Genomic DNA, 72,089 nt, shown 5'->3' with positions numbered 1-72,089 from the left:
TGCCGCCTTAGAGAACCTATCGACAACCGTAAGAATCACAGTCTTCCCCGCAGACAAAGGCAGACCGGTAATGAAGTCTAGGGCGATGTGAGACCATGGTCGAGAAGGAATGGGAAGCGGTCTGAGACGACCGGCAGGAGGAGAGTTACCTGACTTAGTCTGCGCGCAGTCCGAACAAGCAGCCACGAAACGGCGCGTGTCACGCTCCTGAGTCGGCCACCAAAAGCGCTGGCGAATAGAAGCAAGAGTGCCTCGAACGCCGGGATGACCAGCTAACTTGGCAGAGTGAGCCCACTGAAGAACAGCCAGACGAGTAGAAACAGGAACGAAAAGAAGGTTACTAGGACAAGCGCGCGGCGACGCAGTGTGCGTGAGTGCTTGCTTAACCTGTCTTTCAATTCCCCAGACTGTCAACCCGACAACACGCCCATAAGGAAGAATCCCCTCGGGATCAGTAGAAGCCACAGAAGAACTAAAAAGACGGGATAAGGCATCAGGCTTGGTGTTCTTGCTACCCGGACGGTAAGAAATCACAAACTCGAAACGAGCGAAAAACAACGCCCAACGAGCTTGACGAGCATTAAGTCGTTTGGCAGAACGGATGTACTCAAGGTTCTTATGGTCTGTCCAAACGACAAAAGGAACGGTCGCCCCCTCCAACCACTGTCGCCATTCGCCTAGGGCTAAGCGGATGGCGAGCAGTTCGCGGTTACCCACATCATAGTTGCGTTCAGATGGCGACAGGCGATGAGAAAAATAAGCGCAAGGATGAACCTTATCGTCAGACTGGAAGCGCTGGGATAGAATGGCTCCCACGCCTACCTCAGAAGCGTCAACCTCGACAATGAATTGTCTAGTGACGTCAGGAGTAACGAGGATAGGAGCGGACGTAAAACGTTCTTTTAGAAGATCAAAAGCTCCCTGGGCAGAACCGGACCACTTAAAACACGTCTTGACAGAAGTAAGAGCTGTGAGAGGGGCAGCAACTTGACCGAAATTACGAATGAAACGCCGATAGAAATTAGCGAAACCTAGAAAGCGCTGCAACTCGACACGTGACCTTGGAACGGGCCACTCACTGACAGCTTGGACCTTAGCGGAATCCATCTGAATGCCTTCAGCGGAAATAACGGAACCGAGAAAAGTAACGGAGGAGACATGAAAAGAGCACTTCTCAGCCTTCACGTAGAGACAATTCTCTAAAAGGCGCTGGAGAACACGTCGAACGTGCTGAACATGAATCTCGAGTGACGGTGAAAAAATCAGGATATCGTCAAGGTAGACAAAAACAAAGATGTTCAGCATGTCTCTCAGAACATCATTAACTAATGCCTGAAAAACAGCTGGCGCATTGGCAAGACCAAACGGCAGAACCCGGTACTCAAAATGCCCTAACGGAGTGTTAAACGCCGTTTTCCACTCGTCCCCCTCTCTGATGCACACGAGATGGTAAGCGTTACGAAGGTCCAACTTAGTAAAGCACCTGGCTCCCTGCAGAATCTCGAAGGCTGATGACATAAGGGGAAGCGGATAACGATTCTTAACCGTTATGTCATTCAGCCCTCGATAATCCACGCAGGGGCGCAGAGTACCGTCCTTTTTCTTAACAAAAAAAACCCCGCCCCGGCCGGAGAGGAAGAAGGCACTATGGTACCGGCGTCAAGAGACACAGACAAATAATCCTCGAGAGCCTTACGTTCGGGAGCCGACAGAGAGTATAGTCTACCCCGAGGAGGAGTGGTCCCCGGAAGGAGATCAATACTACAATCATACGACCGGTGAGGAGGAAGGGAGTTGGCTCGGGACCGACTGAAGACCGTGCACAGATCATGATATTCCTCCGGCACTCCTGTCAAATCGCCAGGTTCCTCCTGAGAAGTGGGGACAGAAGAAACGGGAGGGATGGCAGACATTAAACACTTCACATGACAAGAAACGTTCCAGGATAGGATAGAATTACTAGACCAATTAATAGAAGGATTATGACATACTAGCCAGGGATGACCCAAAACAACAGGTGTAAAAGGTGAACGAAAAATCAAAAAAGAAATAGTCTCACTGTGGTTACCAGATACTGTGAGGGTTAAAGGTAGTGTCTCAAATCTGATACTGGGAAGATGACTACCATCTAAGGCGAACATGGGCGTAGGCTTGTCTAACTGTCTGAAAGGAATGTCATGTTTCTGAGCCCATGCTTCGTCCATGAAACAACCCTCAGCCCCAGAGTCTATCAAGGCACTGCATGTAGCACCCGAACCGGTCCAGCGTAGATGGACCGACATAGTAGTACAGGATCTAGATGGAGAGACCTGAGTAGTAGCGCTCACCAGTAGCCCTCCGCTTACTGATGAGCTCTGGCTTTTACTGGACATGAATTGACAAAATGTCCAGCAAGTCCGCAATAGAGGCACAGGCGGTTGGTGATCCTCCGTTCCCTCTCCTTAGTCGAGATGCGAATACCTCCCAGCTGCATGGGCTCAGTCTCTGAGCCAGAGGAGGTAGATGGTTGCGATGCGGAGCAGGGAAACACCGTTGACGCGAGCTCTCTTCCACGAGCTTGGTGACGAAGATCTACCCGTCGTTCTATGCGGATGGCGAGAGCAATCAAAGAGTCCACACTGGAAGGAACCTCCCGGGAGAGAATCTCATCTTTAACCACTGCGTGGAGTCCCTCCAGAAAACGAGCGAGCAGCGCCGGCTCGTTCCAGTCACTAGAGGCAGCAAGAGTGCGAAACTCTATAGAGTAATCCGTTATGGATCGATCACCTTGGCATAGGGAAGCCAGGGCCCTAGAAGCCTCCCTACCAAAAACTGAACGGTCAAAAACCCGAATTATCTCCTCCTTAAAGTTCTGGTAATTGTTAGAACAATCAGCCCTTGCCTCCCAGATAGCTGTGCCCCACTCTCGAGCCCGGCCAGTAAGGAGTGATATGACGTAAGCAACCCGAGCTCTCTCTCTAGAGTATGTGTTGGGTTGGAGAGAGAACACAATATCACACTGGGTGAGAAAGGAGCGGCACTCCGTGGGCTGCCCGAAGTAACAAGGTGGGTTATTAACCCTAGGTTCCGGAGGCTCGGCAGACCAGGAAGTAACAGGTGGCACGAGACGAAGACTCTGGAACTGTCCAGAGAGGTCGGAAACCTGAGCGGCCAGGTTCTCCACGGCATGACGAGCAGCAGACAATTCCTGCTCGTGTCTGCCGAGCATGGCTCCTTGGATCTCGACGGCAGTGTTACGAGCGTCTGTAGTCACTGGGTCCATTCTTTGGTCGGATCCTTCTGTTATGCAGGTGAATGAGGACCCAAAAGCGACTTGGCGAAAACAGAGTCTTTAATCCAGTAAAGGAAATATGCAATACTCCTAGACAAATCGGAGCGGTAAATAAAGCATAAAAAACAATTCCACTCGTAATGACGAGAACAGACTGGAGACTCGATCATAAACTGTAGGTTGCCTCGGGAAGGCACTAGACCGTAGCAGACTCAAGACACCTGCTCACCACGCAGCATCTGAGGGAAACACGACACGACAGGGCGATACAAAGACACAGCACGGTGAACAATATACAAGGATCCGACAGGACAGAAACGGAAAACAAGGGGAGAAATAGGGACTCTAATCAGGGGAAAAGATAGGGAACAGGAGTGGAAAGACTAAATGATTGATTAGGGGAATAGGAACAGCTGGGAGCAGGAACGGAACGATAGAGAGAAGAGAGAGAGGAAGGGAGAGAGAAAAAAGGGAACGAACCTAAAAAGACCAGCAGGGGGAAAACAAACAGAAGGAAAAGCAAAATGACAAGACAATATAAGACAAAACATGACACAAGGTCTCTTTTACAGCTGGGCCCTGCGTATACATGTTTACACATACAGTTTAGGTACAATGATTAAGAAACTACACAAGACAAACAAAACAATCACAGATAACACAAAAAATACAAAACAATCCTCCAATAAATGTTTAAAATGGGCAAGGTGGACAAGAATCAAGTTTAAGTTTAGTCTGCAGGCTATTCCATAGGCAAGGAGTGTAACAGGGAAAGGCAGCCATCCCCAACTCTGTGGAAATCACATGGGCCTCAAGTGCAATCCATGCTTGAGACCAAGTTTTAGGAAATATAATTTTTATGTTGATGATTGATAAGAAGGTGGTTTATTCAGAAGTGCTTTAAAGACAAACACGGAGCATGTTGTTCTCGTCTCATGGACAGCGAAGTCCAACCCACATTTTGATATAAAACACAGTGATGAGTTCTGTAGCTAGTACCCGTAATAAACCTAAATGTGCAATAATAAGTAGTATCCAACGATTTAAGTGTGGTGCCATCGCATGCATTTACATTACATTTAAGTCATTTAGCAGACACTCTTATCCAGAGCGACTTACAAATTGGTGCATTCACCTTATGACATCGAGTGGAACAGTCACTTTATAATAGTGCATCTAAATCTTAAAGGGGGGGGGGTGAGAGGGATTACTTATCCTATCCTAGGTATTCCTTAAAGAGGTGGGTTTCAGGTGTCTCCGGAAGGTGGTGATTGACTCCACTGTCCTGGCGTCGTGAGAGAGTTTGTATGCATGAAGATAATATCCCCATAATCTATAACAGACATATAAGTAGCTTGCACAATCTGTCTTCTATTTGTAGAGGACAAACATGTCATGTTTCTATAGAGGAAGCCTAGCTTGATTTTTAGCTGTTTACAAAGTCCGTCAACATGCATTTTAAAAGACAGTTTATCATCCAACCATATCCCTAAGTATGTTTATGCAAAGACCTGATTAATTCGAGAGCCATCTAAGCTCGTAAGTGTATTTTCAACCAACTTTTTGAATCTATTAAAAATCATGACATTTGTTTTCTTTGCATTTAAAACAAGTTTCACCTGTATAAAAGACCCTTTTAATATCTTAAAATCTGTCTTCAACAGTGATAATGCTTGGTCAGCCATAGAAGCGACAGAGTACATGACAGTGTCATCAGCATAAAATGAATTTTACACTTACCTCATCACCAATATTGTTTATGTAGAGAGTAAACAGTAATGGACCAAGTATAGAACTTGTGGGACCCCTTTAACCAACTCCAATGGCACCGACTGGATGCCGTCGACTAACAGCCTGACTTCTATCCTTTAGATAGTCATGAAACCAATGACAGGCATCCGATCCCAGTCCTATTAACGACAGGTTACCCAAAAGCATGGTCTACAGTGTCAAAAGCTTTAGACAAATATATGAACAAGGCGGCACAGTACTTTCTATTATCTAGGGCATTAGTAATATCGATACCAGGATAATTGTACGTGGTTATGGAAGAGAGAGACCAATCATATAATAACATATGGGAGTGAATTATGTCTAAGGGTAGTACATGCTAAATAAAGAATGGGCTGGCCTGTACATTTTTGTTTTTTTGCCATATGGTTTAACACACACACACACACACACACACACACACACACACACACACACACACACACACACACACACACACACACACACACACACACACACACACACACACACACACACACACACACACACACACACACACACACACACACACACACACACACACACACACACACACACACACACACACACACACACACACACACACCAGTACACAATTTATGCGACAGTGGTGTTGATACTGTGGGATATATTTTGGATGGGGTTTTATCAATTCAGCTTCAATTCAGCCCCCCCCCTGTCATAAGGAACTAGCTCCCTGGTATACAGAAAATACCCGAGGTCTTGAAGCAAGCTTCCAGAAAATTGGAGCGGAAATGGCGCTCCACCAAACTGGAAGTCTTCCGACTGGCTTGGAAAGACAGTACTGTGCAGTATCGAAGAGCCCTCACTGCTGCATGATCATCCTATTTTTCCAACTTATAAAACCCCAAAAACAATCCAAAATATATTGTTGATAGTGTCGCAAAGCTAACTAATAAGAAGCATTCCCCAAGAGGATGGCTTTCAATTCATCAGTGATAAATTCATTAACTTCTTTGAGGAAAAGATCATTAGAAAGAAAATTTCGGACTCCTCTTTAAGTCTGTGTATTCCTCTAAAGCTCAGTTGTCCTGAGTCTGCACAACTCTGCCAGGACCTAGGATAAGGGGAGACACTCAAGTTTTTTAACTTTGTATGGCTGCAAGGGCAGTATTGAGTAGCTTGATTGAAAGGTGCCCATATCAAACAGCCTGCTCCTCATTCATAGTTGCTAATATTAGCATATTATTAGTAGTATTGGATAGAACACTGACGTTTCTAAAACTGTTTGAATTATGTCTGTGAGTATAACAGAACTCATATAGCAGGCAAAAACCTGAGAAATTCCACTTCCTGTTTTTTCTGGAGGTGGCAGATTTTCAAACAAGGTCTCATTGAACTGACAGTGAGATATGGATGAGTTTTCACTTCCTACGCCTTCCACTAGATGTCAGCAGTCAATAGAACTTTGTCTGATGACTAATGTGAAGGGGGGTCGATTGACACAGGAAATAGTCACCACAGCCATTAGTGGACCATGCTTTCACCAGGCGCGTTCACAGGGGAAGGACTTGCGTTCCACTGCTCATCTGAAGTAAGTATAATTCTCCGGTTGGAACGTTATTCAAGATATATGTAAATAACATGCTAAAGATTGATTCAGTACATCGTTTGACATGTTTCTACTGACTGTTACGGAACATTTGGACATGTCGTCACGTTATAGTGGACGCACTTTGTGACTTTGGAATTGTTTACCAAACGCGCTAACCAAAGTAGCTAATTGGACATAAATAACGGACATTTTCAAACAAATAAAGCATTTATTGTGGACCTGGTATTTCTAGGACTGCATTCTGATGAAGTTCATCAAAGGTAAGGAAACATGTATCATGTATTTTCTGGTTTCTGTTGACTCCAACATGGCGGCTAATTTGGCTTCTGTTCTGAGCGCCGTCTCAGATTATTGCATGTGTTGCTTTTTCCGTAAACCTTTTTTGAAATCTGACACAGCGGTTGCATTAAGGAGAGGTATATCTAGAATTCCATGTATATAACTTGTATTATTATCTACATTTATGATGAGTATTTCTGTTGAAACGATGTGGCTATGAAAATCACTTGATGTTTTTGGATCTAGTGAATCTAAATAGCCAATGTAAACTCAGATTTATTTATATAAATATGAACTTTATCAAACAAAACATGCATGTATTGTGTAACATGAAGTCCTATGAGTGTCATCTGATGAAGATAATTCAAGGTTAGTTTTATCTTTATTTCTGGTTTTTGTGAATGCTATATTTAGCTGGAAAATGGCTGTGCTTATTGTGGTTTGGTGGAGACCTAACATAATCATTTGTAGTGCTTTCGCTGAAAAGCCTATTTGAAATCGGACACTTTGGTGGGATTGAAAACAAGAATAGCTTTAAAATTATATAATATATATGTTTTAGGAATTGTAATTATGAGATTTCTGTGGTTTGAATTTGGCGCCCTCTCTTTTCACTGGGAGTTGTCATATCGATCCCGATATCGGGATTGCAGCCATAACAGGTTTTAAGGGCATGTTCTGTGGACTCTTGTACCCAGAAAACAGTATGTAACTTATATGTCTAAGCAAACAGAAATTCAGAAGGTCTAACATAATTTATCATTCAGCAACTGTTACATATGTGTATACTCTAAACATATTCATAAGGGGCAGTCCCGCTTTTTACACATGGCACAGAAAATTGGGTAAGCCTGATGAAAATGTCCAAGTTTCACAAAATCTAGTGTGCACCATTTGCACAAACGTCACAGGTTTTGGTACTACTACTATACCTGCCATGGGGGATTTGCTACATTGTATACAATTGTCCATTCTATGTTTTTTTCTGCTGTCCCACTGAGCCCACTTATGCCAGCCATTTTTAGTTGCTTTTCTAAATTTTGGGTCAATGTTTGACTATGGGGTAGTTTCTTCATTGTGGCTATCCCAGTTGGTAACAGATGTCCAGATTTTCGGCATCAACCCACTTTCTTGTGGTTTTGCCATTGTCTCCGTTGGTGTACTAGTGGGAGGTGTTTTATAATTTCTTCTATGTTTGCTGTCTAGGCTATTCCACTGTTCTTTATCTGTCCTCCTGGTTTACCCTGTCCGTTAAATCGGGAACGTTTTTCATCCAAAAATGTAAATAGTGCCCCCTATATCCAAGAAGTTATTAATCCTCTAACCTGTTGATCCTACCCCCTACTTTTTCGAACATTCTGTTAAAAATCGTGCAACATTTCAGCGCCCGGCTACTCATGCCAGGAATATAGTATATGCATATGATTAGTATGTGTGGATAGAAAACACGCAGACGTTTCTAAAACTGGTTAAATCACGGCGGTGACTATAATAGAACGTGCGTTTCATCGAAAAGCGCAGGAAAATCTGATCACTGAAAATTGGAAAATATATCAATGCGCCACTTGAATGTATTGTTGAATGGAAACCACATTACCTGGAGCCGAGATTGCAATTCCTACAGCTTCCACACGATGTCTCCAGTCTAGTCAATTGCCTAGGCTTTGTTTCTTGGTCAAACGAAGAAGAGACAGCCCATTTCTTCCGGTCTCCGACCGGATATTTTGGTTTAGATTTATCCGGACATTATTTCAAGTCGTAGAGCTATAGAATATACATCGCCTCGTGATCAATTTGATCGATTAATAACGTTTACTAATACCTAAAGTTGCATTACAAAAGTATTTCGAAGTGTTTTGTGAAAGTTTATCGTCAACTTTTTTAATTTAAAAAAATGACGTTGCGTTATAAAACGCTGTTTTTTTTCCTTGATCACACAGTCTTCATAGATCGATATCTAGGCTACATATGGACCGATTTAATAAAAAAAAGACCCAATAGTGATGTTTATGGGACATCTAGGAGTGCCAACAAAGAAGATCGTCAAAGGAAATTAATGTTTTATATATTATTTCTGCATTTTGTGTAGCGCCGACTATGCTAATTATTTTGTTTACGTCCCCTGCGGGTCTTTAGGGGTGTTGCATGCTATCAGATAATAGCTTCTCATGCTTTCGCCGAAAAGCATTTTAAAAATCTGACTTGTTGGCTGGATTCACAATGAGTGTAGCTTTAATTCAGTACCCTGCATGTGTGTTTTAATGAACGTTTGAGTTTTAACGAGTGCTATTAGCATTTAGCGTAGTGCATTTGCATTTCAAGATGTTTAGATGGGACGCCTGCGTGTCGGGTCGACCTAAGAGGCTAACAGTGTCACGGGTGTCGTTGGAAGTAGACCAAAGTGCAGCGTGGTGAGCGTACATTTTATTTTATTTTAAAACGTCGCCAACAAAACAACAAACGAAAGCACCAACCGTGAAGCTTACAGGGCTAAGTGCCACAAACAAAGTTAACTATCCACACTGAAAGGAGAGAAAAAGGGCTACCCAATCAGAGACAACTATAGACAGCTGTCCCTGATTGAGAACCATACCCGGCCAACACATAGAAACACAAATCATATAAATAAAGCACATAGAATGCCCACCCAAATCACACCCTAACCAAACCAAAAAGAGACATAAAAAAGACTCTCTAAAGTCAGGGCGCGACAAAATGTTTTTTTTCCTCTTATGACAACAGTTAGAGAAGTGTCTGTGAGGGAGGGTCATACGTTTGAGGTTTAGTTTATTATTTTGTATGTTTTTATTGTTTTCTTATATTTTACATAACTGTGAACATCGGGCAAGGATGAGAAATGCATGCACATGCTTTTAAACTGCATGTTAATTAAACGATAATTAGCTTGAGGAGGGATCTTTTACTTCTTTCTAGCTATGTGAAGGGATATGTTTGGCCCTGCCTCCCCAGTATGGATGAGAAAGTGGTGCTAATGTTGATAAGAATTAAGGGTGGCAGGTTGTCTCCTTGGAAACATAGGTGCTTCCCTTCTCACTTGTACTGGGACACATTTTCAGGTGTATCCCAGAGGAGGGATATATTGGGATTTTTCCAGAACATGTGTGTTCATTTCAGAGGAGTCAGCAAGAATTCTTGGGTCCATCAGTTAGGCGTCCTCTATGGCTAGTAGGGTTGCAAAGAGTCTGAAACTTTCTGGTAAATTTCTGGAATTTCTCCGGGAATTTGGGGAATTTTGCTTAAATTCATCAACAAAGTTGGCTTGTAACAGTGAACATTTTTTTGTGGGATACACAAGGCAATTCTAGGTCTTGTGGCATATTTTGGTTAAACTGTTCAACACAGTTGCATTCTTTCATCACATATTCAGTGTACTCTTCCATCACATGTACAGCTGATTCTCAAGATCTTACACACTAATGAGATGCTATTGAGCCCACACTACTACACTCTCTGAGCCAAGGACTACATGCTTTCTGGTAAGTTTTAATTACAATACTGGGTGGGGTGAATATATGTTATATGACATACATGATTTGTGTTAACTAGTAAATAGTAGCCTACAGCAGTGTTTAAATTATTTCTAACTTAACAATTTCTGCTCATTCGTTTTTGCTACCATGTAGGTTTTAGCTTGATAGAGCCTGCTAACTGAGGAGTGTTATTTCATCTGTTTCCATACATGTTTCATTTTAAAACATTTATCTTACAAAGGAGTTGTTTAATCTGACTGCTTAACTATTTATCTGTTAGTGGAATTGTATTTTGTGTTTAAAAAAACCCCACCTCTTTAAGGAATACCTAGGATAGGATAAAGTAATCCTTCTCACCCCCCCCCCTTAAAAGATTTAGATGCACTATTGTAAAGTGGCTGTTCCACTGGATGTCATAAGGTGAATGCACCAATTTGTAAGTCGCTCTGGATAAGAGCGTCTGCTAAATGACTTAAATGTAATGTAAATGTAAAAAAAAATCCTAATCTATCCAGGAAAATGCCAGCGGCACTATCTGGTGTCTGGAGACATTTCACTGCAGTTAATGTAGAAGAAAAATCTGTGTACATTTGCAAATACTGTGCCAAATCATATGTGAAGAAGGCAAACAAAGATGCAGAATCATCTGGCCAAGTGCATAAAGTTCCTTCAGCACTCACAACAAGCAACCTCTGACAAAAGTCCCTCTACCTCTATTTGAGTTGAAAATGATGAATCCGACACCTTATCGAGATCAACAGCTCATTGTCCTCCTGGAATCATAAGTTTTTTAAAAACTCAATGGAGGAACGTAGTCAGAGAAATGCTGATGAATGTCTTGCTTGAGCTGTGTATGCAACTGGTTCACCTCTGATGCTCACAGGCAATGTGTTTTGGAAGAGATATCTGAATGTTCTTCACCCAGCACACACCCCTTCAACCAGACATGCTTTCTACTCATTTGCTGGATGCAGAGTTCAACAGCGTTTAAGTGAAGGTCAAGCCAATCATAGAGAAAGCAGACTGCATTGCAATCATCTCTGATGGGTGGTCGAATGTTCGTGGGGAAGGAATAATGAACTTCTCATGGGCCGGTGGCAGTATTCGGTATTTCAGATGACTGACGTGTCCAAAGTAAACTGCCTGTTACTCAGGCCCAGAAGCTTGGATATGCACATAATTTGTAGTATTTGATAGAAAACACTCTGTTTCAAAAACTGTTAAAATAATGACTAGGAGTATAACAGAACTGATGTAGCAGGCGAAAACCTGAGGAGAATCCATTCTGGAAAAACATTTTTTGAGCTCTCCACTCATTATAATGGCTGTCTATGGGTATATGAAAGGAATACCTCCCAGATTGTAGTTCCTAGGGCTTCCAGTAGATGTCAACAGTCTTTAGAAAGAGTTTCAGGCTTGTTTTTTTGAAAAATGAGCAACAATTTATAGTTTTTCTAAGTGGCTCCCATTTTGGCTGTAGTGTTGTGGTTATTTACCTCCAGTAATGAACATACTATTCTCCGTCTTAAATTTGATTGTTTATTTACATGTTAGGGTACCTGAGGATTGATTAGAAATGTTGTTTGACTTGTTTGGATGAAGTTTATTGGTAACCTTTGGTATTCATCAAACTCCAAGATGGCGTAGCAGTAAGTCGTCCTGTCGTGTCGTGTCCCTTGTATATATCGTTTCTTTTTCATTTTTACATATTTTTCTTCGCATATCTTTAAAAACATTTTGCTAAACCTAAGCTTCCAAATACTCTCCTGCAACCCGCCTCACCCAATGTAGCTATTTTTTCCTAAAGTATTTATATTTACTTCGGAACCAGAACCCCTCAACTGAAGCTAGCCAGTTAACCACCAGCTATGCTAGCGGTCTTCGGCTAACCGGTCATCAGCTAACCTTTAGCTCAGAAAGCTCTCGCCAGTTCGAACAACGCAACGCTAACCAGAGCATAACGGACCTATTTCTTTTCTATCCCCGGATTCCCACCGCAAACGGAAACTTTTTCAGCTGGATCTTCACAACTAGCTATCTAGCTAAACCGCAACCCCGGATGATTACTCCTGGCTAGCGTTTCCACCCATTTAGCTTGAAGCTTGCCCGGCCAGAGCACCTGTGCTTACCACCGTAGCATACTCCTGGGCTACAATACCCGGGCCCACGACCGGTCTATCGATGTCACCGCATGAAGAGGAATAAACAGACTCACCCCATCGCGACGTCCCCCAAAGGCTAACTCTCTAGCCCTTGCTATCTCCTTGCTTGCTAATTCGGCCTGCTAACTGCTAGCTTGTTTAGCCCTGGTCCGCTAACTGCTACCTTGTTTACCCCCGGCCAACAGGCCTGCTAACCGTCTGCATCGCCGCGTCCCAAACACTCACTGCACCCATATTTACTTTCTATCTCCTTTCGATTTTTTTTTTGTTTATACCTTCCGGAAACCTGCCTCACCCAATGTGATACGGAATCGCTATTATTTAAATTTTTTAGAAAACACTCAAGAACCTCCAGAAGCTAACCAGCTAACTAGCTACAAGCTATTTAGTCATTGTTAGTTTTTTAACCTGGATAACACTCGCCAGTCCAGCTTCACTGCCTCATCCACCGCTGTCCCCTGGACACTGATCACTTGGCTACATAGCTGATGCACGCTGGACTGTCCATTAATCACGGTACTCCATTCTGCTTGTTTGTTTTATCTGTCGGTCCCGTTGCCTAGTCAACACCATTTTACCTGCTGTCGTTGTGCTAGCTGATTAGCTGTTGTTGTTTCACCTACTGTTTTAGCTAGCTTTCCCAATTCAACACCTGTGATTACTGTATGCCTAGCTGTATGTCTCTCTCAAATGTCAATATGCCTTGTATACTGTTGTTCAGATTAGTTATCATTGTTTTAGTTCACAATGGAGCCCCTAGTTCCACTCTTCATACCCCTGATACCTCCTTTGTCCCACCTCCCACACATGCGGTGACCTCACCCATTACAACCAGCATGTCCAGAGATACAACCTCTCTCATCATCACCCAGTGCCTGGGCTTTCCTCCGCTGTACCCGCACCCCACCATACCCCTGTCTGCGCATTATGCCCTGAATATATTCTACCATGCCCAGAAACCTGCTCCTCTTATTCTCTGTCCCCAACGCTCGAGGCGACCAGTTTTGAAAGCATTTAGCCGCACCCTCATACTACTCCTTCTCTGTTCCGCGGGTGATGTGGAGGTAAACCCAGCATGTCAACATCAGAAGCCTCCTCCCTAAGTTTGTTTTACTCACTGCTTTAGCACACTCTGCTAACCCTGATGTCCTTGCCGTGTCTGAATCCTGGCTCAGGAAGGCCACCAAAAATTCAGAGATTTCCATACCCAACTATAACATCGTCCGTCAAGATAGAACTGCCAAAGGGGGAGGAGTTGCAGTCTACTGCAGAGATAGCCTGCAAAGTAATGTCATACTTTCCAGGTCCATACCCAAACAGTTCGAACTACTAATTTTGAAAATTACTCTCTCCAGAAATAAGTCTCTCACTGTTGCCGCCTGCTACCGACCCCCCTCAGCTCCCACCTGTGCCCTGGACACCATTTGTGAATTGATCGCCCCCCATCTAGCTTCAGAGTTTGTTCTGTTAGGTGACCTAAACTGGGATATGCTTAATACCCCGGCAGTCCTACAATCTAAGCTAGATGCCCTCAATCTCACACAAATCATCAAGGAACCCACCAGGTACAACCCTAACTCTGTAAACAAGGGCACCCTCATAGACGTCATCCTGACCAACTGGCCCTCCAAATACACCTCCGCTGTCTTCAACCAGGATCTCAGCGATCACTGCCTCATTGCCTGTATCTGCTACGGAGCTGCAGTCAAACGACCACCCCTCATCACTGTCAAACGCTCCCTAAAACACTTCTGTGAGCAGGCCTTTCTAATCGACCTGGCCCGGGTATCCTGGAAGGACATTGACCTCATCCCGTCAGTTGAGGATGCCTGGTCATTCTTTAAAAGTAACTTCCTCACCATTTTAGATAAGCATGCTCCATTCAAAAAACTAAGAACAGATACAGCCTTTGGTTCACTCCAGACCTTACTGCCCTCGACCAGCACAAAAACATCCTGTGGCGGACTGCAATAGCATCGAATAGTCCCCGTGATATGCAACTGTTCAGGGAAGTCAGGAACCAATGCACGCAGTCAGTCAGGAAAGCTAAGGCCAGCTTCTTCAGGCAGAAGTTTGCATCCTGTAGCTCCAACTCCAAAAAGTTCTGGGACACTGTGAAGTCCATGGAGAACAAGAGCACCTCCTCCCAGCTGCCCACTGCACTGAGGCTAGGTAACACGGTCACCACCGATAAATCCATGATTATCGAAAACTTCAACAAGCATTTCTCAACGGCTGGCCATGCCTTCCGCCTGGCTACTCCAACCTCGGCCAACAGCTCCGCCCCCCCCGCAGCTCCTCGCCTAAGCCTCTCCAGGTTCTCCTTTACCCACATCCAGATTGCAGATGTTCTGAAAGAGCTGCAAAACCTGGACCCGTATAAATCAGCTGGGCTTGACATTCTGGACCCTCTATTTCTGAAACTATCCGCCGCCATTGTCGCAACCCCTATTACCAGCCTGTTTAACCTCTCTTTCATATCGTCTGAGATCCCCAAGGATTGGAAAGCTGCCGCAGTCATCCCCCTCTTCAAAGGGGGAGACACCCTGGACCCAAACTGTTACAGACCTATATCCATCCTGCCCTGCCTATCTAAGGTCTTTGAAAACCAAGTCAACAAACAGGTCACTGACCATCTCGAATCCCACCGTACCTTCTCCGCTGTGCAATCTGGTTTCCGAGACGGTCACGGGTGCATCTCAGCCACACTCAAGGTACTAAACGATATCATAACCGCCATCGATAAAAGACAGTACTGTGCAGCCGTCTTCATCGACCTTGCCAAGGCTTTCGACTTTGTCAATCACCATATTCTTATCGGCAGACTCGGTAGTCTCGGTTTTTCGGATGACTGCCTTGCCTGGTTCACCAATTACTTTGCAGACAGAGTTCAGTAAGTCAAATCGGAGGGCATGCTGTCCGGTCCTCTGGCAGTCTCTATGGGGGTGCCACAGGGTTCAATTCTCGGGCCGACTCTTTTCTCTCTATATATCAATGATGTTGCTCTTGCTGCGGGCGATTCCCTGATCCACCTCTATGCAGACGACACCATTCTATATACTTTCGGCCCGTCATTGGACACTCAAATGCATGTTTTTCAACCGATCGCTGCCTGCACCCGCATGCCCGACTAGCATCACCACCCTGGATGGTTCCGACCTTGAATATGTGGACATCTATAAGTACCTAGGTGTCTGGCTAGACTGCAAACTCTCCTTCCAGACTCATATCAAACATCTCCAATCGAAAATCAAATCAAGAGTCGGCTTTCTATTCCGCAACAAAGCCTCCTTCACTCACCCCACCAAGCTTACCCTAGTAAAACTGACTATCCTACCAATCCTCGACTTCGGCGATGTCATCTACAAAATGGCTTCCAACACTCTACTCAGCAAACTGGATGCAGTTTATCACAGTGCCATCCGTTTTGTTACTAAACCACCTTATACCACCCACCACTGCGACTTGTATGTTCTAGTCGGCTGGCCCTCGCTACATATTCGTCGCCAGACCCACTGGCTCCAGGTCATCTACAAGTCCATGCTAGGTAAAGCTCCACCTTATCTCAGTTCACTGGTCACGATGGCAACACCCATCCGTAGCACGCGCTCCAGCAGGTGTATTTCACTGATCATCCCTAAAGCCAACACCTCATTTGGCCGCCTTTCGTTCCAGTACTCTGCTGCCTGTGACTGGAATGAATTGCAAAAATCGCTGAAGTTGGAGACTTTTATCTCCCTCACCAACTTCAAACATCAGCTATCTGAGCAGCTAACCGATCGCTGCAGCTGTACATAGTCTATTGGTAAATAGCCCACCCATTTTCACCTACCTCATCCCCATACTGTTTTTATTTATTTACTTTTCTGCTCTTTTGCACACCAATATCTCTACCTGTACATGACCATCTGATCATTTATCACTCCAGTGTTAATCTGCAAAATTGTAATTATTCGCCTAACTCCTCATGCCTTTTGCACACATTGTATATAGACTCCCCTTTTTTCTACTGTGTTATTGACTTGTTAATTGTTTACTCCATGTGTAACTCAATGTTGTCTGTTCACACTGCTATGCTTTATCTTGGCCAGATCGCAGTTTCAAATGAGAACTTGTTCTCAACTAGCCTACCTGGTTAAATAAAGGTGAAATAAAAAAATAAATAAAAATAAATAAATTCATTTGTATGCATTTTGAACAAGGGAAACCGGTGGATTGCTGAATCAAGCGCTCCAACTAAACTGACTTTTTTGGGATATAAAGAAGGATTTTATCGAACAAAATGACCATTTGTTATGTAGCAGGGACCCTTGGGATTGCAAAAAGAGGCAGATATTTAAAGGTAAGTGATTTATTGTATTGCTATTTCTAACTTTCGTGACTCCTCTGCTTGGTTGGAAAATGTTTGTAATGCTTTTGTATGCGGGGCGCTGTCCTCAGATATGGTATGCTTTCGCCGTAAAGCATATTTGAAGTATGACAAAGCAGCTGGATTAACAAGAAGTTAAGCTTTTAAACAATGTAAGACACTTGTATTTTCATGAATGTTTAATATTACGATTTTGTTTTTTGAATTTGGCGTCCTCCAATTTCACCAGATTTTGTCGAATTTGATCCCGATAAACGAGATTTCTGCTCTGAGGTTAACTACATCTCCACCTCTCAACCAGTATTCTATAAGAGGACAGACACAAGGGATAATAGGCACACCGGTCTCTTCATTGCAGATGAACTGAAGGCAGTCATCAATGACCTTGGACCACAGAAGGTATTTGCACTGGTGACAGACAAAACTGCGAACATGAAGGCTGCTTGGTCTAAAGTGGAGGAGTCCTACCCTCACATCACACCCATTGGCTGTGTTGCTGATGCATTGAATATGCTCCTCAAAAGACATCATGGCACTGAAAACAATGGATACACTCTACAAGAGAACAAAATAAATGGTTAGGTATGTGAAGGGTCATCAAGTTATAGCAGCAATCTACCTCACCAAGAACGTGAGAATAATAAGAGCACCACATTGAAGCTGCCCAGCAACACCCGTTGGGAGTGGTGTTGTCATCATGTTTGACAGTCTCCTGGAGGGGAAGGACTCTCCAAGAAATGGCCATATCACAGTCTGCTGATATGGAAAGCTCCATCATCCCCCGAATCCCATCAAAAACAGCCACCTCAGAGCACACCTGGTCCTTGTTTGGGAACACACACACCAAAGCACGAAACTGGCTGACCAATACAAAGGTTGAAAAATTAATTAGTGGCCATCTGGGCAAATTGTAGTATTTTTGAGCCTGACAACGAGCCATCCTCAACATTGGAAAGTGACAGTGAAGATGAGGCCTCAGTCTGATGTTCAAGAGGTGGACATTGAGGAGGTCCAGGGAGAAGAAATGGAAGCTTGAGAGGAATTACAACCAAAGCTTTAGTTTCTAGACTATCATTTTACAGATGTATGTTGAAAATGTTTTGGGGAGATGCGATGGATCATTCAATATTCCCGTTATTTTGTTTTCAGTGAAATAATTTAAGTTTCAATTTGTAACTAAATTGTTTTTTAACTCTATTGTAAGGATTTAATCATTTGCAATTATGTCTACTTATGATTAGGTAAAGGTCTATGTTTCGTTCTCCATATGATATGGTAAATACATCCAGTGCAAAAAACATCTACATTTAAATGGTATTAATGTTAATTTGCAAATATTTCCGTTAATTCCCACGGAAAGTTTCCACCTCCTGAATATTCCCCAAAATATGCAACCCTAATGGCCATTCAGGAAAGTTTTTCAATGTATGTTTGAATAAATTGCCACGTCCGAAGATACACATCTGACCACCCTGAAACCCGTATGTGTCCAACAAGGCGGAATGTGCGGAATACTGCTATGAGAGCTGTGCTAGCGAAGTATGAGCGGGTACGAAACAGCCTCGAGGAGATGGCAAAAACTGCATCCAAGACAGCTTCAACTGCCAGTTGCTTATTTGAGCACTTCAGCAAAGGCAAGAATGTGTTGGGCCTCACACTTGCCTTTGCTTGCCTTTGAATGCCTAAACAACGTCTCTGGTATGCAGGCTGCAGTCGAGTGTGTGCCGTCATCTCTTAGGGGCAAGAGAAATGACGAAAGCTACCTTGCACTGTATGAGAAAGCAACAACATTGATTGACTCCATTGTGACACACTCAGGACTATTTGATGGATGGTGAGGTTGTTTGGTGACCGTTTTGACCAGGACAGTCTAAATGTCCAGCAAAAGTTGGAAAGACCGCTTCCAACGGGGGAGTACACTGAGCTGAACATAGATTCTCTTTCAGTGCAGTTGCCTCTCTTTCGCAATCAAATACCCCTGTAGCAGCAGTGGAAAGGCAGCAGAGGTCCTCAAGGAGGCTTCCAGTGGAGGTACTTTGGCTGTTTGACCAAGTTGAGGAGCTGATCAGAATGTTGCTTGTGGTGCCAGTGTCTTCATGTGAGGCTGAGAGGCGTTTCAGTGCCCTCCGCAGGTTGAAGACTTAGCTATGGACTAGCATGGACCAAGAGAGATTGAATGGCATAGTTGTCTGTAATGTACATAAAGACAGGCTGGACAGTCTTGAGGGAAAATATCTGCCAGAAATTTGTTGGATCCATTGAAACCCGCCAGCATATTTGTGTGTAGTGTGCAAAGCAGTGGTTCTCAACCTTTTTTGGGGTACTGGAACCCCTGCATATTTTGAGTCAAGGCAAGAAAGGTTTTGAGCTGTCCTCAGGGACCCCCACCCCCTCTTTAATACATATACAGTTACTGGAAACCTTGTACTGAATACGTTCATTAAACTTTTTTTTATTTCACAGACCCCTTGCAATTACACCAGGGACTCCTAGGGGTCCACAAACCCCTGTTTGAGAACCCCTGGTGTATAGTATGATATTTGTTTATTTTGTTTAGTAGTTTTCAGGTTTTTAGTTCATGACAGGACACTTACTAATTATTGATTTTGTTATTTATTTTAAATTGCATACTTTGTGTGACACTTGTCCATAGCTGTTGCTTGAAGAGTTGAGACACTGACTGAACAATAAATAAGTATTTTTGAAGGATATTTTGGTTGATTTATTTGGGTTATTCTTTGAAGTAGTTCTTTCACTTTTAGAACTGTACTTATTTTGAGCTTTTTGTTCTTGTACAGCTATTGAAGTAGACTCGGGCTAGTGGCACATATTTAATGACTATATAAGTAAGTGACTATATAAGTATCAGAAAAAGTAAAATAAAAAGGTAAATTCAATACAGAGACTATTTTAGAAGAGATCGCACTATGCTCATTGTATTTAGAAAAACTGCACGCATACACAGTGTATAGTACCATTGCTACCTACAGGCCTTTCTTGGTATTACTGGTTGTAAATACAAATACCTGCATACAGTGGTTCCTCTAAAGTTGCAAGCATTTGTCATGGGACTTACACGGAACCCGAACCGATTGCGTGTGTGCGCCATCGTGCATAAATGTATTTTGCCTCCCCACACCAAATGCGATCATGACACGCAGGTTAAAATATCAAAACAAACTCTGAACCAATTATATTAATTTGTGGACAGGTTGAAAAGCATAAAAATGTATGGCAATTTAGCTAGCTAGCTTGCACTTGCTAGCTAATTTGTCCTATTTAGCTAGCTTGCGTTTGCTTGCCAATTTGTCCTGGGGTATAAACATTGAGTTGTTATTTGACCTGAAATGCACAAGGTCCTCTACTCCACCAATTCATTCACACATAAAACGGTCAACCAAATAATTTCTAGTTATCTCTCCTCCTACCAGGCTTTTTTTTCTCTTGACTTTATATTGCGATTGGCAAATTTCATAAATTACGTGTGTTACCGCCACTGTCCTATTTCGTCTTTCAGTCACCCATGTGGGTATAACCAATGAGGAGATGGCATGTGGGTACCTGCTTCTATAAACCAATGAGGACATGGGAGAGGCAGGACTTGCATCGCGTTCTGCGTCAGAAATAGAATTGACTTCTATTTTAGCCCTTGGCAACGCAGACGATTGTTGACACGCGCGAGCAGTGTAGGTGCAATAATTGAATAACATAGATTTCAAAATGTATTTTGCAACGCTCACCCACGCAACACGAGCGGTGTAGTCAGCCTGTTAGAGGTACCCAGTGTCACGGCTTCATTGCTCCAGACCACGACAAGGGGGAGTTAGAGTACTCATGCATTTGGGTTTTTATATGACCAATAATATCGAGTGGCTCCAATGACGAATTTGACGTGAGCGACCCCTCCCTGGTGACTTTCTTCAGCAAAGACGGCTGACAAAATATTACGGGGAGAAAAATGTAAGTAGTTATAATGTCATAACTAGTCAAGCAAAAAAAAATACAATTGAGAGGAATATGATAGTGAATGTGGAGACAAACGATTATGCATATTTTTTTGTCATAAAGTTCATTTACGAAAATTGCTATTTTGCTCATTTTCTTTTCTGCCATATCCAATAACAGGTGTATCAAACTCCATTCTGCGAATTATGCTGTGTCTGCAAGTATGTATTACAATTACACACTTCAACAGTGTTTACCATTCCTGCTCCTGGGACATCAATGATAACACACTGTAACTATGCAATAGACTAGAAACACGATTTTGTAATTCATATTGTAATGACCTGACTAGATCATAAATGAACAATTGTCCAGACAGAGGCTTGAGTTTACGAATTGACGGTTTATTACACCAACTTTACACAGGCTACTGTTTGGGCCGTAGCACACGCCAAAGAGATGAAAGATAACCCACAAGCCAATCGTGACCTTCTCTTGTGAAACCCAGACGTAAGAGAGAGAGAGAACAAAGGCTGAACCTGGTCTTAACTTCCAATGCTCCACCCCCCTGCCCAACCCCCCTCCACGCCACTCTGCCAACCACCAGGATGCCCGGCATCAGAACATTCCAGGCATTCCCGTGATTGGCAGATAGCAGGTTGATTGACAGGTCGGACCCCGCGAACACCGGGTACTGGTCAGTACAACACAACCACCTCCTAGCCTAACACATAACACACAGCTGTCTGTGCGGGTCGCTACAATATATACAGAATAAAAAACAGTACATCCTGCCACCATGCTGACAAGCGTGCTGAATGACACGTGGAAGAGAGCGAGGAATGAGATGGGAGTAACAATCCAGGCTATTTGCTCGGAGACCTGCATAATAATGTAATGAAACAAGCAGGGAGCAGGTTTTGAACCCTCCACATTCTAGCCCGAAGTCCAGCACGCTGTCGATTGTGCCCAAATGTATTTATTGGGGTAGGGCCGATTGTGGCTAAAAATACTTTATCTATTGGAATCTTTAACAATTTAAATTGGGAAAAAGTATTATTATTAGTTTTTCACAAGCGTAGCAGGATGGGCTATTAGCTGAACAATTGACTATTCAACCTTAACTAAAGAATTGTCTAATAGCCGGGCTAGATGTGAACCCCCCCAACTTTCAACAAATAATTTGTATCCATCTATCCACATCTACCTACACACGTACAGTATCTACCTACACACGGTTAATGGTTTGATTATGTTCAAGCTGTATCAAATCCAACCATAATTGGGAGTGCCATAGGGTGGCGCCTAATTGGCCCAGTGGGTTTGGCCGGGATAGGCCTTCATTGGCCGGGGTAGGCTGGTGCGGAAAATATAGCTAGCTTGTTATGCAAGTGTTGCACACCAACAGATGGAGAAAACCTACATGAGTCGAGCATTCATTTCAACAATAATCTTCATTTTAATTTGACTTCACAAACAACATGGTCTTAATTGAAGTCTATTTCTTCGGCGCCTAAGACCTAGATAAAAAAAACTTAACTGGCTGAGGTAGGCTATGAAGCTTTATTGGCCTACTTACATTTGCAACTGGTCAAAAATGTAGCACCTACATAAAACAATAATTTAAAGAAAAAAGTCTGCACGTTCAAACTAAAACAATATAACTAATAATTAAAAGCGAACATTTGTAAAACACAAACTCTAAAAGTAATTGGAAGGTAGATGCAAATTTTGTGTGACAAAATAATGTAAATAAGATGTAAACAAGATGCTGTGTTTTTAATTACAGTAGCGATGGACAACTTCAAACACTTGCTTTTCACAACTTAAGCAGGTGTAGCCCATCATGCAAATGTTTCCTATTAGCAGGACAAAATACTTGTTATAACCCGGCAACTGTTGTGAAAATCACTCAACTTGCAATGTATTCGATGCTTAAGTACTCTAAAGTATTACATTTCTAACTCAAAACAGCAGTACAGTATTTATTCAGCAACATCTTTATGCTTTTGTTAATAAAATAATGAGAGAAAAGACATTCAAATGCGGATGTTTATATAAACTACATTTTAGTCACACCCAGCACCAGGACCACAGGTAAAACCTTGCCTTAAATCAAATAAAATTTTATTTGTCACATACACATGGTTAGCAGATGTTAATGCGAGTGTAGCGAAATGCTTGTGCTTCTAGTTCCGACAATGCAGTAACCAACGAGTAATCTAGCTAACAATTCCAAAACTACTACCTTATACACACAAGTGTAAAGGGATAAAGAATATGTACATAAAGATATATGAATGAGTGACAAGATGCAGTAGATGGTACTGAGATGGTACTGAGATGATCAATGTATTTATTGCATTGTTGTATTGTCAATTTCTCTAGCCAAAACATCTTCTTGGCCTTGACCAGTTCACCTTTGCTTGTCGGCTTGGCAGAGTCACGGATTAATGTTTTCAGTTGATACCAAACAAGTTTGATCGGGGTTAAATCAGGATACTTGCATGTAGAGATGAAAAAAATATTTGTAAATATACTATAGGCCTACCGAATGTGTTGTAGGTCTTTTTTGTTTATTTATTTTTATTTAACCCTTATTTTACTACACAAAGGTCTACTTACTCTGCTGGCATCTTGACCCAGTTTATGCCCTCATTTGCAATGCATACCCGGGCAGCAGTGTGTTTTGGGTAATTGTCTGCATTTGGAGTAGAAAAAGACATTTAGCCTAACAGCCCAAATTAGATACAATAATAGAAATGTAATAGGCCTAAAAGTAACAAAATATTGCTATAATCCTAACTTTACAGAAACGATGTGTACCCAGAAACACCTTTCTGACATAGGGTGCAGCATATCTCTTGATGATTTCTTCCTCAGATAAATCTCGAGCCATTATACCTGAAAAAGGAGTCGAGTGAATTAATGTGGAACACTTAACAGTCCGTGAGGGTGTAGGCTACAATATTTTATGTACCTTTTGCTTTGTAAATAGCCAACCTTAGCATCAAAAATCAAATATGGGCGAGAAATTGCCCCCCACACATGGAGTTTGAGCGGATGCCTGGAACTTGGCTTGCTTGATCTTCTTACTTTTTTTCTGTAGCCACGATTGATTCGTCTGTGAAGATGAAATTATTTAATGTCTCGTCCGGTTTTGATCCATGCCTGGGCCTGCAGGACGCAAAGTTCTTTGTTTGTCAGACAAATTATTGGGTTGAAACTGCAGAACAGTACAAAACAAGCGAACACACATGGTTAATATTCTGATCATTTAAAAAATATATATGTATACTGTATATGTAAAACATTTCTTACCGAGCAAGTCCACGCAAGTTTCTTCAACTGTCTTCTTACTGTATTGAGAGCGATGTTGATGTCGTGCCGTGATGCCAGCAGATGACAGATTGCCTTTGCCGATCGCTCTTCATCGTCATTCATCAGTGAGTCAATGGCTGGAATAGTCTCACTGGAAATTAAATACAATGTGAAAATGTGCAACATACAGTAAAGACCAGCAGTCAATTTATTTAAGCGTATTTTTTTTGTATTATTAGGCCTACTTTAACTTCTTCGATATAGGGGGCGCTATTTAAATTTTTGGATTAAAAACGTTCCCGTTTTAAACAAGATATTTTGTCACGAAAAGATGCTCAACTATGCATATAATTGACAGCTTTGGAAAGAAAACACTGACTTTTCCAAAACTGCAAAGATATTGTCTGTGGGTGCCACAGAACTGATGTTACAGAAAAAACCTAGATAAAAATACAATCAGGAAGTGCCGCATTTTTCGAAACCGCCTCATGGCACTGACTCCTTATATGGCTGTGGAGGAGCTAGGAGTCAGCTTACGTTTTCCCCAAGGTGTCTGCAGCATTGTGACGTATTTGTAGGCATATCATTGGAAGATTGACCATAAGAGACTACATCTACCAGGTGGTCACTTGGTGTCCTCCGTCGCAATTATTGCGTAATCTCCAGCTGCAGTATTTTTCCGTTTGCCTCGGATGAGAAACCGACTGCAAGGAATGATTTTTCATCGAATAGAATTGTGAAAAACACCTTGAGGATTGATTCTAAACAACGTTTGCCATGTTTCTGTCGATATTATGGAACTAATTTGGAAAAAGGTTTGGCGTTGTGTTGACTGCATTTTCGTTTTTTTTTTCTTAGCCAAACGTGATGAACAAAACGGAGCTATTTCTCTTGCAAATAATATTTTTGGAAAAAATGAAAATTTGCTATCTAACTAAGAGTCTCGTCATTGAAAATATCCAAAGTTCTTCAAAGGTAAATGATTTTATTTGAATGCTTTTCTTGTTTTTGTGAAAATGTTGCCTGCTGAATGCTAGGCTTAATGCTATGCTAGGCTATTAATACTCTTACATAAATGCTTGTGTAGCTTTGGTTAAAGCATATTTAGAAAATCTGAGATGACAGTGTTGTTAACAAAAGGCTAAGCTTGTGTTTCAATATATTTATTTCATTTCATTTGCGATTTTCATGAATAGGAAACGTTGCGTTATGGTAATGAGCTTGAGGCTATGATTACGCTCCCGGATACGGGATTGCTCGACGCTAGAGGTTAAAGTATCGTAGCATACTGTACCTGTTCATTTTCCTGGGCTTTCGAGTTCGGTGTAAAACAGGCATCTGATGATAGTGTTTGCGAATAGCACTGTCCATGTCCAAAATCGCCAAGTCTATCAGTATTTTTGAAATGTCTCCAGTAAATTTTCCATTTCTGCTGAAAGCCCTAATCTGCTGACTTAAAATAATATAGATCCTGGTCATGGTGCTACAGTATAATCAAAGTGAGGGCAATCTGCTATATACTTATAGCCTATTGTAACCTGAAAGTCAAGCCTTTCCTCACCCCGCCCAAAACTCCACCCATAACACAGTTATCATTCAAAATCGAGCTGTTATTCAAAAACAAATAACATTGCGACCAAAGACAATAGACGAAATGGACATTGTTTTCATCAAGCCAGCTTCTTTCTATGATGCTACCTGTTCCAGGGTTAGGACTGTAACCACCAGAGGACTTGAAAATGAGCCGGAGCTGAGAGGATCACCAAAACTAAAGGAATTTTGGTTTCAGAGCATTTTATATAAAAAACAAGGTATATAGCTTATCAATGTATAGGCATACTGTATAATAAAATCAATAATTGTGTACTAAAAATGTGAATGTGTTTTTGCAGAGTCTCAAAACATGCCGGCAACCATCTGTGATGATCAGTGGACAAAGGGCTGGACAACGGGCCGCTCCAAAAAAAACACATGGTGGCCAAGAAAGTGGCTAGTTAATTAAGCTAGATTCTTAAAATGTGGTTTGTATGTTGGAGTCACTTTGAATTCTTAATTGATCTACCGTTTCTATCATAGGTCACTGTAATCGATGGGGGCTCAGGGCGGTACCATTCTGCTCATCTGATGAAGGTGCTCATGGGTGAGATTCAAAGTTTGAAGACCGGGATTTAGTCATTCAAAGCAGACCATCAGAAAAAGAAACATTCTCTGAGGGCAGAGATACGGGCGACAGAACTTGACCAACTGCTCACCAGGTACAGCAAGGTCCGCCCTGACCGTTATGCTGTTTTGCTATTCTAAGGATGTGTAACCGAAGAGAGATACCACGAGTGGGCACAGAATACAAACTGGGATGGATCCGGAGGCAAATGTGGCACATCAGTGAACCTCCAGGTGTTCATCATTAATACTGTGTCTCAGAAGTTTCCGTCCATGACTGATGCAACCCGAAAAAGCATTAAAGACAGAGTTAATGAGTACTTGAGGTCACCGAGAAAGTCTGGACATGGCCTGCACTCCCTTATGTAAGGAATTAGGCACTTTCCCATGTTTACTACAGTATGTATTGTATGCTATGTTTACTTGTCAGACTGCAAAGTAGCCTAAAAAACAAATGCAGGTGGCTTATATCTTTAAAATGCTTTATTATCCATATGTAAAAACATATATTGTAGAGTACTGTATTTCTTCATCAGCATCTTTAAGCATTCTTTAATTAAATAAGGATAAAAATACTCTTTCAAAATGCTGATGTTTATTTAGTTATGGATCCATAATGAATTACTTGTTCAAATATGCCATGATATTCTTGAGATACGTGTTGACTGAATATGGGCAAGCGATGTCTGCGTTTTTGTATTTTTCTCGCTCACTCTAGGTTAAATGAAAATTAAAATCTCCAAAATATCATTACTTTTTAAGTGACTTATTATTATTAACAATAATTTTAGAATGAAATAAAATCAAATCAAATCAAATTTTATTTGTCACATACACATGGTTAGCAGATGTTAATGCGAGTGTAGCGAAATGCTTGTGCTTCTAGTTCCGACAATGCAGTGATAACCAACAAGTAATCTAAATAACAATTCCAAAACTACTGTCTTATACACAGTGTAAGGGGATAAGGAACATGTACATAAGGATATATGAATGAGTGATGGTACAGAGCAGCATACAGTAGATGGTATCGAGTACAGTATATACATATGAGATGAGTGTGTAGACAAAGTAAACAAAGTGGCATAGTTAAAGTGGCTAGTGATACATGTGTTACATAAGGATGCAGTCGATGTTGTAGAGTACAGTATATACGTATGCATATGAGATGAATAATGTAGGGTAAGTAACATTATATAAGGTAGCATTGTTTAAAGTGGCTAGTGATATATTTACATCATTTCCATCAATTCCCATTATTAAAATGGCTGGAGTTGGGTCAGTGTCAATGACAGTGTGTTGGCAGCAGCCACTCAATGTTAGTGGTGGCTATTTAACAGTCTGATGGCCTTGAGATAGAAGCTGTTTTTCAGTCTCTCGGTCCCAGCTTTGATGCACCTGTACTGACCTCGCCTTCTGGATGATAGCGGGGTGAACAGGCAGTGGTTCGGGTGGTTGATGTCCTTGATGATCTTTATGGCCTTCCTGTAACAACGGGTGGTGTAGGTGTCCTGGAGGGCAGGTAGTTTGCCCCCGGTGATGCGTTGTGCAGTCCTCACTACCCTCTGGAGAGCCTTACGGTTGAGGGCGGAGCAGTTGCCGTACCAGGCGGTGATACAGCCCGCCAGGATGCTCTCGATTGTGCATCTGTAGAAGTTTGTGAGTGCTTTTGGTGACAAGCCGAATTTTTTCAGCCTCCTGAGGTTGAATAGGCGCTGCTGCGCCTTCTTCACGACGCTGTCAGTGTGAGTGGACCAATTCAGTTTGTCTGTGATGTGTATGCCGAGGAACTTAAAACTAGCTACCCTCTCCACTACTGTTCCATCGATGTGGATAGGGGGGTGTTCCCTCTGCTGTTTCCTGAAGTCCACAATCATCTCCTTAGTTTTGTTGACGTTGAGTGTGAGGTTATTTTCCTGACACCACACTCCAAGGGCCCCTTAGGATCTGTGAGAATATCTAACGGAAAATTCCCCTTAGAATTCCCCTTATATATATGCCATTTAGCAGACGCTTTTATCCAAAGCGACTTACAGTCATGTGTGCATACATTCTACGTATGGGTGGTCCCGGGGATCGAACCCACTACCCTGGCGTTACAAGCGCCATGCTCTACCAACTGAGCTACAGTCCTCCAATCCTCTAAATGTAATTATTGGCAGATAGTCACGTCATTGAAGAAAATATTTTACGATATACTGTAGGCCTACCATAGGTGAAATGAGTCTCACTAGTATTGAGTAATGTCTAATGAAGGATTTTAGAATCCTCCAATACTATAGCCTACTCCTGACCCGAAAGCTGACCCGAAAGCTGTACTGGCTTTATTCACAAATTAGTGAGAATGTCTCACACCATGTTTAAGATTAAGTTGCCTTTTTCTTGCTCACTCTAGGTTAAATGAAAATTTAATTTCCAATATATTGTTACTTTTTAAACAAAGTGATTATTATAATGAATTAATTTAGAATTTTGTATAATTTAGAATGATATAAAATGTAGATATTCTCACAGATCCTAACGGAAAATTCCCCTTAGATATGAATTTAGAGTCCTCCAATCTTCTAAATGTAAATATTGGTAGAGAGTCACGTCATTGAAAAAACACACCTACTGTACTCATTCCAGGATTTTTCAATATTTGTACTATTTTCCACATTGTAGAATAATAATGAAGACACATCTATAGAATAACAAATTTGGAAACAGTTAAGAACAAATTCTTATTTCACAAGGACACTCTACTCCTTCCTCCCCAACGGGGATTTGAACCCAAGTCTCCCACTTGCCCCGCATTATGTAGTACAGACAAGGCCTGCTGTCCCTCATGTAGGAATTAGGCACTTTCCCATGTTTACTACAGTATGTATTGTAGACTGCACAGTAGCCTAATAAACAAAAACACATTTCGTGAATAAAATAATGATACAAAATACTCTTTCAAAATGCAGATGTTGATTTAGTTATGGATCCATAACAAATTACTATGGGAATAGATATCACTGATATCTAATGAAGGCAAACCTTTTAGAATCCTCCAAACCTGTAGCCTACTCCCGACCGTCACGTTGTACAGCGCCATATTTTACATTCCATCCTAACAGAACCCCTGAGGGTTTCGTCTTTCATGGAAGAGAGACACCATCATAGTATTAAAATTAATTAAGCAAGTACCAGTCAAAAGTTTGGACACACCTACTCATTCCAGGATTTTGCTCTATTTTGACTATTTTCTAAATTGTAGAATAATAGTGAAGACATCACAACTATGAAATAACACCGGTCTCCCGCATGCCCTGCATTCTGTAGTACAGACATGGCCTGCTCTCCCTTATGTAAGGAATTAGGCATTTTCCCATGTTTACTACAATATGTATTGTAAACTGCACAGTAGCCTAATAAACAAATAAAAACATTTTGTTAATAAAATAATGATTAAAAATACTCTTTCAAAATGCTGATATTGATTTAGATATGGATCCATAAGGAATTACAATGGGAATTAATATCACTGGTTAACAGAAATATTGGAACAAAGTTGTCTAATGAAGGCAAACAATTTAGAATCCTCCGATCCTCTAGCCTACTCCCGACCATCATGTTGTCCAGCGCCAGATTTTCCATTCCATCCCAACAGAAATCCCGAGGGTTTCGTTTTGCGTTTTTCCCGGAATAGAAACACCATAATATTAATCAAATAAATTAAGCAAAATGTCTTAATCAATCCCATATACTATGTTATTTCAAAAAAGGTTTTAAATTCTCTGGAAATGCCAATACGGAATACTATCTAATGCTTCTCAAAGATGCCCTCTGGTGGTCAAACTAGCAATAACTGGCAGTAACAGAAGAAATGACTGAGAATTAAATGACGTCCCACAGAATGGTGCTGCAGCTCGCAAGGTGTGACGCAACTTTTAACTTCTTGTGACTATCAAACCTGGATCCAGGAGCGTAATCATAGCCTCAAACTAATTAGCATAACGCAGAGGTCAAATCTTCCTACAAAATCTTCCTATTCATGAAAATCACAAATTAAATATATTGAGACACAGCTTAGCCTTTTTTTAATCACACTGTCATCTCAGATTTTCAAAATATGCTTTACAGCCAACGCTAGAAAATAATTTGTGTAAGTTTATCATGGCATAATGCTATGCTAGGCTCTGCTGGCAGCAGGCAACATTTTCACGAAAATATGAAGAGCAATCAAATTAAAGAATTTACCTTTGAAGAACTTTGGATGTTTTCACTCAGGAGACTCCCAGTTAGATAGCAAATGTTCCTTTTTTGTTTGTTCGTCACGTTTGGCTGAGAAATCGACCGGAAAAAATGAGGTCACTACAACGCCAAACTTTTTTCAAAATTAGCTCCATAATATCGACAGAAACATGGCAAATGTTGTTTAGAATCAATCCTCAAGGTGTGTTTCACATAACAATTTGATAATATATCCGTCGGGACAATTGGTTTCTCATAAGAAGCGATTGGAAAAATGGCTACTTGTGTACTTTACGCAAGATTTTCTGCAGGAGCCATCATGTGACCACTTGCTAAATGTGGTCCCTCACGGCTATTCTTCAACATAAATGTGTAAAAAGACGTCACAATGCTGTAGACACCTTTGGGAATACGTAGAAAACGTAAGCTCATTCATAGCTCATTCAGAGTCATATAAGGAGTCATTGGCATGAGGCAGTTTCAAAAAATGCGGCACTTCCTGATTGGAATTTTTATCTAGGTTTCGCCTGTAACATCAGTTCTGTTGCACTCACAGACAATATCTTTGCAGTTTTGGAAATGTCACGAGTGTTTTCTATCCAAAGCTGTCAATTATATGCATAGTCGAGCATCTTTTCGTGACAAAATATCTTCTTTAAAACGGGAACATTCTTTATCCAAAAATGAAAATACTGCCCCCTAGTTACAAAAGGTTAAAGGAGGAACTACTGTACATACTGGATTGATAAGGAACACTGCCATAACTATTATTATTATTAGTATAATAATGATTTAAACATTTGAACAAGTTGGGACAACCCTTCAGTTAACTACCTATCAGTTTTCCAGTCGTAGTAATAATGGTTCCTCAATGTACATTTAACATATTACAACGTAGGCTATGTGTTACAGCACTACTTTTGGTGTCCCCCTCAAGAATTGCTGTTGAGAAAATGTCATGTAATTGTCTCTTCCAAAGTTGATATCAGATTTTCGCCCCTGTCCTCATATTAAGCAAAACAGAAAGCACCATTTTCTTGTTTATAAAATGTATGGATAGCCAGGGCCACACTCCAGCACTCAGACATTACTTATAAAAGATGCATTTTGTGTTTAGTGAGTCCGCCAGACTATAGGCAGTATGGATGACCACGTGTTCTCTTGATAGGTGCCTGAATTTCACAACTTACCTGTCATGCTAAGCATTCAAAATGTAAAAAGTACTTTGGGTTGTCAGGATAAATGTATAGAGTAAAAAGTAAAATATTTTCTTGTAGTGAAGTAAAAGTTGTCAAAAATATTAATAGTAAAATGAAGTACAGATATCCTCAAAACATACTTAAGTCATACTTTAAATTATTTTTGCTTAAGTACTTTACACCACTGGTGATTTGTCACTAGGTGTAAATAATGAAGTACAGTAGCGTGTCCCCCACTCATTCTCGATGTCACTTGATCCTCCGTGACCGGCATAGCTGTGCTATAAATAGAGAAACCCAAGGGTTCTGGGCTGGCCCAGATTAGGTATCATGATATAATTACCACATATTTTCAACTCATTGGCTTCATATGGAAACTGATAATGAACATTAAGTGCACAATTCATCCTTAAATGTGTGTCTACAGTGGTGTGTGTGCATGCATGTGTGTGCTTTTATGTGTGTGTTGGCATGTTATGTAACATCCTCTAGGCCAGCCAGGGACAATTGGTGCATTGTCTCCAAGCCTCTGAGGGGTTCCACATATCTGCAGAGTGGAAACCCAGGCTTCATAGTATACCTTTACTCAATTTAGAGAGACAGCAACACACTACTCAGTTCACCATTCATTAAGACAATGTAGGCCTTTTCTTCTCTGCCTACCCTGAAATCTCTCATGGCATGGTGTATATGGATATGTGCATTGGAGAAAACCAAGCATTGGAAGTGAAGTAACTACAATCACATTGGAACACTAACGAGTTTGTTGTGGTTACTGAAATGATTTTAAGGCTTCAGACTAATAGAGCATGTATTTTCCATTTAAAGTAATCAATCGAAGCCCCTTACTATTTTGTTAAGTTACAAGATATATCCATTTAAGTTTGTTCAAATCAGAGACGCCAACCTCATCTCAAAGTGTTTACTAGATAGCTGACTACCCGTCAACTTTTCATTGCTTAGCCCGATGCGCCCTCCTGTGGACTTTTAAACATGGTTCTTCGTCAGTCTTTTAAAGTGTTGCAACCAAATAATGTCTCATTTGTTTTACAGATTAATCTTATACTTTGACAAAAGAAGATTACTTTATTTATTGACTTTATATTTTTTGTTTAGTACTAAAATATGAATGACTATGAATAATTTACATCAATAAAACAATCAGTGATGTGCATTAACATGAACCAGGAAAACACTGTTGCAGTTTTTGTTTCAGTGACACTTGAACATTAATTAATAAATAAATACATATCAAAACAAAAAAAACTCAAATCTCAACCTCCATCCCTATCCCTATAAAATCTCAATTAAAGTCCAGCTCCACTGCTACCTCTGGAACCCACTGCACACACCGGCAGTGGAACCAATGCTTACAATAAATCAGGGCACTCCAAAGGCACCTCAGACTTGCGCTCCTGCTGAGGGCTTAAAGGCGGATCACTTTCCCCGCAGTGAGCACAGCAGGTGGTGTCTTTTTATTTGACCCCCCCCTCCCACAAAAAAAACGGATTGACATGGTTGCAAATGTTAAAGTTTTACAGCCACAATAGTAGCTGATACAACTGTGAGAAAAAATAACATTAAGTACCTGAAGGTGGTACCATGAGTGGAGTGACAGAGGTGGCCAATGCAGCTTTTCTCTTCGTTTTCTGTGCTGCAGTTGAGAGAAAAGGTATTGTTAAACAGAGCGTGTTTCATCTTTTTTTTTACACCAATACCTCTGGAGGAAGCTGCAAGGGTTTTGGAGGAGGTGGATATTTAAAGAAAATTATGTGTTAAACATAGCAGCTTTAGAAAGCATATAGTTACTTTTTCCATAATTTAAAGGGTAGGAAGCATAAATGTAACCTCATGTAGTAACATATGGATTTGCATTAGGATACGCAGCAAAGTTACACTTCACTTCTCTATTTTTTGAGTTTACAGTGGGGCAAAAAAGTATTTAGTCAGCCACCAATTGTGCAAGTTCTTCCACTTTAAAAATATGAGAGGCCTGTCATTTATATCATAGGTACACTTCAACTATGACAGACAAAATGAGAAAAAAAATCCAGAAAATCACATTGTGGGATTTTTAATGAATTTATTTGCAAATTATGGTGGAAAATAAGTATTTGGTCAATAACAAAAGTTTATCTCAATATTTTGTTATATACCCTTTGTTGGCAATGACATAGGTCAAACGTTTTCTGTAAGTCTTCACAAGGTTTTCACACACTGTTGCTGGTATTTTGGCCCATTCCTCCATGTAGATCTCCTCTAGAGCAGTGATGTTTTGGGACTGTTGCTGGGCAACACGGACTTTCAACTCCTTCCAAAGATTTTCTATGGGGTTGAGATCTGGAGACGGGCTAGGCCACTCCAGGACCTTGAAATGCTTCTTACGAAGCCACTCCTTCGTTGCCCGGGCGGTGTGTCTGGGATCATTGTCATGCTGAAAGACCCAGCCACGTTTCATCTTCAATGCCCTTGCTGATGGAAGGAGGTTTTCACTCAAAATCTCACAATACATGGCCCCATTCATTCCTTCCTTTACACGGATCAGTCATCCTGGTCCCTTTGCAGAAAAACAGCCCCAAAGCATGATGTTTCCACCCCCATGCTTCACAGTAGGTATGGAGTTTTTTGGATGCAACTCAGAATTCTTTGTCCTCCAAACACGACGAGTTGAGTTTTTACCAAAAAGTTATATTTTGGTTTGATTTTACCATATGACATTCTCCCAATCTTCTTCTGGATCATCCTCTCTAGCAAATACTGGGTGGGGTGAATATATTTTAGGACTTTCTGTTAACTAAAATAGTCTGATGTTCAAGAGGTGGACATTGAGGAGCCCCAGGGAGAAGACATGGAAGCCTGAGAGGAAGACAATCAAGCTTTTGTTTCTAGACTATCATTTTACAGATGTATGCTTGAAACGTTTTTGAGAGATGCGATGGATCATTAGGGATTATTCAATATTCTCTTTATTTTGTTGTTCAGTGAAATCATCCCATGTGATGTCAAATCATTTAATTAAAGTTCAATTCGTAAATAAATTGTTTTTTTTATTTCTATTGGAAGGATTTAATCTTTGACTGTTCAAGAACCTATGCTGCAGGTTCAAATACAGAACAGAGGCAAACCCATGATGATAGATACTTGAGCCACTTACGGTACACATGTGTAAATCCAAATTATGCTTCTCATCTCGCCATGTCTAGTAAATATGCCAAAACTATAGGATTCTCGGGACAAACTCAGCTAATTCCAATGACAACTCCAGTCCGTTTAAAATTTCTTAGGGATCAAATCCCTTTAGCGGGATCAATTTGACAACATCCGGTGAAATGGCAGGATGCCAAATTCAAATTAAATATAAATATTTAACTTTCATGAGATCACAAGTGTAATACATAAACTTAAACCTTCTTGTCAATCCAGCCACCATGTCAGATTTTAAAAAGGCTTTACGGCGAAGCAAACCATGTGATTATCTGGATAGTTCCCCATCATACAAATGCATGACAAATATTTTTCAACCAGGGAGGTGCGACACGAAAGTCAGATATAATTATATAATTCATGCCTTACCTTTGAAGATCTTCTGTTGGTACTCCAAAATGTCCCAGAAACATCACAAATGGTCCTTTTGGCTTGACACATGGAAACAACAGGACTACTTCTTTATTACTCAAAAGAAAAACATCAACCAATTGATAAAGACTGTTGACATCTAGTGGATGTAGGAACTGCAACCAGGTGCCTCGGATCTCTAGTTTCCCATAGAAAAACAATTGAAAACACAGTGAACTAAAACAAAATTCCCTGGATGGTTTGTAAGTTAAATAAGTTATGTTATAAGTTATGTTATACTCAGACATTATTTTAACAGTTTTAGAAACTAGAGTATTTTCTATCCAAATCTACCAATATATATATATATGCATATCATAGCTTCTGGGCCACTTGAGCACACTTCATCCTGGTGTGAAAATACTGCCTCCTATCCCAAACAGACCCTTCCTATATTAGTGTCAGAACATACCCCAATTAATCTACTGGGAAGGGATGCTCTATGCAAAATGGGCATACACATTAAGTGCTCTCCTGAAGGGGCAATTACAGATAAAACAGGACTAAACCTACAAATGGTAATGACAGAAGGAACAGCAAATGTGTATTTATTTTAGGAGAAATTTAGACAGAAATAGATGAATGTAAAGAAATGGGGACGGTTTATCCAGGTTCAGATAGCTGAAGCAAAATCAGAGTGCACAATGCAGTAGATCATTTATTAGAACAACTTTGGATAATAAATGTAAATGGAATGTCAGTACCAATTATGTCCCAGTACATAATTATATGGAAACAGGGGGAAGCAGACTTGGTGAAAAAAGTGTATACTATTTCTGATTCTGTTCCACACATTACATTGCTAGAAAGTAAGGGAGCTATAGAAAGTTATTTAGGTCCCATTATGAAACAAGCAAAAATAAGCAAGTGGAACAAAACAGACAATCCACTGATTTATCACTCCACAGATGAAGCCTTTATTAAAATACTGGTCACAACAGTAAGGAATGGGGACCCAAAGGAGGTCGAAGTTACAGCTAACTAGCAAGTACAATTAGGAGATCGCACCAGATAACCAGCAAAGGCAGGGAATGGAAGAAAGTGTACCAAATGAGGTATGTTCACAACATGATACAGATGTTGGATTGGTAAAATCAGCAAGTCCTGTGTGCATTAAAGTAAAACCAGACGTTAACCCCCCGTGGAAAGCCCGATACTATATGAAACCTGAAGTGGAAGAAGGTATAAGCATGACTATTGAAGGGCTAATAGAAGCAGGGGTATTAATAGAAACACAGTGCTGCTGTAATACACCTCTATTGCCAGTCCTTAAAACAGATGGAAAGATATGGAGACTGCTACATGACTAAAGAGAAATAAATGACATAACACAGGACTGGCTTGCGGAAGTTCCAAACACTAATACGCTGCTGACCAATGTTCCCTCAGATGCCAAGTATCTTACAGTGATTGATTTCTGTTAAGCATTTTTTAGCGTGCCCCTGGCGGAGGCATCTGTTTGCGTTTATGTACAAAGGAAAAACAGTAAACATATATCCTAACTCAGAAAAGTGATGGAACACCCATACAACACCACAAACAGATTGTTAAATGAATGACTGCATTAATGTACAGCACAAAACTGCCGATCGTGAAGTGTCAAGCATATAAACAGGGTAATGATTTTATTAGAGGTAATAATGTGTCAGATGAAGTGGCTAAAAAAGCATCAAAATGCACCATTCCAATATTAACAGACCCAATGGTTATCATTGAATCTACACCTGAGCCAGATGACATAATTAGAATACAGGAACAAGCTGGGCCCTATGAGCAATCCATGTGGCACCAAATGTGTCATGTTTTGTCTTATATTGTCTTGTCATTTTGCTTTTCCTTCTGTTCGTTTTCCCCCTGCTGGTCCTTTTAGGTTCGTTCCCTTTTTTTCTCTCTCCCTCCCTCTCTCTCTTCTCTCTATCGTTCCGTTCCTGCTCCCAGCTGTTCCTATTCCCCTAATCAATCACTTAGTCTTTCCACTCCTGTTCCCTATCTTTTCCCCTGATTAGAGTCCCTATTTCTCCCCTTGTTTTCCGTTTCTGTCCTGTCGGAGCCTTGTATATTGTTCACCGTGCTGTGTCTTTGTATCGCCCTGTCGTGTCGTGTTTCCCTCAGATGCTGCGTGGTGAGCAGGTGTCTGAGTCTGCTACGGTCAAGTGCCTTCCCGAGGCAACCTACAGTTTATGATCAAGTCTCCAGTCTGTTCTCGTCATTACATTTACATTTACATTTAAGTCATTTAGCAGACGCTCTTATCCAGAGCGACATTACGAGTGGAATTGTTTTTTATGCTTTATTTACCGCTCCGATTTGTCTAGGAGTATTGCATATTTCCTTTACTGGATTAAAGACTCTGTTTTCGCCAAGTCGCTTTTGGGTCCTCATTCACCTGCATAACAGAAGGATCCGACCAAAGAATGGACCCAGCGACTACAGACGCTCGTAACACTGCCGTCGAGATCCAAGGAGCCATGCTCGGCAGACACGAGCAGGAATTGTCTGCTGCTCGTCATGCCGTGGAGAACCTGGCCGCTCAGGTTTCCGACCTCTCTGGACAGTTCCAGAGTCTTCGTCTCGTGCCACCTGTTACTTCCTGGTCTGCCGAGCCTCCGGAACCTAGGGTTAATAACCCACCTTGTTACTCCGGGCAGCCCACGGAGTGCCGCTCCTTTCTCACCCAGTGTGATATTGTGTTCTCTCTCCAACCCAACACATACTCTAGAGAGAGAGCTCGGGTTGCTTACGTCATATCACTCCTTACTGGCCGGGCTCGAGAGTGGAGCACAGCTATCTGGGAGGCAAGGGCTGATTGTTCTAACAATTACCAGAACTTTAAAGAGGAGATGATTCGGGTTTTTGACCGTTCAGTTTTTGGTAGGGAGGCTTCTAGGGCCCTGGCTTCCCTATGCCAAGGTGATCGATCCATAACGGATTACTCTATAGAGTTTCGCACTCTTGCTGCCTCTAGTGACTGGAACGAGCCGGCGCTGCTCGCTCGTTTTCTGGAGGGACTCCACGCAGTGGTTAAAGATGAGATTCTCTCCCGGGAGGTTCCTTCCAGTGTGGACTCTTTGATTGCTCTCGCCATCCGCATAGAACGACGGGTAGATCTTCGTCACCAAGCTCGTGGAAGAGAGCTCGCGTCAACGGTGTTTCCCTGCTCCGCATCGCAACCATCTCCCTCCTCTGGCTCAGAGACTGAGCCCATGCAGCTGGGAGGTATTCGCATCTCGACTAAGGAGAGGGAACGGAGGATCACCAACCGCCTGTGCCTCTATTGCGGACTTGCTGGACATTTTGTCAATTAATGTCCAGTAAAAGCCAGAGCTCATCAGTAAGCGGAGCGCTACTGGTGAGCGCTACTACTCAGGTCTCTCCATCTAGATCCTGTACTACTATGTCGGTCCATCTACGCTGGACCGGTTCGGGTGCTACATGCAGTGCCTTGATAGACTCTGGGGCTGAGGGTTGTTTCATGGACGAAGCATGGGCTCGGAAACATGACATTCCTTTCAGACAGTTAGACAAGCCTACGCCCATGTTCGCCTTAGATGGTAGTCATCTTCCCAGTATCAGATTTGAGACACTACCTTTAACCCTCACAGTATCTGGTAACCACAGTGAGACTATTTCTTTTTTGATTTTTCGTTCACCGTTTACACCTGTTGTTTTGGGTCATCCCTGGCTAGTATGTCATAATCCTTCTATTAATTGGTCTAGTAATTCTATCCTATCCTGGAACGTTTCTTGTCATGTGAAGTGTTTAATGTCTGCCATCCCTCCCGTTTCTTCTGTCCCCACTTCTCAGGAGGAACCTGGCGATTTGACAGGAGTGCCGGAGGAATATCATGATCTGCGCACGGTCTTCAGTCGGTCCCGAGCCAACTCCCTTCCTCCTCACCGGTCGTATGATTGTAGTATTGATCTCCTTCCGGGGACCACTCCTCCTCGGGGTAGACTATACTCTCTGTCGGCTCCCGAACGTAAGGCTCTCGAGGATTATTTGTCTGTGTCTCTTGACGCCGGTACCATAGTGCCTTCTTCCTCTCCGGCCGGGGCGGGGTTTTTTTGTTAAGAAAAAGGATGGTACTCTGCGCCCCTGCGTGGATTATCGAGGGCTGAATGACATAACGGTTAAGAATCGTTATCCGCTTCCCCTTATGTCATCAGCCTTCGAGATTCTGCAGGGAGCCAGGTGCTTTACTAAGTTGGACCTTCGTAACGCTTACCATCTCGTGCGCATCAGAGAGGGGGACGAGTGGAAAACGGCGTTTAACACTCCGTTAGGGCATTTTGAGTACCGGGTTCTGCCGTTTGGTCTCGCCAATGCGCCAGCTGTTTTTCAGGCATTAGTTAATGATGTTCTGAGAGACATGCTGAACATCTTTGTTTTTGTCTATCTTGACGATATCCTGATTTTTTCTCCGTCACTCGAGATTCATGTTCAGCACGTTCGACGTGTTCTCCAGCGCCTTTTAGAGAATTGTCTCTACGTGAAGGCTGAGAAGTGCTCTTTTCATGTCTCCTCCGTTACTTTTCTCGGTTCCGTTATTTCCGCTGAAGGCATTCGGATGGATTCCGCTAAGGTCCAAGCTGTCAGTGAGTGGCCCGTTCCAAGGTCACGTGTCGAGTTGCAGCGCTTTCTAGGTTTCGCTAATTTCTATCGGCGTTTCATTCGTAATTTCGGTCAAGTTGCTGCCCTCTCACAGCTCTTACTTCTGTCAAGACGTGTTTTAAGTGGTCCGGTTCCGCCCAGGGAGCTTTTGATCTTCTAAAAGAACGTTTTACGTCCGCTCCTATCCTCGTTACTCCTGACGTCACTAGACAATTCATTGTCGAGGTTGACGCTTCAGAGGTAGGCGTGGGAGCCATTCTATCCCAGCGCTTCCAGTCTGACGATAAGGTTCATCCTTGTGCTTATTTTTCTCATCGCCTGTCGCCATCTGAACGCAACTATGATGTGGGTAATCCGCGAACTGCTCGCCATCCGCTTAGCCCTAGGCGAATGGCGACAGTGGTTGGAGGGGGCGACCGTTCCTTTTGTCGTTTGGACAGACCATAAGAACCTTGAGTACATCCGTTCTGCCAAACGACTTAATGCTCGTCAAGCTCGTTGGGCGTTGTTTTTCGCTCGTTTCGAGTTTGTGATTTCTTACCGTCCGGGTAGCAAGAACACCAAGCCTGATGCCTTATCCCGTCTTTTTAGTTCTTCTGTGGCTTCTACTGATCCCGAGGGGATTCTTCCTTATGGGCGTGTTGTCGGGTTGACAGTCTGGGGAATTGAAAGACAGGTTAAGCAAGCACTCACGCACACTGCGTCGCGCGCGCTTGTCCTAGTAACCTTCTTTTCGTTCCTGTTTCTACTCGTCTGGCTGTCCTTCAGTGGGCTCACTCTGCCAAGTTAGCTGGTCATCCCGGCGTTCGAGGCACTCTTGCTTCTATTCGCCAGCGCTTTTGGTGGCCGACTCAGGAGCGTGACACGCGCCGTTTCGTGGCTGCTTGTTCGGACTGCGCGCAGACTAAGTCAGGTAACTCTCCTCCTGCCGGTCGTCTCAGACCGCTTCCCATTCCTTCTCGACCATGGTCTCACATCGCCCTAGACTTCATTACCGGTCTGCCTTTGTCTGCGGGGAAGACTGTGATTCTTACGGTTGTCGATAGGTTCTCTAAGGCGGCACATTTCATTCCCCTCGCTAAACTTCCTTCCGCTAAGGAGACGGCACAAATCATCACCGAGAATGTGTTCAGAATTCATGGCCTCCCGTTAGACGCCGTTTCAGACAGAGGCCCGCAATTCACGTCTCAGTTTTGGAGGGAGTTCTGTCGTTTGATTGGTGCGTCCGTCAGTCTCTCTTCCGGGTTTCATCCCCAGTCTAACGGTCAAGCAGAGAGGGCCAATCAGACGATTGGTCGCATACTACGCAGCCTTTCTTTCAGAAACCCTGCGTCTTGGGCAGAACAGCTCCCCTGGGCAGAATACGCTCACAACTCGCTTCCTTCGTCTGCTACCGGGTTATCTCCGTTTCAGAGTAGTCTGGGTTACCAGCCTCCTCTGTTCTCATCCCAGCTTGCCGAGTCCAGCGTTCCCTCCGCTCAAGCGTTTGTCCAACGTTGTGAGCGCACCTGGAGGAGGGTGAGGTCTGCACTTTGCCGTTACAGGGCACAGACTGTGAGAGCCGCCAATAAACGTAGGATTAAGAGTCCAAGGTATTGTTGCGGCCAGAGAGTGTGGCTTTCCACTCGCAACCTTCCTCTTACGACAGCTTCTCGTAAGTTGACTCCGCGGTTCATTGGTCCGTTCCGTGTCTCCCAGGTTGTCAATCCTGTCGCTGTGCGACTGCTTCTTCCGCGACATCTTCGTCGCGTCCATCCTGTCTTCCATGTCTCCTGTGTCAAGCCCTTTCTTCGCACCCCCGTTCGTCTTCCCTCCCCCCCCGTCCTTGTCGAGAGCGCACCTATTTACAAGGTACGTAGGATCATGGACATGCGTTCTCGGGGACGGGGTCACCAATACTTAGTGGATTGGGAGGGTTACGGTCCTGAGGAGAGGAGTTGGGTTCCGTCTCGGGACGTGCTGGACCGTTCACTGATTGATGATTTCCTCCGTTGCCGCCAGGATTCCTCTCGAGTGCGCCAGGAGGCGCTCGGTGAGTGGGGGGTACTGTCATGTTTTGTCTTATATTGTCTTGTCATTTTGCTTTTCCTTCTGTTCGTTTTCCCCCTGCTGGTCCTTTTAGGTTCGTTCCCTTTTTTTCTCTCTCCCTCCCTCTCTCTCTTCTCTCTATCGTTCCGTTCCTGCTCCCAGCTGTTCCTATTCCCCTAATCAATCACTTAGTCTTTCCACTCCTGTTCCCTATCTTTTCCCCTGATTAGAGTCCCTATTTCTCCCCTTGTTTTCCGTTTCTGTCCTGTCGGAGCCTTGTATATTGTTCACCGTGCTGTGTCTTTGTATCGCCCTGTCGTGTCGTGTTTCCCTCAGATGCTGCGTGGTGAGCAGGTGTCTGAGTCTGCTACGGTCAAGTGCCTTCCCGAGGCAACCTACAGTTTATGATCGAGTCTCCAGTCTGTTCTCGTCATTACGAGTGGAATTGTTTTTTATGCTTTATTTACCGCTCCGATTTGTCTAGGAGTATTGCATATTTCCTTTACTGGATTAAAGACTCTGTTTTCGCCAAGTCGCTTTTGGGTCCTCATTCACCTGCATAACAAAATGGGGGCAAACAAAGATGGCAAGTGACTATGGAGATCCCATGAAGGACTCATAATAGCACCCACTATGTTGCTTAATTTGCTTATTACTGATGCACATGGTTTTGACCATTGCACAAGGGGGGACGTGATAGAAGTGATAAGAAAAATTAAATAACAAGGATACTGGTCACCATATCTATTTACAGGCAATGGTAGATGATGCACTAATGAGATGTAGTAAAGCATGTGTGCAAAACAATGTACAAATAGGGATAACCACACCCATAGGCCACATACCAGTCCCAGATGGACCATTCCGACACTTAGTAAACGACTATGTGGATATGATAAAAAAGGTAAATGGTAAAAGATACATGTTGGTTAAAATAGATAGATTTAGTAGATGGGTAGAAGCAGTACCATCAGCAGATATGGGATCAGGAACAGTGATACTGTCAGGATTTGGCCAGGGTTGTTCCGGTTTTTGGTCACTAGATGCCCCCATTGTGCCTTTTGACCTTTTCTTTTCCCTTGATCCCCATTATTATTTGCACCTGTGCCTCGTTTCCCCTGATTGTATTTAAACCCTTTGTTTTACTCAGTTCTTTGCTCTGTGTTTGTATGTTAGCACCCAGCCCTAGTACTCTGTGTACTCTTGTTGATCCCGGTGGACTCTCTTGTGGAATTCTGTTTTTTGTTCTTGTTTGTTTTTAAGTATCTTTTGAGGCTTTTTTGTGCTATACCTTCCACCTTGTGGATTTACCTTTTTGTCTTGGAGGATTACCTTTGTTCTTGTGGAATTCCTTTTGAGGTTGTGGAGTTACATGTTTTCCTGAAGAACTTCACTTTTTACTTCATTAAATACACCGTCTCAAGTACTGCTGTGTCTGCCTCATCTTCTGGGTTCTGCTGACTATTCGTGGTTCAGTTGGTTTATTGACTGTTTCTCACTCCGGAGACCCGGGTTCGTAACCGGGTCCTGACAGAAACACAGAGCCTGAAATGAACCCAGAGGCAGCCAGTTCCCAGGACCTTGTTGCCATGCTGTCCCACCACCAGGAGACTGTCCAACGCCACGAAGCTGCCCTGGTTCAGCAAGAGGCCTTAATGGCTAGACATTCTCATCTTCTGTCGGAGATGCTGACTTCCATAAAGCAGATATCTGATCGACTTACCCCGGCAACAGTTCCCGTCCCAGTACCTCAGATTCATGTACCCATGGCAGAAAACCCTCTGGCTGAACCTCGTCTTCCACCTCCCCAATGGTTCTCAGGTGATCCAAGTGCTTGTAAAGGGTTTCTCACCCAATGTTCTCTCTCCTTCGAGCTGCAACCCTTGTCGTTCCCCACCGACCGGTCTAAGATCGCATATATCATCACCCTGCTGTCCGAAAAAGCCCTGGCCTGGGCTACTGCTGTGTGGGATGCCCATAGTTCCTGCTGTGCCAGCTACTCTGCCTTTGCTGAGGAATTCAAACGAGTGTTTCAAGGCCCAAGCAGTGGTCCTGACTCAGCCAAACAGCTCCTGACTCTCCACCAAGGTCGGCGCAGCGTGACGGACTATGACATCCAGTTCCGCACGGTGGCAGCAGCGAGTGGCTGGAACAACGAGGCGCTCACGGTGTGCTTTCTGAAAGGCCTTTCCGACACTATCCAAGATGAACTGGCCACTCGGGAACCACCGGACAAACTCGAGTCCCTGATCAAGTTGGCCTCACGCATTGACCAGCGTCTGAGAGAGAGAGAACTCAACCGTAGACCTCTAGCCCCTATCAGTCCCAGCTCCGAGTCCCCACCTTTATCCTCGCTGGCTCCACCGGAACTCATGCAGATTGGACGCATCTCCCAGGCTGAGAGAGACCGCCGAATGAGGGAGCGACGCTGTCTATATTGCGGCAAACCGGGCCATTTCCGTTCCACGTGTCCCGGGCTCCAGGGAAACGCTCTGTCCCGTACAGACCGGGGGGAACTGTAACGGGAAACATAACCTCCTCCCATCCGTCCAACTCCCGTCTGCTCATTCCAGTCATCCTTTCCTGGGACAACCACAAGCTTCACCTTCAAGCCTTGGTAGACTCTGGAGCCGCAGGTAACTTCATGGATGGTGTCTGGGCGAAGGAGAATGGCGTTCCCTCTGAACCTCTAAGTGACCCCATGAGGGTTACTACATTGGATGGAAGCCCTTTGGGATCTGGACTTGTCACTCATGTCACTACCTCCTTGCGACTTTCAGTTTCACAACACCAGGAATTGATGAACTTTCATTTGATCTCCTGTTCCGAGTTCCCTCTCATCCTTGGATACCCCTGGCTTCACAGCCATAACCCTCACATCGACTGGTCTGTGGGCACTATCAAGCAGTGGGGTCCTACGTGCCAAGCTACTTGTATTTTCCCAAATTCCCCGAGTTCTACTCCCGAGTCTTTAGAATCCATCGACCTGACCCGAGTTCCCGAGTGTTACCATGACCTCAAACTGGTATTTAGCAAACAGAGGGCCACCATGCTACCACCCCATAGACCTTATGATTGCCCCATCAAACTGTTTCCGGGCACTTGCCCCCCCAGGGGTCGGATCTTTTCCCTATCTCCACCCGAACGAGCTGCTATGGATACCTACATCAAGGACGCTCTGGAAGCAGGCCTCATGCGTCCATCCACCTCCCCGGCGGGAGCGTCCATCCACCTCCCCGGCGGGTTTTTCTTTGTGGCCAAGAAAGACGGTGGATTACGTCCTTGCATCGACTACCGGGGACTCAATGCCATAACTGTCCGTAACCGTTACCCGCTACCCCTTATGGCCACAGCCTTCGAGCTGCTCCAGGAAGCAGTTGTTTTCACTAATCTTGACCTGCGGAACGCATACCATCTTGTGAGGATCAGACCTGGTGACGAGTGGAAGATCCGCTTTCAACACGCCTACTGGTCACTATGAATACTTGGTGATACCCTTCGGCCTGACCAACGCCCCAGCGGTGTTCCAAGCGCTCATAAACGATGTGCTTAGGGATATGCTTAACATATTTGTATTTGTTTACTTGTATGACATCCTCATCTTTTCAAGCTCTCTTCAAGAACACACAAAGCATGTCAGACAAGTACTCAAACGCCTCCTAGACAGCCATCTGTACGTTAAGCCGGAAAAATATGAATTCCATTCATCCCGAGTACAATTCCTGGGATTTGTAGTGGAACCCGGTCGGGTCCAAATGGACCCCAGGAAGGTAGGGGCGGTAGCGGATTGGCCCACCCCCAAATCCGTTAAGGAAGTTCAGCGTTTCCTGGGCTTCACTAACTTTTACCGCAAGTTCATCAAGAACTTCAGCTTGGTGGCAGCCCCTCTCTCAGCTTTAACCAAGGGTGGCAATGCAAGGTTTTTGTGGGGAAGAGAAGCTGAGACGGCCTTCCAAGGACTCAAGCAGCGCGTCCTCTCTGCTCCCATCCTGATACTACCGACTACGGATGAACCGTTTGTGGTGGAGGTAGACGCCTCAGAGGTTGGTGTTGGAGCTGTCCTGTCTCAGAGGGGTGAAGACAAGAAGCTTCATCCGTGCGCTTTCTTCTCACACCGGCTTACCCCGGCTGAGAGGAACTACGATGTGGGGGATCGTGAACTCCTAGCGGTTAAGATGGCATTGAAGGAATGGAGACACTGGCTCGAGGGGGCTTCTCACCCGTTTCAAGTGTTTACGGACCACAAAAATCTGGAGTATATCCAGCAGGCGAAGCGGTTGAACTCTAGACAAGCTAGATGGTCTCTTTTCTTCAATCGATTCCAGTTTATCCTCACTTATCGGCCCGGGTCGAAGAATCTCAAACCGGATGCCCTGTCCCGAGTCTACGCTCCTGCCATTCGAGATGACACGGACATGCCTGTCCTTCCTGCTGCTAAGATCGTGGCTCCAATCTCGTGGCAAGTTGAGGATACCGTGAGACGAGCTCAAGCTATTGAACCGGACCCGAAATGAGGTCCTGCCAATCGGTTGTTTGTCCCCAAGGCAGTGAGGACTCAGGTCCTTCTGTGGGGGCACTCCTCTCGCCTCACCTGTCACCCGGGCGTAGGTCGCACCTTGGAGTTAATCCAGCGTAAGTTCTGGTGGCCTACCATAAGAGAAGACGTTGCCACTTTCGTCAATGCTTGCCCCGTGTGCTGCCAGGGCAAATCTTCTCACCTCCGCCCGCAAGGACTCCTTCACCCTTTACCTGTTCCCCACAGACCCTGGTCCCATATCTCGTTGGACTTTATTACTGGCCTTCCTCCATCCCATGGCAATACTACTATCCTAGTCATAATCGACAGGTTTTCAAAGGCGGCCAGGTTCGTCCCTCTGACTAAGTTACCTTCTGCCAAGGAAACGGCTGAGTTGGTAATTAATCATGTGTTCCGAGTCTTCGGCATTCCTCAAGATATGGTTTCTGACAGAGGTCCCCAGTTCGCCTCTAGGTTTTGGAAGGCCTTCTGCCAACTCATGGGGGCTTCTGCCAGTCTATCTTCAGGGTACCATCCAAAGTCAAACGGCCAAACAGAGAGGATGAATCAAGAGCTGGAAACCACCCTCCGATGTATGACTCGTAACAACCCGTCCACATGGTCGTCCTTCATTGTTTGGGCCGAATACGCGCACAACACCTTGCGCTCCTCCTCCACTGGTATGTCCCCGCACGAGTGTCAGTTTGGCTATGCCCCTCCATTGTTCCCGGACCAGGAGGCAGAAGTCAGAGTGCCTTCAGCCTTGAAGTTCGTCAGACGCTGTCGGCTTATGTGGAGGAAGACCCGTCTTAATCTTATGCGTTCCTCACAGAGGTACCAACAACAAGCCAACAGACGTCGCCGTCCCAGGCCTACCCTGCGCCCCGGCCAGAGAGTCTGGCTCTCCACAAGAGACTTACCACTACGGGTGGAGTCTCGCAAGCTGTCCCAAAAATACATCGGTCCCTTTAAGGTTGCCAGGAGAGTTAACTCTGTTTCTTATCGCCTACACTTACAAGATCCCTTAAGATTAATCCCACATTTCACATTTCCTTATTAAAACCTGTTGTTTTTTCTCCCCTTGTCCCGGCAGACAGACCTCCCCCTCCGCCTCGTGTCATTGGAGGCCAGCCGGCTTATACCGTCCATCGGATACTGGATTCCCGCCGGGTGCAGCGGTCCTGGCAGTATCTGGTGGACTGGGAAGGCTACGGTCCCGAGGAGCGCTCCTGGGTTCCTGCCAAAGACATACTGGACCCTGACCTCATTCGTCAGTTCAGGGCCCTCCACCCTGAGAGAGCTGGTAGGAACGTCAGGAGCCGTTCCTAGAGGGGGGGATTCTGTCAGGATTTGGCCAGGGTTGTTCCGGTTTTTGGTCACTAGATGCTCCCATTGTGCCTTTTGACCTTTTCTTTTCCCTTGATCCCCATTATTATTTGCACCTGTGCCTCGTTTCCCCTGATTGTATTTAAACCCTTTGTTTTACTCAGTTCTTTGCTCTGTGTTTGTATGTTAGCACCCAGCCCTAGTACTCTGTGTACTCTTGTTGATCCCGGTGGACTCTCTTGTGGAATTCTGTTTTTTGTTCTTGTTTGTTTTTAAGTATCTTTTGAGGCTTTTTTGTGCTATACCTTCCACCTTGTGGATTTACCTTTTTGTCTTGGAGGATTACCTTTGTTCTTGTGGAATTCCTTTTGAGGTTGTGGAGTTACATGTTTTCCTGAAGAACTTCACTTTTTACTTCATTAAATACATTGTCTCAAGTACTGCTGTGTCTGCCTCATCTTCTGGGTTCTGCTGACTATTCGTGGCTCAGTTGGTTTAGTGACTGTTTCTCACTCCGGAGACCCGGGTTCGTAACCGGGTCCTGACAGATACATTGTTTTTACCAGAGAAGTAATACCCAGAATAAATGGTGCCCTCAAGGCTAAACTGAATACAATCTGTGCTAGCGCGAAGCTTAATTGGGTGTATGCACTAACACTTGCTCTAATGAGTTACAGCATGCAAACTGACAGAAATATGCTTCGAACCCCGCACGAAATGCTTACGGGTCGACCCATGCCAGTGCCAGGTCTAAGAGGGCCCTATAAAGGTCCCTCATTAGAGTTATTAGAAATGGAGTTAAAAGCATATGTGAGACAACTAACTGCTATGCATTAAGTTATTTATCTCCAGGAAAAAGAGTGAGAACCTGAAACAGGACCAGAGGTTCCCGGTCCGGTGATCCCAGGAGATCGGGTCTACATCCGAGTGTTCCGGAGGAAGTGGAACAAGACAAGGCAAGAGGGTCCCTGCAAGGTGGTCCTAGCCACACCAACAGGCATCCAGGTGAAAGGAGGCACTACATGGTGCCATCTAAACCACTGCACCAGAGATCCGGAGGGAATCGGCACACCAGCGAGCCACGAGGAAGCTGAGGATATTGATACACCAGACAGGAGCCAGGAAGAAGCAGAGGGACCAAACTGCAATTACCGAGAGTCAACAGGCACTCCTTCCTGAACACCCAGAGAATAAGAGGAGGGGGGATAGTGATATGTGCACTGTTATTGATGGGATATCTACTCTGGCAGATACCCCAAACACAGGCAATGATACAGGAGAAGGAGAAACAACAGGACATGAATGGGATTTCCCCGCCATCGACTGCTCTGCCCTCTCATGGTCCCCCTAACATGGATCTGGTAAAAGAACAACTATGGAGTGAAGCAGAAGAAAACAACTGGTATGAATGGGCTCATTATACAGCGTCTAAATTAAGACAGACAAATTGCGCATTCTCCACTGAAATAATTAATGGTGGTACCTAATCCTTATGACTATAGGGATTGTGCTGACTTTAATCAAAACTCTTGCAATTTGAGAAGATCAGAAAGGCCTTATTGTCCAGCTGAATGTTTGTCATATTTGGGTAATCCACACAATCAAAAATAATATAACCAATCTGTTAAGAATTGGATGTACAGGTGGAGGCAAAGAAGTTAGAGACCCCACATAAATATTTAATAGATTACAAACAACCATATGAATGTTTTAACAGCACAGAAGGACAGCGTGAGATGAGGAAGTTTAGAGGCACATGTGAGACCACATGGCACTTAACTAATAACACCAAATGAAATGCAGACACACCAAAAAGGGCTACGTATCAAGCAGCCGGAAGTTGGGTGGGAAAAGTAATTACTCACGATAGTTGTCAAAATCAAACTCTAGCACTACCATTAATTGCACCATATGAAAAACAGACTGTGGTCGAGGCAGATTTTTCTAGATATGTGGAGAGAAAAGATTAAGGGCAACATTACCAAAAGGATGGACAGGCCTTTGTGCAAGTGTTAGGTTGATTCAACAGATAACGGTCACTGCATGGAATTCTAGAGTATCACTAGGAAAACTGCAACAAACTACAAAACATAGAGTAAGGAGAGAATATAAGTCTGACCCCAAGGTCTATTTGGATGCAATAGGCCAACCTAGAGGAATCCCCAAGGAATACAAAGAGAGAGATGAGGTCAAATCAGGATTTGAATCAATATTTCTCTGGAAAGCACCAAACAAAAATCTAGAATGTTTAGTGCCCTAAAAGAGGGTATTGTAAGTGGTGCTCAAAGGGATGGAAAGAAAGAGATGGACATTATCATCATATTGAACCATTGGATTGTGCAATGTGTCAAAGGGGTGATTACCCATTGTGTTGTGATGAAGGGTGTGTTTAGTGAATATACATATATTCAGTATATCAATTGTTGAATGACAATATAAAGGATGTTAGACCTTCTGAGTATTTAAACATGTAACATAGGGTTTTTTCAGTTACAAGAGTCCTCGGACCATGCCCTTAATCCTATGACAGATTTATAACTTGTGCTAAAATGGTTGTTGGAGAGGTGTCCGTGAGGGAGGGCCACATGTTTAGGTGTCATATTGAGAATTATGTTATCAGGATTTAAGAGGTTGAGTTGATTGTTTTTATTGTATTCTACATAACTGAGAACCTTGGGCAAGGCAAAGCAATGCATACACATGCTTATACACAGTGTGTTAAAGGCTAATGGCATGTAGCAGTCTTATAATTGCCTATAGTAATCTGTACTTTTTATTTGTTGGAAATAATGTATAGACGCGCCACCAATACACCAATATAATTGATCCAAGAAACTAGAGAGGGGGGAAACCCCACCTATAGTAAAGAACTTAGATTTGGAAACAATGGCGGAGTAAATCTGAGGAGATATAGTTAATTGCATAAAGTGGAGGGACGATGAAACTTGTATAAGCATGAAACTGTATAAAAGGAGTGGACTGAGACGGAGTCCGGCAGTTGCTCAATGGACCAACTCGGCCTGTTACTTTGCAATAAAGTCTATTTGAATTCACAGGCTCCGGTATCTGAGAGATATTACTGAACCAATGTTTCCACGACAGTCCTCAGGAGACTTCCAGTGGAGGTGCTGGGGTTGTTTAACCAAGTTGAGGTGCTGATCAGAATTTTTCATGTGGTGCCAGTGTCTTCATGTGAGGCTGAGAGGAGTTTCAGTGCACTTCTCAGGTTGAAGACTTGGCTACGGGCTAGCATGGGCCAAGAGAGACTGACTGGCGTAGTTGTCTGTAATGTACTTAAAGACAGGCTGGACAGTCTCAAGAGGGAAAATATCGTGCAGCAAATTGTTGGATCCATTGAAAACAGCAAACATATGTTTGGTTCTTTTGTTCAGTAGTGTGTATAGCAGTGGTTTCAACCTTTTTGGGTACTAGAACCACTGCATATTTTGAGGCAAGACAGGCAAGGTTTTGATCGGTCTTCAGAGACCCCAATCCCCTCTATGTTATATGTAAAGTTACTGGAAACCTTGTGGTACTAAATACATTCATTACATGTTTTTTTCTACAGACCCCTTGCAATTCAACCAAGGACCCCTAGGGGTCGTCAGACCACTATTTGAGAACCTCTGGTGTATAGTATGATATTTGTTTAGTAATTTTCAGTTTTTAGTACATGACAGGATACTTACTAATTATTTATTTTACGTTATTTGATTTAAAATTGCATACTTCGTGTGACATACTTGTCCATAGCTGTTGTTTGAAGAGTTGAGACAGTGACTGAATAATAAATAAGTATTTTTGAAGGATATTTTTGTTGATATATTTTGGTTATTCAATTAAGTAGTTCTTCACTTTTAGAACCGTACTTATTTTGAGCTTTTTGTTCTTATGCAGCTATTGTGGTAGACTCAGGCCAGTAGCACATATTTAATGACTATATAAATGTATCAGAAAATTTCAAATAAAAAGGTAAATTCAATACTGAGACCAACTTTGTGATGGTTCTTAATGGAGAGTGTACAGTACCATTGCCACCAATTGACCTATCTTGGTGTTGCTGGTTGTAAATACAAATACCTTCATACATATTGGACTGATAAGGAACACTGCTAACTATTAGCAGTAGTATTATAATAGTAATAGTCGTATTATAATGATTTAAACATTTTAACAAGTTTGGACAAATCTTCAGTTAACTACCTATACATTATCCAGTAGTAGTAATTATGGATCCTGAATATACATTTAACATATTACATCGTAGACTGTGTGTTACAGCAATACCTTTGGTGTCCCCTTCAGGAATTTCTGTTGAGAAAATGTCATGTATTTGTCCCCTCCAAAGTTGATAACAGATTTTCGCCCCTGATTACAACATTACATGTGGCATGAGTATGTGGGTTGCGTTGTTTGACCTTGACAGACGTACCTGTATCTGTGTGGCACAAAAGGCACAGTAGACTTTCCATAATAATTTCCAAAATCACTAATTGGAGTCTGTTTTGTGTCAAATCTAATAAAAAAATCTATCATACTTTTAATAAAGATTTAAGATGGGACATGAAATATCGGAATTGGTATATTAAATCAAACACCTTAATTAATTGTGGAATATCTTATAAGTTAGACTGTCTCACATGTCTGTTCTGGATGAGTTGAGACTAACCGGGTGAACTGCAGATTTCCACCTGCAAAAAGCCTGTGATATATCTAGTACAGTCCACTGGCCAGTAAACAAGAAATGTCATAGGTTCAAGCGATCTCCAACAACTATACTTTATTTTGGGATATATCATAAATATTAAGGGCTATTTGTTGGTGGAAATGTTTCATAATAATACACCAGTGCTGTCAAAAAATGTGGTTGTCCTTTGCTTTATATATATTTCCGCACTCTGAGGTTTGAGTGATTCTGTGAAATTGTGAAAATTATGATAGTGACATTTTAGTGTAAGAGCTGTTTGAAAAGGCCACCTAAAATATTCACCTGTTTTTGGTGGGATGGAGTTTTAATAGGGTAGTAAGAAAGAGAGTTCCTACCACCCATTACCAGACAGTGGTGGCGCCACTGTTCTGAATATGAGGCCTCATCAGTTCACCAGGTTGCTGTGAGCTCGTCCAGAAGGGACACGTGAGAATGGATATCAAGTAGTAATCTATTAAAAATAGTAAATATTTTACAAAAGATGACTGTTTTTGCAAATAATGTGTGCATAAGGTGTGCATGTTTGTATGTGTGTTGGCCTGTTATGTAACATCCTCTAGGCCAGCCAAGGACACATGGTGAATTGGCAGTCTCCAAACCTCTGAGGGGTTCCACATATCTGCAGACTGGAAAGTTCTGCAAAAACAAACCCACACTTCATGGTGTGCCATTACTCAATTTATAGAGACGGCAACACACTATACACAGTTCTCTATTCATTAAGACAATGTCAGCCTTTTCTTCTCTGCCTACACTTTAAATCTCTCAAGGCATGGTGTATATGGATGTATGGATTTGAGAAAACCAGGCATTGGAACTGAAATAAGTACAAATCACATTCTAACACTAACGAGTTTGTTGTGGTTACTTAAATGATTGAGGATAATATATTTAGTGTATATTACCCAGAAATACATTAAAAACAGAGGTTTCCTAGGGCTTTTGAGGACTTTTTTATTTTTATTTAGACTATTACAGCATGTATTTTCTATTGAATGTAATATATTTAAGCCTTGAATTGTAAAAATAAAAGGAAAAACAAAACAAATAAAGCATGTTCAACATTTACAGTAATACCAGTACCACTCTACAATGTAGATGAGGACGTCTGATATTCTTCTTACATACAGCTGCTAAAAATGCTGGGCAGTTCCTCAAGGAAGGAAGTTCCTTTCCCTGACTATATTACTATTGCTGCCTAAATCACCATTTTAGATTCCTCCAATCCCAAATAAACAATCATTTGAGCCCCTTGATATTGAGATCTGAGAGACTAAAGGCCATTATATTGACATTAAAATACTGTATGTAATTGTTCAAATCAGAATTGATCTGGCTATATTTATTTATTTAACCTTTGTTGAAGATGGTGGAGTTTGGAGAACACAGCATCACTTTGTGACATGGACATTATACAGTCATAATTACCACGACATTGGAAAATAGTCTGTGTTGATTCTAAACGTCTGACTTCCTTTAGGTTCTTGGATTGAAATCAAAAACAGGTCATTTCAAAAGTAAATGCATCTTACAGGTGAGTTAAGACTTGCACGCTATAACCGTCATACATTTACTATCTTATTACCTTACAGTGGTTCCTCCTTTAAAAGTTGCGGGACTTACAGGTTTAGTACGGTACCCTGTGTCACCACTTCATTGCTCCAGACCAGCGCAACGGGAAGTTAGAGCACTGATTATGCTTTTGGGTCCTACTGTGTCTCTAACGGGAATTATACACTAGCACAGGATGCCACGGCGGTGAAACACCGCTTCCATTAATTTCAAGGAAGGAAAGAGGTGAGAAGCAGAGAGGGCAGGGGAACTTTGGGCGGTGTGAAAGTGGTGTTGGCAGGCGGTGAAATAAACTTTTCCTAACCTTTATGCAAATCCCCAGCGGCGACCGCTGGGCGATGACCAATCATATCGAGTAGTTCCCATGACGACCCAAGGCTGGAGACTTTCTTCAGCAAAGATGGCTGACAAAAATACTAGGATGGAAGCAAATGTAAATGATTATAACGTCATAACGAATCATGCAAAAAATGTATAGTTGACAGGAAAATGTTAGTTAATGTAGAGACAAACGATTATGCATATTTTTTTATCATAAAGTTAATTTACAAAAATCTCGATTTAGCAAGCTAGCTGACTAGCGAACAATAGCCAGCTAACATTAACTAACTGGTCCGTACAATTGACCTTATTTTAGCGCCCCCAAAAACGTAATACTTCCAGATCAACTGCAATATCAATACCAATGTAAAGCACAATTTCTCCCCTTTCCAACAAAATCAATGACGAGACCTTCATGATTCCCATCTCTGCATGATTCAAGAAGGCAATGAGCTACGTCGGGTCTTTTGAAAAATGGCAGGTGGGGAAGCGAAACCCAACCGCCATTGCGTGATAGTGAGAAGAAGAGATGTTGTGTGGGGAAACTACTTATTTCATCTGTCCAACTTATCACCTAGTTCATATGTGTCATTACATACCTATTTGAAGGTTTGTGTCGAATTTGAATCGTTTTTTTTAGGACGGTGCTAAAGTGATCTTCAGAAGTAAACAGCGGCTTTTGAGTCATGATAGCTTGCAGTGATGACGCAAATAATGATTAGGTATCCCCCTTACCCCCACCACTGTCCCTGTCTTGTTTTTAAATGGTGAGAGAAGTGCTACACCTGGTGGAGAGAGGCTGTAAGACAGAATTAGTTGCTTTATGCATGCTTTTATGACATGTCACAATTTAACGTACAGCGTCAGAGGGGTCAGTTTTTTCAACTTTTCTCCAATACTATTAAGCCATTACCATGTCAATCAATACTTGAATAAAAACGTAGTTCACACCCATTAGTTTTCATTGCAGTTTTCATTAGTTTTCATTATTCACACCCATCCCATTAGTTTTCATTGCAGCCTCGTTTGAATGTCGTGACAGGTGGACTAACAAAAGGCTAAGCTGTGTTTTGCAATATTACACTTGTGATTTCATGAATATGAGCATTTTTTAGTAATATTATTTGACTGTGGCGCTATGCTATTCAGCGGTTGCTGATAACAATTATCCCGCTTAAGGGATGGGTAGCGTCAAGAAGTTGAGTTAATAAAATAATGATACAAATACTCTTTCAAAATGCAGATCTTGATTTAGTTATGGATCCATAATGAATTACAATGAGAATAAAAATTACTGAATTACAGAAATATTGGAATAAAGCTGAAGGCAAACAAATTGTTGCTTCCTGGAAAGTACTCTTTCAAACATACATGGTCATGTTGTACAGCATCATTATGGCTATTAGCAGGGCTATATTTTGACCTTTATAAATATTATTTTGGCCTTTATTCAGATTACAATCAGAGAGTCACAAATATTTGTAGGTATACTGTAGGTCTACCATATGCAAAATGAGTATTGGTTACACTAAAATTAGGGTTTGGAAATATTTTGCCCCTTAGATATTAATTTACTATCCTCCAATCCTCTTATGCTGTAGCCTACACCCGACCGTCACATTGTACAGCGCAATATTTTGAATTCCATCCTAACAGAAACAGAGGGCTTTGTTTTCCATTTTTCTCAGAATAGAAACACCATTATATTAACTTTTTAGTGACAGGGGGCAGTATTCTGAAATTCGAATTAACGATGTGCCCAAAGTAAACTGCCTGTTACTCAGGCCCAGAATCTAGGATATGCATATAATTGGATGTGGATAGGAAACACTCTAAAGTTTCCAAAACTGATCAAATAATGACTGTGAGTATAACAGGACTGATATGGCAGGCGAAAACCTGAGGAAAATCCATCCAGGAAGTGGGATTGTTTTGATGTGGGATGTTTTCAATTGAATGCCTATTGAGTATCTAATCAATGGGTTAGGACCCATATTGCAGTTCCCATGGCTTCCACTAGATGTCAACCGTCTTTTTCTGAAAAATGAAGAAAAATGAGACCTTTCTGTCAGGGGACTGAGGAAGCATGCAGTGCTGGTTTGCGCACCCTTCACTCTTTTTCCTTTCTATTGAACACGCTATTGTCCGGTTGAAATGTTATCGATTATTTAGACAATTGACAACCTGAAGATTAATTAGAAACATTGTTTGACATGTTTCAACGAACTTTACTGGTACGATTAGGATGTATTCATTGGCATGTTTTGACCGCTTTTGAGCCAGTGGAATCATGAAAATGAATTACTTAAAAATCATACAATGTGATTTTCTAGATTTTTGTTTTAGATTCTGTCTCTCACAGTTGAAGTGTACCTATGATAAAAAAATTATAGACCTCTACATGCTTTATAAGTTGGAAAATCTGCAAAATCGTCAGTGTGTCAAATACTTGTTCTCCCCACTGTATGTGATTAATTTTATCGCTATTTCTGACTTTCGTGACTCCTCTACTTGGTTGGAAAATGTTTGTATGCTTTTGTATGTGGGGCGCTGTCCTGAGATAATCACATGGTATGCTTTCGCCGTAAAGCCTTTTTGAAATCTGACAAAGCGGCTGAATTAAACAAGAAGTTCATCTTTAAGCCGATGTATAAGACTTGTAATTTTATGAATGTTTGTTATGACTATTTCTGTATTTTAAATTTGGCTACAGTTTAGATACAGCTCTATGTTTTTAAACCCCACTCAGAGTTGTGCCAGAGTTGGGTCGCAATGTTGGCCAGACCTCCTCTGCCAATCAACACTGCCCTCAATCAGCTGTTATCGTCGGCCTCTCCATGGTTAGAGATATTTTGGTTCCTGTGGCCAAACGCATGTGCTATCCTGGGGCATCGGTACAGGATATTATACAACTACTTCCACCCATCCTACACCAGCTGCCGCGGGCTGAAGCGGTTGTATGTAGTCCATGTGGGGTCTAACGACATTGGGCTGGATAGTTCAGAGATGCTGAAGCGTGATTTGAAAGTGCTGATTAAAACACTGAAAGGCTCCAGTAAGCGGCCGGTCATCTCTGGCCCCGTGCCATTGCTGCAACAGGTTCAGCGGGTTACTTGCCTTACAACTGTGGTTGAAAGACTACTGCAGCTCTTTTGAGGGAACCTTTGTGGCCAATTAGGACTCTTTCTGGAAGAAAAGGATGCTTTACGAAGATGATGGCATCCATCCTAACAACCTTGGAGTTTGGATACTCTCGTCCCAATTGAAGGCATCATTAAGACATCGCCAGTCCATGCCCAGTTGAGGTAGTTCTGCCCATTGTTTCACAGCATTACCGTTTTACTGCTACCTAGTGGTTATTTATGATAGTGCCGCCAGAGGCCTGCTAGATGATATCTAGCTCTAGTGCGTAAATATCGCTGTGATATTGCTGTATTCATTGATGCTTATACTAGGCCATATTTACACCGCTCTTTGTGATGATTAAATATAGCTTTTTCATTGGTGCATGTACAGTGGGGCAAAAAAATATTTAGTCAGCCACCAATTGTGCAAGTTCTCCCACTTAAAATGATGAGAGAGGCCTGTAATTTTCATCATAGGTACACTTCAACTATGACAGACAAAATGAGAAAAGAAATCCAGAAAATCACATTGTAGGATTTTTTATGAATTTATTTGCAAATTATGGTGGAAAATAACTATTTGGTCACCTACAAACAAGCAAGATTTCTGGCTCTCACAGACCTGCAACTTCTTCTTTAAGAGGCTCCTCTGTCCTCCACTCGTTACCTGTATTAATGGCACCTGTTTGAACTTGTTATCAGCATAAAAAACACCTGACCACAACCTCAAACAGTCACACTCCAAACTCCACTGTGGCCAAGACCAAAGAGCTGTCAAAGGACACCAGAAAAAAAATTGTAGACCTGCACCAGACTGGGAAGACTGAATCTGCAATAGGTAAGCAGCTTGGTTTGAAGAAATCAACTGTGGGAGCAATTATTAGGAAATGGAAGACATACAAGACCACTGAAAATCTCCTTCGATCAGGGGCTCCACGCAAGATCTCACCCTGTGGGGTCAAAATTATCACAAGAACGGTGAGAAAAAATCCCAGAACCACACGGGGGACCTAGTGAATGACCTGCAGAGAGCTGGGACCAAAGTAACAAAGCCTACCATCAGTAACACACTATGCCGCCAGGGACTCAAATCCTGCAGTGCCAGACGTGTCCCCCTGCTTAAGCCAGTACATGTCCAGGCCCGTCTGAAGTTTGCTAGAGAGCATTTGGATGACCCAGAAGAAGATTGGGAGAATGTCATATCATCAGATGAAACCAAAATATAACTTTTTGGTAAAAACTCAACTCGTCGTGTTTGGAGGACAACGAATCCTGAGTTGCATCCAAAGAACACCATACCTACTGTGAAGCATGGGGGTGGAAACATCATGCTTTGGGGCTGTTTTTCTGCAAAGGGACCAGGACGACTGATCCGTGTAAAGGAAAGAATGAATGGGGCCATGTATTGTGAGATTTTGAGTGAAAACCTCCTTCCATCAGCTAGGGCATTGAAGATGAAATGTGGCTGGGTCTTTCAGCATGACAATGATCCCAAACACACCGCCCGGGCAACGAAGGAGTGGCTTCGTAAGAAGCATTTCAAGGTCCTGGAGTGGCCTAGCCAGTCTCCAGATCTCAACCCCATAGAACATCTTTGGAGGGAGTTGAAAGTACGTGTTGCCCAGCAACAGCCCCAAAACATCACTGCTCTAGAGGAGATCTGCATGGAGGAATGGGCCAAAATACCAGCAACAGTGTGTGAAAACCTTACAGAAAACGTTTGACCTCTGTCATTGCCAACAAAGGGTATACAAACAAAGTATTGAGATAAACTTTTGTTATTGACCAAATACTTATTTTTCACCATAATTTGCATATAAATTCATAAAAAATCCTACAATGTGATTTTCTGGATTTTTTTTTCCCTCATTTTGTCTGTCATAGTTGAAGTGTATTTTTTTTTTTGTATTTTTTTTTTACCTTTATTTAACCAGGCAAGTCAGTTAAGAACATATTCTTATTTTCAATGACGGCCTGGGAACAGTGGGTTAACTGCCTGTTCAGGGGCAGAACGACAGATTTGTACCTTGTCAGCTCGGGGGTTTGAACTCACAACCTTCCGGTTACTAGTCGAACGCTCTAACCACAGGCCTCTCTCATCTTTTTAAGTGGGAGAACTTGCACAATTGGTGGCTGATTAAATACTTTTTTTGCCCCACTGTATACTTGTCTCACTATTTCAGATGTTTGTACAGTTGTTGCCAAATATATTGGCAGCCTTGCACTTTTCTGAAATAATTCCCTATTTCTTCTAAAATAAGTTCAAATTAAAAAACGTTTGGTCTCCACACCTTGTTATTGGATTTAACATTTTCTATTTAAGTTTACAATTGTAATTTAGAAAATAAAGACAAGTGGAATGGGCAAAACTATTGGCACCACCGAGATAGTCCTTTGTTGCACACCCATTGGCCAAGACAACTGCCAATAAATGCGTATTTTGTGCCCTCAAACGGCTGTTTTCAGCTCTCGCCATAGGTTATTGATGTTATTCAGATGGACTCTTCACTGGCTACTCCATAACAGTCCAGCGTTTGTTCTTGAACCATTCCAGGATTCTTTTGATTTGTGTTTAGAGTTGTTGTCCAAAACACTGTGATAGTCAGATGTTTTTATGATGTCTTGCACACATTCAAGGCCCCCAGTATCAAAAGTTGCAAAACAACTCTACAGCATTATCCAACCTCTCCTATGTTTGCTTGTGGGGAGGGTATTATTTTTTAAAAATTAATTAAACTTCTCATAAACCCACCTAAAACAAGCCTAAATCCTGGGGACAGTGTTCTGTGGACCATGGAAACAGAATTAGAGCTAAAATCGGTGCTGTATTTACAGACTGCCAAATTAAGCATTCAATAAAAATAACACCCTCCCTACAATCAAAGATGGGGAAGGTTTGATAATGCTGTGGGGTTACTTTGTTAAAACTTCTTAGGGATCAAATCCCTTTAGCGGGATCGATTTGACAACATCGGGTGAAATGGCAGAGTGCCGAATTCAAATTAAATTACTATAAATATTTACATTTTATGAAATCACAACTGTAATACATAACAATAAAGCTTAATCCAGCCACCATGTCAGATTTCAAAAAGGCTTTACGCCGAAAGCAAACCATGTGATTATCTGTACAACGCCCCCATCATACAAATGCATGACAAACATTTTTCAACCAGGGAGGTGCGACACGAAAGTCAGAAATAACGACATAATTCATGCCTTAACTTTGAAGATCTTCTTATGTTGGCACTCCAACGTGTCCCAGAAACATTACAAATGGTCCTTTTGTTCGATAAATTGCTTCTTTATATCCCCAAAATGTCAATTTATTTGGCGTGTTTGATTCAGAAAAACACAGGTTTACAACTCGTTTTTTTTCCTGGATGGTTTGTCCTCTGGGTTTCGCCTGCCAAATAAGTTATGTTATACTCACAGACATTATTTTAACAGTTGTAGAATCTTTAGAGTGTTTTCTATCCAAATCTACCAATTATATGCATATCATAGCTTCGGGGCCTGAGTAGTAGGCAGTTTACTTTGGGAACGCTTTTGATCGGGACTTGAAAATACTGCCCCCTATCTTAACTTGAAATGACACAACGACAAGGTCGTTTAACAAAGTTTGCTATACTGTTTGAACGCACTACAAGGTAGCCATTCCACTCAAGGTCCATCAACAACCAAACTTCCCAAGCAGGCACACTCTTGACAGAGTGATAGCCCCGTAATAACATAAATATAGGGATACTTAAAACATGATTTTAAGAACTTTGCTGCCTCTGATACTGGAGCCTTGAATGTGTGCAAGTCATCATGAAATCAGCTTATAGTCAGGTGTTTTGGAGTCCAATCTTCATCCCAATGTCCTAAAACTTCAAGTCTCCATTAAAGGATTTGGAACAACAACCCCAAACACACATCAAAAATCACATCCAAATCTGAATCACATCCAAATCCAAATCTGAATCACACACTATGGCGGGATATGAAAACAGCAGTTAGTGGAGGGCACCCTTCAAGTATTACAGAATTTTGCTGCTAAAAAGTGGGCCAAATTGCCAGTAGAAGGTACAGAATAATTGTCTTATTCTGTCTTCTTTATATTTTATTCTTTATATATAATACCTTCGAATGGAAGCAGAGGTGTGTGTGTGTGTGTGTGTGTGTGTGTGTGTGTGTGTGTGTGTGTGTGTGTGTGTGTGTGTGTGTGTGTGTGTGTGTGTGTGTGTGTGTGTGTGTGTGTGTGTGTGTGTGTGTGTGTGTGTGTGTGTGTGTGTGGTGACAATCACGTGTTCAGTTGTGGACCTCAACCTGATTTTGTTGTGACCGGACAACCCTATAGCGGACAGAACTAAGTGAATCAGCATTTTAAATAAATAGTAGGTGAAGACTCAGAATCTAACTACTCAGACAAGCTTCAGCGAGCTGCTTTTACAACTTTCAAACATTACTGTGCAATGTTGGGATTCACATTGGCTGTGGCAATGTTTGTTTGGACATGATTCTGTAATAATGTAACTGTTGTTGAACGCTATTGTGTTGAATGTGCTCTGAAGAAGGCATAGTGATGCCGAAATGTCGGTCTTTTACCCAAGAAATGACTGGGAATTGATATATATATATATATATATATATATATATAGTGTGTGACTCTATTTTTATAGCTTAACTGTGCTCTTGGATCCATTATGTGTCTGTTTGCTTCCAGGCAACAAGATAATTGAGCACACGTGTGCCCCTCACTATTAATGAGGAGCACATGGTGTGCTCTGCATGCAGGTTGAACAGTGGTTGGAAGATGGTGGAAACAGGTTTTGGTTGAAACTGCTAGTGAGCCGGGTGAAGCTAATAGTACAGCAAGTGAGTGGGTTACAGTGATGGAGAAAAATGGAAACAAAAGAAGTAAAGCAGTGGCGGAAAATAGGAAACCACTAAACTTATTTTTAGTTGGAGTGGGGTTTTTGGATCAATACTACTTGGGAAATCCGTTTAACATCTCAAGGAAAATCTGGAATGTGGTGGAGTCGTAAGAGTCACAAGAAGTGATTATATTTTTGTGTCTGTGGAGCAGAAGAGTGTTTTAAGATACAAAAAGATATCGGAGTGGCGCCTATCAAAGGGGTGTGGTGGAATACTCTATTCAATTGAGAAAGACTGTCATTTCTTCAAACAATCATCTTTATTCAATATTGATTAATTATTGCAATAATGAAACCGCTGACTCAACAGTCTTGTCTTTTGGGCCGAGAGCCCACCCTTTACAAACAATGTAGTTTTATTTAGCTGAATCTCAGAATGCTTGGCTCCACCCCTTCCATATAGACTGGGGGGCACCATAAGCCACCTTGGGTTCATCCTCTGGTCATCTGGTGCTGTTTCTCAGATGCCAGGATAATTAGGAATACTGAGGCCTTCCTTCAGGCTCTCTCTATCTCGGTGACACCAACCACATCTGATCTATGGAATGCCAGCTATAGGTTTTTCATCACCAGGCCATCACTTAATCAGTTGCCAGCCCAAGCTCCATAAAGACTCCTCTCAGTTAACTCAAAGGAGAGAAGGTCCTAAGAACCTTACTCTATTATATAAAACAACCATTTGGTGCATAAATAACAATCTTGTAATCCTGCTACCACAGAGTTATTTCTGGGGTGGCGCAAGAAATAAAGGCTTTTAACTGAAGACCGATGGAGTGATTGATCCATGTCGACTGATTTGTATGGTGGACGGAGAAAATGAATTCACTTCATCCTTGCTCCCGTTCTTTGACGAAGTCTCTCCCTTCTCATATAAAGCCTCTTCAGTGTCATAAATATAAAAGATTTGGTCATGTGTCAAGTGTGTGCAGAAGGGAAGATTATCATATGCCAAATTATGTGAAATGCTGCAACTGTGGAGGTGAACATGCGCCTGAATTCCTGGAGTGTACTGTTAGGGTGAAGGAGAATGAGGTGGCAAGGGTGAAGAGTGTCCTGCGTGTCTCCTATCTGGAGGCGGTGAGAAGATTGGAAGGAACGAGTGGCGGGGAAGAAACAATGATAGTAGAGCCACCACGACCAGTGACGGTTTCTCATCAACTGAAGCATAGTGAAATGCTACATATCAAAGGTGGACATTGTTTAATTTATTGCAATGGTCATAACTGTACAGCACAAGCGGAGAAGTCTAAGAAAATTGGAATTATTGTGAAAGCCGTTGAATGTTTTTTGGGGTCTTTGTGATTTCACAGCCGAGGCTGTGCAAGACACCCTGTCGGTGAATGTTTTGCCATCACAGGCTCCAAGAGCCTTGGTAGGGATGTACATTTTTGGTGGAATATCATTTATTAAGTGGGATGTGTTTTCTTTTCTTTTGTATGATGTCATTTTCCCCTTTTCCAGCATTGTTCTTTTGTTTCCTATTCAATATCAGGGAGAGGTAGTGGACCCCATGATACCCATGTTGCGCCTTGTGTAAGTAATTTTTATACTTGAACTTGTGAGTTTGTTGGTGAACTATTAAAGTAAAAATGGTTTGTTCCTTTGTGTGAAACCTTGGAGCCCAGCCAGGTATTGCACAACGTTTCATTGTTCATATTTTAAGGTTTTTTTTAAGGGGAGGGCTCCAATGTAATAGTTCACTTGAGCCTGTAATTTGGTACCCCTACTTATTGCATTTAGAAGGATTGTGTAACGTTTTGACAACTAAGCCGTTGTTCTACTTAACCAGAGTCCGATGAACTCTTGGATATCATTTTGTATATCTCTGTTTGCAGTTTGAAAGTGTCACGCCCTGACCTGAGATATCTCTGTTTTCTTTATATTTTGGTTAGGTCAGGGTGTGACTAAGGTGGATACGCTAGTTTTTGTATTGTCTTGGGGTTTTGTATTGTCTAGGGGTTTTGTATTGTCTAGAGTTTGTAGGTCTAGCTATTTGTACGTTTATGGTGGCCTGATATGGTTCCCAATCAGAGGCAGCTGTTTATCGTTGTCTCTGATTGGGGATCATATTTAGGTAGCCATTTCCCTTTGGTGTTTGTGGGTTCTTGTCTATGTGTAGTTGCCTGTCAGCACTCATTTGTATAGTGTGTCGGTTTGTTATTTGGGTTATTTTGGTTGGTTTGTTCAGTGTTCATTCTTTTAATAATAACAAATGTATGCAAACCATATGCTGATTCATAAGACGAACGTGACAGAAGGTTGTTTCTGGAGCCATTGCTAACTAGTGTTGGCGCAATGATGAACTCTACAGGAGCAGGTATCATGCTTGTTCAATTTTATACTTACAACTCGTTAAAATATTATATCATCCAGACTCAGAAACTTGTCTATCCGTGTAATCCCTCACATTCCTTTACTGACACGGGGACGTCCTATCTCAGTACGTCACATCAATACATGACATCCCCTTTACTTAAATATGAACTTCAATGTCAACCTGACATACACCACAGCACTTATTCTTTATCTGTATAGCAACCTTTATGTTATCAATAATCTGTGCAATGTCTTATTTCTGCTCTCCTAATGGATTTAAGTTTTTTTTACAAAACATTATGCACTTTTTTTCACAACATAACTCAAACATTCAGTATTTGCATTAGTCCTTTTATATTTCTTATTTTTTCAGTTTATACTGGTTTTCTTTACCCTTTTCAGTACATGATAATTATTTAATGAGTCTGTTAACGTCTGTGCCAGTTTAATTTGTCTGAGTTCTGACTGGCTCCGGTGTCTGGTCTTTGGTCTCTGGTTGGGATTCTATGTACTGTCTCAGATTAGGACTCTGTTCCATATACTCTTTCAGTTTGTGTGTGTGTGTGTGTGGTCCTTTGATTATGGATGTGGCTCCTCAATTAAATACCTCTTCACAAAAGTTGTATTCCTTGAATACCTGGCTCAATTTGGAGATTGAACAACCACGTTGTTTCTCTCTTTTATTGATCAGTGTGTGGTATCTTGTTGAAAGTTGTTGTGAACTTGTCTGTTTTGTCCTGTTTTAGGAGAACCTGATCTATGACGTCCATGTCAGTGTTTGGCTCTGTAACGATTGTCTGCATAGATCTTGGATTTCCTTTTCTGCTCGGCGTCTTAGTCCTGTGTCTCCAGGTCACTCTGTGGTGTAGCTATATCTGGAAGCTTTCCCTTTAGGACTAATTGTCAGAATAAACACAGTTAATTTTGCTATGGGTGCATATGCCTGGCATGTCTCATAACACCCATTCTGATTAGCATTTCTCACTACTCCTCGCACTTCATCTATATCTGATGCTTCACTACCCTTGTGGTCATTGCATTTCGATTTGCGTTCACAGCTGCAACTCTGGTGTTCATTCTTACATACTCATCTGCAATGTGTTTAACTGCAGTCTTTCCAATGAGATGAAACGGTGGGTCTGCCATGTTTTCCCCTTGTATGCGGACAGGGTGCACCGACGGTGCGATGTGAGCGCATGGCTTTGAGCGAAGACTGTAAATGTCCACTAATGCCTTTTGGTCAGTCACTAGATCAAATTCCCTGCCGTATACATACAGGTAAAGCCTTTCACAAGACCAAACCAATGCAAGGGCCTCACGTGCAGTTTGTGAATATCTACAGTTGAAGTTGGAAGTTTACATACACCTTAGCCAAATACATATAAACTAAGTTTTTCACAATTGCTGACATTTAATCCTAGTAAAAATGTCCTTTCTTAGGTCAGTTAGGATCACCACCGTATTTTAAGAATGTGAAATGTCAAAATAGATTTATTTCAGCTTATATTTCTATCATCACATTCCCAGTGGGTCAGAAGTTTCCATACCCTCAATTAGTATTTGGTTGCATTGCCTTTAAATTGTTTAACTTGGGTCAAATGTTTTGGGTAGCCTTCCACAAGCTTCACACAATAAGTTGGGTGATTTTTGGCCCATTCCCCTTGACAGCGCTGGTGTAAAGGAGTCAGGTTTCTAGGCATCCTTGCTCGCACACGCTTTTTAAGTTCTGCCCACACATTTTCTATAGGATTGAGGTCAGGGCTTTGTGTTGACCACTCAAAACCTTGACTTTGTTGTACTTAAGCCATTTTGCCACAGCTTTGGAAGTATGCTTGGGGTCATTGTCCATTTGGAAGACCCATTAGCGACCAAGCTTTCACTTCCTGACTGATGTCTTGATTTTGCTTCAATATATCCACATAATTTTCCTACCTCATGAAGCCATCTATTTTGTGAATTGCACCAGTCCCTTCCTGCAGCAAAGCACCCCCATAAACATGATGCTGCCACCCCCGTGCTTCACAGTTGGGATGGTGTTTTTGACTTGCAAGCGTCCCACTTTTTCCTCCAAACATAACGATGGTCATTATGGCCAAACGGTTCTATTTTTGTTTAATTTCTCCAAAAAGTACGATCTTCGTCCCCATGTGCAGTTGCAAACCGTAGTCTAGCTTTTTTATGGCAGTTTTGGAGCCGTGGCTTCCTCCTTGCTGAGCGGCCTTTCAGGTTATGTAGATTTCTAGTACTCGTTTTACTGTGGATATAGATAATTTTGTACCTGTTTTCTCCAGCATCTTCACAGCATGCTTTTGCTGTTGTTCTGGGATTTATTTGCACTTTTTGACCACCAAAGTACGTGCATCTCTAGGAGACAGAACACGTCTCCTTCCTGAGCGGTATGACGGCTGCGTGGTCACATGGTGCTGGTACTTGCGTACTATTGTTTGTACAGATTAACGTGGTACATTCAGATGTTTGGAAATTTCTCCCAAGGTAGGCCTTGAAATACATCCACAGGTATACCTCCAATTGACTCAAATGATGTCAATTAGCCTATTGGTAGCTTCTAAAGCCATGACATAATTTTCTGTCATTTTCCAAGTTGTTTAAAGGCACAGTCAACTTCTGACCCACTGGAATTGTGATACAGTGAATTATAACTGAAATAATCTCTGTATCCGGGAGCGTAATCATAGCCTCAAGCGCATTACCATAACGCAACGTTTCCCATTCATGAAAATCGCAAATTAAATTAAATAAATATATTCAAACACAAGCTTAGCCTTTTAACAACACTGTCATCTCAGATTTTCAAAATATGCGTTACAGCCAACGCTAGACAAGCATTTGTGTAAGTTTAGCATGGCATAATGCTATGCTAGGCTGTGCTGGCAGCAGGCAACATTTTCACAAAAATAAGAAAAGCAACCAAATTAAACCTTTGAAGAACTTCAGATGCTTTCACTCAGGAGACTCCCAGTTAGATAGCAAATGTTCCTTTTTTCCCAAAATAATATTTTTGTAGGCGAAAAACGTCACGTTTGTTCATCCTGCTTGGCTGAGAAATCGACAGAAAAATACTTCAACTATAATGCATTAGCAAACGCAACTTTTCTATTCATGAAAATCGCAAATGAAATTAAATAAATATATTGAAACACAAGCTTAGCCTTTCAACAACACTGTAGATTTTCAAAATATGCTTTTCAACCAAAGCTACACAAGCATTTGTGTAAGAGTATTGATAGCCTAGCATAGCATTAAGCCTAGGATTCTGCAGGCAACATTTTCACAAAAACAAAAGCATTCAAATAAAATAATTTACCTTTGAAGAACTTCAGATGATTTCAATGACGAGACTCTCAGTTAGATAGCAAATGTTAATTTTTTCCAAAAATATTATTTGTGTTGGCGAAATAGCTCCGTTTTGTTCATCACGTTTGGCTAAGAAAAAGACTGGAAAATGCAGTCACTACAACGCCAGACTTTTTTCCAAATTAGCTCCATAATATCGACAGAAACATGGCAAACGTTGTTTAGAATCAATCCTCAAGGTGTTTTTCACATATCTATTCGATAATCTATCAGTCGTGAAGCAAAGTCGTGAAGCAAATGGAAAAATACTGCAGCTGGAGATTACGCAATAATTGCAACGGAGGACACCAAGCGACCAGCTGGTAGATGTAGTCTCTTATGGTCAATCTTCCAATGATATGCCTACAAATACGTCACAATGCTGACGACACCTTGGGGAAGCGACAGAAAGCCTAAGCTCATTCGTGGCCCATTCACAGCCATATAAGGAGTCATTGGCATGAGGCAGTTTAAAAAAATGTGGCACTTCCTGATTGGATTTTTATCTGGGTTTCGCCTGTAACATCAGTTCTGTGGCACTCACAGACAATATCTTTGCAGTTTTGGAAATGTCAGAGTTTTCTTTCCCAAGCTGTCAATTATATGCATAGTCACATCTTTTCGTGAAAAATATCTTGTTTAAAACGGGAACGTTTTTCATCCAAAAATTTAAATAGCGCCCCCTATATCCAAGAAGTTAACAATACATTTGTGGAGCGGTTGAAAAACTAGTTTTAATGACTCCATCTTAAGTGTATTTAAACTTCTGACTTCAACTGTATGTTTACACTCTGACAGAATCCTGCTCACCTAATAGACTAGCACCATTTCTCCTTGTTCTTTCACAAGCACAGTTCCTAGGCCCACTGGTCCTGCATCTGCCATTACCTTTGTGGACGCGTCTTTGTCAAAGTACGCAAGTGTCCTGGCTTCAGCCAGTTTCTCTTTTAATGTCTAAAATGCCTTCTTTTACGTTCCGAAGTGGAATATTTCCTTGGTCAACTTCCGCAGAGGCTCTGAGAGTGTAGAAAACTGGGGAATGAACCTACTGCTGTAGCCCACTAAACCTAGAGAGCTACGAACCTCTGATGCCGTCTCAGGCTCCCTGGCCTCGACCACAGCTCTCATTTTCAGCTGTGGGCCCTATTCCTGTCTGTGAGTACCATGCTCATAAACACAAATTTTGTGCATGTTGATCTGACATTTCTCTGAGTTGAGTCAGTCCACAGTTCTCCAGCCTATTGAAGACAGCATGTAGCCACCGCTCATGGGTCTCCTTGTCTTGGGCATGGACGATGATGTAATCTGATATGTTTTCCACCCTCTCGATGCCTGCCAGTGCTGTTGCGATTTCATGTTGATACTGCTTGCTCACTGATGAAACTTCAAATTTTCTGTATATTCCATTTGCACTGTAAACGTCGGTATGCCTGTCAACTCTCGTGTTAGTTCCAATTGATGATAGCCCCATTTCAGATCCAGTTTACTGAACATGACAGGCTAATTAATTCCTTGCAAAAGTGCATCTACTGTGGGGATTGGGTACCTGCCACATATGATTGCTGTGTTCGCTTGTCTCATGTCTAGACAGTCTTATGTCGCCACCGGTTTTGGCACTACCACTACAGGATTCACCCACTCTCCAAGTCCATGTTTTGTAGTTCCCCTTTCTTTTTCCCTACAGCTTCTCTTGGGTGGAATGGTACGAGCTTAAGGGCCTGTGCTACTGGTGTCACGTTTAGCTTACCCACCCCTTAAAACAGCAATACCCCAGGTTGTTTTATCTGAGTTTTTACATCTGTCACTGTTGCTATGTCAACACCCACTTTTAGCACACCCAATGTAATGGCAGTCTCTTTACCTAGCAACAATAATCCGCGTCCACATACCACAGTGAACTCCGCCTGTGCTGAACTTGCCTATCTTTATTTGGCATGTGAAAACCCCCTTTTACTGGTAATGGCTCGCATGATGAGTATGCATATAACTTTTAATCAGTCAGTGATGTACGGCACCATACTTGTTGGCTTTCAACATTTCCCATGTGCTCTCATCTACTATATTACTCGTGGCCCCAGAGTCAATTAACATTAATAAACTGACCCCACCCACTGAGACAGTGATCCTTTTTGAGTTACAGTTCTCATTTACCACAAATGCATAGTCTGTTTTTGTTCCTCTGAATTTACATATTTCAGTCTGTTTCGAGTAACCTTTGCTCTTGCACATTTCTGCAAAATGGTCCTACCCATTACAGGTCTGCCCATATGCTGGACAAGCAGGATCCTTTGCAAAATGATCTGCATGTTCACAACAATAGCACACCTCTATTTGGTATTTTCCTTCTGCATTCTGTTTTAGCCCATTTTTGTGATATTTCCTCTCCTTTTTGAAAACATGATGCACAGTCTCATCTTTGGCATCTGTACTCACATGCATGGCTGCCATTTGCACTTCAATTCTTTCACATTGTGTGGCTAGCTCGAGTGAATGCGCTGATGTTAGCCTATGGCCCTCCAATAGTTTTCAGCACATATATTCAGTATTACACTTGCTCAGTATGGCATCTCTAATCTGATTGTCCTCATCTCCAGTAAAGACAGTCTTTAGCTGCTTGTCTCAGATGAGTAACAAGTGGCTGAATGGTATCACCAGTTTTCTGTGTCAGTTGATAAAATGTCTGTCTCACGAATGCACAAAGTATGTATTTAACGCAGCCACAGCCCTGACGTTCTCCGGTGTCTGAGTGTGAAGAATATGTCCTGCACATCTGTCCCAGCATGATGTAGAAGCATAGCTCTCCTCTGTTGTAACCGCATCAACGTCACAAGACAGTATTAATCCTTTACAATCCCACAAACAACTCAAACGCCATCAACCACTTGGTCCAGTGTGGACCTAGTGTAGCAGGCTCACTGTAGCAGTCAAACTTTGGCACAGGGTTTTCCATCTCGATGACACTAATTCACTTTTCAGATTTGACAATAGTTTTCAAACGTTATCCTCATCGCCATTGTTCAATTTTATACTTAGCACGAGTTGAAAGTTAAGACATTATATCGAATGAAATCAACCAGACTCAAACTTTATATGTCTTTACGCCATCACTATCCGTGTAATCCCTCACATTCCTTTAATAACGTGCTGGCATCCTATCTCAGCAAGTCTCATCAATACACGACAATGCTGACTCTGGGTAGGTAAAAAAACAAACGGAATTACTGAAATCTCGTACTCTGTAGCTTGTGTGGCTTCTCACAGTTTGTGCTTTGCTGTGCCTTCACTAGTAACCTCACTTCTTGCTGTGCCTTTTTACTTGACCTGAACTGAGTACTGTGATATTTATTTGTAAACTAACAACCTACACTATACAGTAAGTACTTTAAGTGATCTACTGTACACTCAAGTGTTTTATATAACCTTTCATGCTTGAATCATTGTTATGTGTAATAACCTTGTAGAAATATTCAATATTTGTTCTGTTTCCTTACCATGTACCCAGTTGCAGTCTTTATTGACTCTGCCTTATCATAAAGATTCTGTGGGTGTTACATTAAAATAGCCAGCTTTTTATTGTGTTTGGTGCTGAGTTCCAGTTTCTATATCGAAATTCCCCCTTTGACCAACGGATTGTCTCAAAGGCATGTAAATGTCTGGAATATACATGCACATTACAGGTCCATCAACCGATTGTTTGATCTGTGCCATATTTGAAAGCAGTTACGCAATGCTAATTTGACTCATTCCGTTTGCAGCATTTACCGTAAAAGCGTTTCAACTTGTTTAAACCTTCCCACATGTAATTCCCACTTAGCGGATTGTTCAAGTTGTTGGAATCACATTTTTCTGACAGCAGCCAAAGGGATCAGTATTTTAGTTTTTTTTTGTCATGTTATTTATACGTTATATGTAC

At 42.2% G+C, this 72,089-nt stretch overlaps 1 long non-coding RNA gene across 3 annotated transcripts; it reads right to left on the bottom strand.

Moving 5' to 3' along the window:
* Positions 1-22,302: 22,302 nt before the first annotated feature.
* Positions 22,303-55,192, bottom strand: LOC124008945. 3 transcript variants are annotated; one of them, XR_006834185.1, is made up of 6 exons: positions 55,062-55,192; positions 54,446-54,557; positions 33,353-33,418; positions 24,185-24,335; positions 23,489-24,040; positions 22,303-23,365 (listed from the first exon to the last, which is right to left on the bottom strand). It is a non-coding gene; the product is annotated as an uncharacterized LOC124008945 (long non-coding RNA). The 3 variants fall into 3 exon arrangements; XR_006834184.1 differs by having other exon boundaries at positions 22,303-24,040; XR_006834186.1 differs by lacking the exon at positions 55,062-55,192 and adding an exon at positions 54,825-54,913 and having other exon boundaries at positions 22,303-24,040.
* Positions 55,193-72,089: the final 16,897 nt, after the last annotated feature.

Source organism: Oncorhynchus gorbuscha, linkage group LG21 (genome assembly GCF_021184085.1).
Source record: "Oncorhynchus gorbuscha isolate QuinsamMale2020 ecotype Even-year linkage group LG21, OgorEven_v1.0, whole genome shotgun sequence".
Lineage (NCBI taxonomy): Eukaryota > Metazoa > Chordata > Actinopteri > Salmoniformes > Salmonidae > Oncorhynchus > Oncorhynchus gorbuscha.
The sequence above is the reverse complement of the archived record's forward strand: the minus strand, read 5'-3'. Positions and strand labels throughout refer to the sequence as shown.